At 41.4% G+C, this 59808-nt stretch overlaps 2 protein-coding genes across 3 annotated transcripts; both read right to left on the bottom strand.

Annotated features, from left to right (window-relative positions):
• Window positions 1–314: 314 nt before the first annotated feature.
• Window positions 315–2201, bottom strand: LOC136612718 (type-2 angiotensin II receptor-like). The gene has a single exon (XM_066593278.1). The coding sequence runs from the start codon at window positions 1537–1539 to the stop codon at window positions 484–486; it is 1056 nt and encodes a 351-aa protein (XP_066449375.1). The 5' UTR covers window positions 1540–2201; the 3' UTR covers window positions 315–483.
• Window positions 2202–8903: 6702 nt separating this feature from the next.
• Window positions 8904–54046, bottom strand: LCP1 (lymphocyte cytosolic protein 1). Of its 2 annotated transcripts, none has more exons than XM_066582070.1 (16): window positions 54020–54046; window positions 41173–41255; window positions 39592–39755; window positions 36768–36897; window positions 27437–27569; window positions 26542–26623; window positions 22265–22430; window positions 21291–21433; window positions 20014–20109; window positions 18723–18918; window positions 17284–17362; window positions 16944–17058; window positions 13827–13960; window positions 11578–11701; window positions 11140–11264; window positions 8904–9483 (listed from the first exon to the last, which is right to left on the bottom strand). In XM_066582070.1, the coding sequence occupies exons 2-16, from the start codon at window positions 41234–41236 to the stop codon at window positions 9354–9356; spliced, it is 1881 nt and encodes a 626-aa protein (XP_066438167.1). In that variant the 5' UTR covers window positions 41237–41255; window positions 54020–54046; the 3' UTR covers window positions 8904–9353. The 2 variants fall into 2 exon arrangements, with proteins under 2 accessions (XP_066438167.1, XP_066438162.1); XM_066582065.1 differs by lacking the exon at window positions 54020–54046 and adding an exon at window positions 47722–47853.
• Window positions 54047–59808: the final 5762 nt, after the last annotated feature.

Below are 59808 nucleotides of genomic sequence, written 5' to 3' on the forward strand. Positions count from 1 at the left end.
GGATCAGGTCTTGACCTTGGATCAAGGTTCAACTAAAACTGAATTATGAAACTGCATTGTGGGTGAAGGATGTATTCCTTGTGTAAAATGTATAGTGTCAAAGGACAACTCTGTATGCAATACTCTTAATGCAATCACTTTACACATACAGTACAAAAATGACATAATAGGTCTTTTATTCCAACAGAATAATAACACATAAATAACAAAAAATGACAAATAATTGTATAGTCTACAAAAGTCTTATAGAAAGATGTTTATGGCAACCTGTCATACATGACAACATTTTATGCATTGCCATCTACAGGCGAAGACCTGAAGCTATACATGGCACCATGGCTTGGGACAGCTGGACTGAAGACCTTAGAACACGGCTATCCAGCTGGAATCCTGAAATCTCATGATATTGCTTACCTAGATGTGTAGCTTGATATGAAACATACATTTCTCTATGTGTAGGTTTTCTGCCAATATAAGCATCTCCTATAAACTTTTAGCCCTATTTATGGACCTTTTAGCCCTATTTATGGACCTTTTAGACCTATTTATTGACCCTTTTAATGCTTTTACGAATTGGCGTTGGAATCTTTTGCCAGCAAAACAGTAAAGGACAGGGTTGACACAACTATTGGAAAAGGCTGCGCAAAGAGTGAATGGTATTACCACATTGAGACTGTGAATGGTCCCACAGTTGGTAATGATTCCAAATCGAGCTAACCACTTGAAGATGTTCAAGATGTGAAGTGGCAACCAGCATATTAGGAAAGCAAGCACCATAGACACAACTACCTTTAGAATTTTGTCACTTTTGCTTTTCTTCACCTTATTCTTTGCAGACTCCAGAATTATTTTGTATATCATACAATAACATATTCCTTGTACAAGAAAAGGTATCACAAACCCAACCACATACTTCATTGAGTCCAGAAATATTGGCCAAAATAAGCTGTTTGGTGGATACCTCATACCACAAATAATTTGGCGAGAATAGTGTGAATAGTAAGTCTGTCGGAAGTACATTGATGGGGAGCTCATCACAAAAGCAGAAATCCAAATTAGAAGGGCTACAATCCTTGCCTTGATAAGAGTTCGCTTTTTGAGAGACTCCATTGGGCACACAATACAAAAGTAACGATCTATACTGAGGCAAGTAATCAGAAAAATGCTGGCGTACATGTTCACTGTAGACATTACACCACAGAGTTTGCACATCGTAGAACCGAAGATCCACTTGTATTTTCCTGCAAGGTCCACTGCCCAGAGTGGTAACGTGGTAAGAAAAAACAAGTCAGCGATAGCTAGGTTCACAATATAGATATTGGCCACTGACGTTTTGTGGAGACATGTCAGACCCACTAAGATGATCATGTTTCCAACAACCCCTGTTATGAAGATAAGCATGTACAGTATGGGAATCAGAACAAAATGATAGGAAGAACCCTTTTCTAGATGTGAGCAGTTTGTCGGGCCAACAACCCTAGAAGTCTGGAATATAACTCGATGTGATTGAGTTGATGAGTTTGAAGATAACAAATCCATGATCAGACAGAAGAAATTGAGTCTCCAAACCTGGAAGAAATATAGTTTGTGAATGTAATTTTATTGACACCTTTAATTCAAAGATCTGAATAGAACAAAACACAGACCGTTCAGACCTCACATTGTTAAACATTATGTAAAGCATTGCTCATTTGCTATCTGGATGAAGGGACCTCTGTATAATATTTTGTCCTTTTTATACAAGAGTATTAACACCACATATGTGAAGTACTGAGAAAGGTCTTCTTCCTACTGAATAATGTGTGTGAAAAACTTATTTTGATTACAGTAATTACCTGATATAAGCTTTTTATACCCTACAGTCATTTGAATATATCTTGATAGGCATATAGTAGAGCATGGGTGGATGCAGAAATATTGGTGGACCCTTTGCAGCAGAACAGAGGATTTGTCAAGCAAGGTCTTTTCTATCCATGGATCTAAAGGGTATCCAAGTAATTGCACACAGAACGTAGGAATTGCCAAGGGCAGCTCCTATCATAACTTCACCTTAGAGAATAACCACTTGGACCAGACACATGACTTTAGGATGTTGGTGCAAAGTTAGCAACAATCACGTTGAACAATGCTTGTGATTGTGGGCATCCAAGTTTGAGGACCCAACAGTTCTTATATCTCAGCAATAGTCATGACCTACTGTTTTGAGAAAACACCTTAGGGCCTGTTCACGTTACGTAAAGGCGTCAATTGCCAGGTTTCATTTATAGGTATCTATCTGGATTGCTAAAAATTTTACATTTATTTGTAAACCTCATCTACTGCTTTGTTTTCATCCTGACAGTCAGAATTGTATCATATCTAGGGCCTGTTCACATTATGTTCAGGCCTCCATCTTCAGGTTCCATCACCAAAAACAGCATCCAGACTGAAACCTGAATAGAACCATAGGCACCCATTACTCAAAGGAAAGACAACATGGTCTCAATTTGAGCAGATTTCTGCTCCTGTCCTGCATTTGTGCTGGAGAAAAAAATTGGCCTACTACACCTGGGCTGACTATGACGGTATTAGTGTATCTTGATGCCACCAGGAATTCCTGTTGGAGCCAAGATTGACAAGGGGGTGACACCCCCTGTAACTGATTGGCTGCACAGTGTCTTGCCCAGAAGGTCCTGCAAGTCCACAAAACATTCATACTAAAGCCATAGAGCAGCCGCCGGCGCTGCAGCTGCGCACCCCCGGGACCAAGTGCCTTACCCCGGGGGATATATTCATATTCCACAACACTTCTGCTCGATTCACAACAAGCAACCAATCAGGTTGCTGGAATTGTGATTCAGCCAACCCAAACAACCAATCACGATGAATCAGCCAACCCAAACAACCAATCAGGTTGCTGGTATTGTGATTTAGCCAACTGAAACAACCAATCAGGTTGTGAATAAAAAATAGAAGTGTTGTGGAATATAAATATTTGCTACCCGGGGTCCGAGAACATGCAACCACCGCCTCACTGTACAGAAGTGACAGTGCTTTGCCGGCAGCAGTGCTCACCGACCATTTATGCGGCCGTCGGAACCGAGATGACATGCACCGGCCGCTATGGAGGCGTGATGCGGCCGCCGCCACTGGGTGGTCAGCAGGCAGCCACAGAGCAGGCATGGCAGAAATGCCGGGCGGGACGGAGAGGTGAGCGGCCGGCCGCTTAGCAAGCATGGCACTAATGGTGGCCAGGACAGAGCACACAGGCTGCAGCATCTGCATAGATTTGTCTCTGCGCTACAGCCTTAGCCTGAGGGTTACTATAGTTGTTAGGCTTACATTATGACAGGTAAATGCTGCCATGTTACAGCGGTAACATGCCAGCATTTACAGGTAATAATCTACGGCTAAGAACTATAGTAACCCTCAGGCTAAGGCTGCAGAGCTGGGACAGATCTTTGCACTGTGCTGCTAGGACCTTGCTGCCTTGACCCTATCGGCAGCTGGGGGTGTGAGAGGGCTGTTCCTCCTGTAATGTCCCTAGCTTCCGTTGGCGTCAAGATACACTAATACCGACTATGACAACCAAGCAGCAATTTTTGGAACTACCTATGAAATCTTATAGGAAATACTCCACTTGCCAAGCACTGCAATTGACGGTATAGTTCTGGGAGATAACTGTAGCAAAGGAAGAAGTACGGTAGATTGTGTTTCTAAAAAGGCTCACGTATAGAACATTTGTAACATAGCATACGAACTTAAAGACAAAGAAACTCTAAGTATATGAAGATGTCTACTTATTTGTAGTAACCCTGTATATTGCTTGCTGATTCATAAGAGTTAAATTATGGTTTCAGGACTACCCAGTCTCTTTGTGCCTACTCTTCTCCCAGATATGTACTCAGTGGTCTGAATTAGAATATGTAGCAAGTTAGTAGACCAACTAGTTGCTCTAAGTAAATTGGAGAACATCCAGTTGTAATGATATAATTCAGCAGTGTATTGTATCTCAAGTTATATTATGAAGCCTGACAAGCTGGTCATGTGTATATATATATATATATATATATATATATATATATATATATATATATATATATATATATGCTTATGTATCGGAAGTTTACGCACTGCTGTTACTGTAATCACAGTGGTAGCAATTTGCTAAGGACTTATGGACAAAGATAAATATCATTGTAATTAGATACGGTAATTATTGCTGTATAGTTTATGAGAAATGTTTGCTCAGGAAATCTACATGTGGTCATCATCAGTTTGAAAACTTCCTCAAGCCTTTCTAATATTTACTCACACTTGCATATATTCACACACCCAAGTATGTATGTTTTTAAAGTAGTATGCATTAGACTGTACATGATATAATGTACAAATTCCTAGATACATTAGACCTAAGCTTGAGGACTGAAGTTTGACAAGATTTATAAATACAACTTGAGATACAATACACTGCTGAATTATATCATCACCACTGGATGTTCTTCAATTTACTTATAGTAAATAGTTTGTCTACTCATTTCCTAAATATTTCAATTCAGATTCGGAGTGGTACAGATCTGAGAGCAGAGTAGGTGCAAGAGACCAGGCAGTCCTCAAGCCATAATTTTCTCAACTTTTATGAATCAGCAAGCAATATACAGGGTTACTGCAGAAGAAGTAAATATTTACTTACATAGTTTCTTAGTATGTATTAGTGTGCATATATATATATATATATATAAAATCAATTACACCACAACTTAACCTTATCACCTAAAAGTAATTTCCCTGAAAGTATTGTATCACTTTAAATAGCACTATACATCTACAGATTTTTATAAGGCAAAAACTTACCAAAGTCCTTGGAATCACTGCTCAGTTGCTTCTGGCTATAATCTGCAGCTATTAGACAACCTATCTGAACAGTGACAACAGCTAAACACAGAGCTTTGTTTGAAAACGATCCCAAGAAATACATCTATAGAAGGTTATTATAGTCGTACTCCAGCATTTTTCCATAATGTCGTGTAGGAGCTACACCGGCTTCATTCCCTCCTGTCTGTTATGAAGAGTGTAGAATTTTCCTGGACATCCAGCATCCTGACAGCCACTTTTACAGTGCTAGGGTCATCACTGGTCTTATCAGCATCTGGGTGGAGTGTATCTGTCGCCTACACCATTAATAGACCATCCCTGCAGGTACTGTGTACAATATGTAGTCTTCATGGATGATTCAGCACTCAGTGTTCATGTAACAGTACATATGTCATTACTGATGCTTTCTACTATTACTTGTAAACCATCAATATAAATAAATAGTACAGGTTCATTAAAGGGGTTGTCCCGCGGCAGCAAGTGGGTCTATACACTTCTGTATGGCCATATTAATGCACTTTGTAATGTACATTGTGCATTAATTATGAGCCATACAGAAGTTATAAGAAGTTTTTCACTTACCTGCTCCGTTGCTAGCGTCCTCGTTTCCATGGAGCCGACTAATTTTCGGCGTCTAATGGCCAAATTAGCCGCGCTTGCGCAGTCCGGGTCTTCTTCTTTTCTCAATGGGGCTCCGTGTAGCTCCGTGTAGCTCCGCCCCGTCACGTGCCGATTCCAGCCAATCAGGAGGTTGGAATCGGCAATGGACCGCACAGAAGCCCTGCGGTCCACCGAGGGAGAAGAATCCGGCGGCCATCTTCAACCGGTAAGTAAGAAGTCACCGGAGCGCGGGGATTCAGGTAAGCGCTGTGCGTTTTTTTTTTTAAGTCCCTGCATCGGGGTTGTCTCGCGCCGAACGGGGGGGGGGGGGGTTGAAAAAAAATAAAATAAACCGTTTCGGCGCGGGACAACCCCTTTAAACCGGTATATTATGATGGACCTCACTGACATTCATCAGTACAGGGGCTCTGTGGGAGTTAAAAAAAAGTTAAGAGGACTTAACCCTTTCCAATCCACTGTCTGACGTCTGAAGACATTATGATTTAGGGCTCCGATGTTGGGAGACGTTCATCGGGGTTCACTTACTGTATATCGCAAGCCTCTCTGCTGTCTAAGCCTATCCAATGTGTCACCTCATGCAGTACTGGCTTTAGCCAGCATATAGCGCCGTTGTATAACAGCAGAAAAACAGTAAGCCCCCTAGGAAAACCAGGATACAAATTTGATTGGGAAGGGTTAAAATCAATAAAAATTGAATACTCACCTATCCTGGCAGCTCCCTGCCCAGCGCTGCAGCCCCAGTGCCCACTGCACGGAACTCGGAAGAAGTGACGGGTGGTCTTGTACCGTTCATTGTGCATGTAACAGCTTAGGCTGAATCACAGAGGCAGAGGGAACTAATTTATAAAATGCCCAAATCACAGAAGATCCCTTAAAACTATAATATTTTATTACTGTTACATTGAAACACACACTTTGGGCTCAAGACACTCATCAACTGATGAAAAAATAAGACAAAACAACAATGAACAGATCACACGTGCTGGTATAGGTCACGGTGTTACCACATAAAGGAAGTATGATTTTAGACTCAGTTTATACATCTCAGGTATGGCTACACAGTTCTCGTGCCATAGGGACTTCCCATTAGAGGGACAATATATACATGGAGGGATAGGACGTTATCAATCTCCCTAGTTGTGTCTCCCATATATCTGAGATATTATAGTGTAATTGGTTAGAATCACCCCTCAGTATAGGATATTGTCCCAATTTAGTGCTTTCATTCACTGGTTTGGTTGATAGACTTGACCAACCATCTTCTAATATTCATATGTAATTAGCCTAGGGGAACAAAAAATTCTAGACCTTAGTGAGTTGATGTAATCACTGACTGAATCGAGACGTTTAATGATTGATTCAAAATGGATGGTTCAATGCATTTCAGTCAGACCCACGACTTTTCAAGAACCGGGTGGTCAATTGTTTAGAGTACATATGTCCATCAATGTGGAAAGTTTGACAGATATATGAATCAATGTAGATATAGCTCAGTAGTTAGTTGTTTGTGCTAAAGAATAATTGCTGGTATATCATGATTTTTAATAGTTGCAAAATAATTTTTTGGGACGGCTCAAGATAGATTTTATAGGGGTCCCAAATAATTCTGATATTAGCTCTCCTAATTGGCAGGTGTAAATTTGGTATTTATACACCGCCTCGTAGCAGCTACCATTGGTGTGTAGCTACCGTTGGTCTACCCGATTTGATAATATCGGTAACGTAGAGATGGTTTATTATTCTATAACACCATTCTCCTGCTGTATAGACCAGTATCTCAGAGCTCAGAGAAAAAGAGATAAAGATTAGGGAAACAATACCCCTCAGGTTAAATCTAGATCTGCAAGGAGGTCAGCAGATTTGCTAGTTTAACTCACTAGACCTGCGGTCAAATGTTAGTGACCCAGTTTACTGACTGTCTAGACTCAGCAAGCATAGGAGGAAACAATACCCCTCCACTTAAATCTAGATCTGCAGAAAGGTCAGCAAACTTGCTAGTATAGCTAACTGAACCCTTGGTCAAATAGTCTTGACTCAGTTAACTAACTGTCTACACTGAATTAAAGCGCTGAATGGAGAGCAATTTTCTTTAGGCTAAATTAGATAGAGGTTGGTGTAGCCTCCTGCCCTGATGGTGGGTAGAGATGGCTACCTACCCACCATCAGGGCAGGAGGCTACACCAACCTCTATCTAATTTAGCCTAAAGAAAATTGCTCTCCATTATAACATTGAGATGCAGAGGAGAGGGGGAACACCCATCTTGATCTAAATAAATGTTTACACACAGAAATTTGAGACTTAAAAAAACACAAGACAGTCTGAGCTGAGAGATAAATACTAAATCAGTCCACTGAGCTGAGGAACTGTGACAGTTTTATGATGTGTCTTATCTCTAATGCACATAGAAGATGGAAATACTACCTCAGCAGCACCACCTATTGGATGGAAACATTCTTACAATCAATTTCTGAATTTTTATGAGACAAACAAAAAACAAACAATAATTGGGAAGAGGACACCCATCTTGACCTCCTTTAGACTTTTCATATTCCTTATGCAAGTTTCATTCATTAGCCTGAAGAAGGGTCAATATCCCAAAAGCTCGCAACATCATGTATTTTTTTAGCCATTAAAAGGTATCATATCTACAAGATTACTTGGTTTGTCTTACTGGGAACAATCACACTTTACTGTCTTTTATGGTCACATTCTGTAGTTAAATGGGTTACGATAAGATGAGAATCCCAAGGATGGGGATCCCGAAGGTTCCCTCATGAACATTGGGGAGAACATGCATGGGATCCACGATTCTAACCACTTAATTGACAGCACTGGAGATTGCAGAGCGTTTGTACTTGGCAATTTCAGGGCTGTCACTGAAATGAACGCATGCGATTCCAGCGATCGAACCACCATCGATCATTAAGTTATCCCCTATCTTGTGGATAGGGATAACTTTATATTTTGATACACCCCTATTAATTCTTAAAGGGCTTTTCCAGCATTATACTATTGATAACCTATCCTCATAAGGTCTGAAACCTTGCACTCTCATCAATCAGCTACTCTAAAGGAGCCGCAGTACGCTAGAGGAAGCACAACACTGTCAACTATGCAGTGGCCAGGAATGGTAGTGCAGCTCTCTAAAAATGAATGGAAGAGAACTGCAGTACCATTGCGGACCACTGCACAGTGGACGGTGTTGTACTACTTCTTCAACTATGTTTACAGCAAACAGCTGATCAGTGTGGGTGCTATTGATGACCTATACTGAGGGTACGTCATTAATAGTCTAATGCAGAGAAATCCCTATAATATCCCATTGGTGTTTATGTGCATATAAATTAATGCTCCTAATTGTACCACATAATGTTTGTTTTTTTAGTAAAAAGAGATAGACTTTGCTGTTATCCAGTAAAGAGAAGAATTGAGAGATAACCCTTTAATGTGACAGCTGTCATGGCAACTTCATGGAAAATGTATTACAGTATTATATGGAGGCAATTCAGAATAATACATGAAATGGTAAAACAGACATTGCTTGTTAGTGGTGTTCTGCTCTGGCACTTAGAGAGGCTCCCATAATGTCTCTCTCGGTCAATACATGATAATTTCAAGGGTTTTGTAGGACAAAAAGCAGATGATTTTCTTAAGTATCAGTGCTTCTATAGTTAATATCAATCTGCAAAATGCATTATTATTTTTTTCTAACCAGGTGGCCAATATATCTAACAGTACAGAAAGTGATAATTATCACCAAGTGATACATTGTAGCTGAGTTTTTACTTATCCAATGAAAAGAATGTTCAATCTTAGAACTGAAGGTAACTGGTTTATAAAAGGCAGCTTTAGGCATAGCATGCATGTCACTAGCTTTTTAAACTTTAAGTCCTCTAGCCATGAGACAAGCAAACACAGTCATGACCATCTTTGGCTTCACCTCCACCAAGTCTTCTGGCAAGGCATAAACTCTTGCACCGATCTTCCTTGCCATTGATATCGCATATCTGCATTGAAAAGTTAAAAACATGTTAAATCCAGTGGCAGTGACAGCCTATGGCCGTTAGAAACGTTTTATGACTCTTATCTTCTAAATGTGCCTCCGCTATCTGAGTTGAAAATGTAATAATTTCTCCCTAAGCAATGATCATTATAGTCATAAAAGGAAAGTAGAGTATTCCATTACACAGTTTCCTTTCAGCACTTACAGATACTTTGGTGTACGGTACATTTATTCTAAGCTTTATTAAAGGGATTTCTGGGAGCAGCAAAAAAAGTTATTACTTAGAGCAACCTAATTGTCCTTTTACAATCACCTATATAATTCTAGTGATGAGCCACAATCAACAAGATGAGCACTCATGTATCTGGTCTTTATACATGTCAGCTGAAAGTGTATGCGGGACAAATGATCATTCATGCGATTGTTCTTTCTCCATACAATTTCATGGCTGTCAGCAGCACATCCCCTGTTTACAAGGGAAGATGTGCTAACAACAACAATAATTATTACTGCAGTACAGAAGGCACAGTTAGTTGACTAACAAGTATTGCTCTTTCATAGGTAGGTATTTATGAGATATTCGACAAAAAATGATTTGATGATAATAAGTGATTGTTGTTATTGTTGTTTTTAGCTGTTTAGTTGTTCACGACCCTTGGCGACCCTAAAGGTGAGCTCCCTCCATGTTTTTTGGTTTGGCATGGCTTCTTTCAGTTATGTGATATCCATGCCAGTATCAGCTCTGACAGTATCAGCCATCATGTCCTTTGGTGGCCGGGTCTTCTTTTGCCACTGATCTGTCCAAGTATTATAGATTTTTCTAGTGACTCTGCTCGCATTACATGGCCAAAATACGTGAGCCCGGTCATCTTGCCCTCCAGTGATATATCAGGTCTTATACGATTCAGGACTTCTCTGTTTGTTACTCTCGCTATCCAGGACATACGCAGCAGCTTTCACCAACACCACAGATCAAATGCATCAATCCTCCTTCTATCAGCTTTTCTTACAGTCCAGCTTTCACATCCATACATGGCGATGGGGAAAATTATGGTTTGCACTATCCTGCATTTAGTTGCTATACTGATATCCCTACTTTTCCAGATTTTGTCCATGTTTAGCATTTCTCTTCACCCCAATGCTATCCTACATTTTATCTCTGGTATAGATTCTCCATCCTGGTCATATTTCAAACCAAGGAAGATGAAGTCTCGCACGCATTCTATGACCTCATTGTCGATTTTGATTTGAATTTGGCCATTTTTTGCAGTTGTGCTAATTTTAGTCTTCTTTAAGTTCAGGTAGAGGCCATTTTTTCCACTTTTAATCTTCCATATCAGCTACTTCAGACCAGCTTCTGTTTCTGCAAGCAGAGTTGTGTCATCCGCATAAAGGAGATTGTTGATGTTTCTTCCACCTATTTTCACCCCGTTCTCCAATTCGTCTAGCTCCATTTTACGCATGATCACTTCCGCATTAAGGTTAAACAAGAAGGGTGAGAGGATGCAGCCCAGTCGGACACCTTTGCCGATCCCAAACCAATCTGTGATTACTTGATACTATTGATATTTGATTACCGTATGTCACATAAAAGGTAAAGACGGATGAAAAAATTGTTTTAACAATTCTACTGGTTGTGAAACATTCAGCTCGTACTTACTTAGCATTGTTGAGTTTCTCATGATCCTCTAAGTCTTGTGTTTTCAGAATGTCATAGTTAATGGATCCAGGCTGAATTGCGTCAATTAAATCCAATACTGGCATGCTGGTGCTGATTTTACCATCCTGTTTATATACATTGTAATAAATGTAATTAATACATTTAGCAATATGTTAGGCCTTTTTCACACAAATGTATTTTTCATCATTACTGAGTATTTTGTGGTGCGTAATACGGAGCAACTATCTATGGGACTAGTCACATGGGTATGTAGATTACGTGTGAACTAATTTTACCTGATATCCAGTGGAAACTAGCCATTGAAATATAAGGAGAGTGTTTGAAATATGGATACATCTATATGTCATCTTTGTACCATCACTGTTGGATCCCTATTTGAAAGCAACTGTCCTTCAATGTGCATTATTTTAGTTTTACCTTGAAGCCAGAGATGGTTGATGTCTTTCCAGCCTGTTGGAGTGTTTCATTCACCCAGGTAATAATTGTGTCATCATTAACTTTCTGTCCTCCTCCAATGTCCTGCAGGATATTCAGTGTATGTCTTTAAAATAAAGCAGGTATAAAAATATTAAGCTGTTAACCTTATGATATAAGAGTAATTTGTATATACGGATTATTCAAACCGCAGTGCTTGTTTACAGACATGACTGGCACACAGATGGTGTCCATGGGCTGTCCAATGCTTTCGATTTTACTGACAGAGCATGTCTCACTCATGTGAATAAGCCCTAGCACTTGGCAATGAGATTTAAGTAATGTTTGCTATGACTATAGAAAAAACCTTAAAGGGGTTGTCCCGTGATAGCAAGTGGGGTTAAGCACTTCTGTATGGCCATATTAGCCCTTAGTGACGGAGCTTTTTTGCTTTTTTCCAGTTTTGTTTTTTCCTACTCCCTTTTAAAAAATCGTAGCTCCTTAATTTATCCATCGACGTCGCTGTGTGTGGGCTTGTTTTTTGCGGGATGAGTTGTACTTTTCAATGGCACTATTTATTGTACCATATAATTTACTGAAAAACTTTTTAAAAATTCTTAGCGGAGAGAAATGGAAAAAAAACGACATTCCACCATCTTTCGGTGCGTCCTGTTTCTACAGCACACAAATTGCAACAAAAACGACCTGATATTTTTATTCTATGGGTCAGTACGATTGCTACGATACCAAATTTGTATAGTATTTTTTTTGCTGTAGTACTTTTATTAATTTTTTTTAAGATATTTAATTTTTTTCAATTATTTTCTGCGGTCATTTTGTGCGCGCAATACCTTTTTTATTTTTCCGTCGACGTAGTTGTGCAAGGGCTCATTTTTTGCGGGATGTCCTGAAATTTCCGTTAGTATCAATTTGGAATACGTACGACTTTTTGATCACTTTTTATTGCGTTTTTTTCTGGGAGACATGGTAACTAGAAAAGTGTATTTCTGGCGTTCTTTATTTTTTTTTTTCAGACGACGTTCACCATGTGGGAAAAATAATGCACTACTTTGATAGATCGGACTTTTACGGACGCGGCAATATCAAATACATATTTTTATTTTATGATTTTGATTTTTTAATAATGGATATGGCAAAAGGGGGGTGATTTAAACTTTAATAACTTTTTTTTTTTTAACAATTAAAAAAACTTTATTGATTTTTTTTTTTACATTACTTTGAAGTCCCCCTGGGGGACTTTAACATGCGATGCTTTGATTGCTCCTGCAGTATGACGTAATACTATAGCATTACGTCATACTGCTTTTTTACAGGCAGTCTTTCAAGCCACCCTATGTGGATGGCTTGATAGGCAGTCTGCTAAGGCAGCCCTGGGGCCATTCATTAGGCCCCCGGCTGCCATGACACCTGCATGGCTCCCCCGATCTCACCGCGGGGGGGCCGTGCGGGACCCCCGAACAGCGTTCGGGGGATTTAAATGCCGCTGTCAGAATTGACAGCGGCATTTAAAGGGTTAATAGCCGCGATCAGCCGAGCGCAGCTATTGCCCGCGGGTGTCAGCTGTAATAAACAGCTGATGCCCGCGCTGTATGGAGGGAGATAGCGCCGCTACCTCCCTACATACACGCCCTGCAACAGCAGGACGTAGTTTTATGATAGGGCTGTCACTAAGGGGTTAATGCACTTTGTAATATACATCGTGCATTAAATATTGGCCATACAGAAGTTATACACTTACCCCTCCGGTGCTGGCGTCCCCGTCTCCATGGCGCCGACTAAAGCTGCCTTCTCTCTGGATTAAACGCGCTTGCGCTGTCTCCCCTCTTCTGTCCGGCTCCGGCGTGCTCGCGCTGCAGAGGTCTGCGCAGAAGACCTCTGCAGCGCGAGCACGCCGGAGCCGGACAGAAGAGGGGAGACAGCGCAAGCGCGTCTAATCCAGGGAGAAGGCAGCTTTAGTCAGCGCCATGGAGACGGGGATGCCAGCACCGGAGGGGTAAGTGTATAACTTCTGTATGGCCAATATTTAATGCACAATGTGCATTACAAAGTGCATTAATATGGCCATACAGAAGTGCTTAACCCCACTTGCTATCACGGGACAATCCCTTTAAATGCCTTTTTGTATTTCTACCCGGTGCAAGTACATCTTGTGACATCTTCACATACTTGCCAACAGTCTCATTTTTCACGAGACTGTCCCACAAAAAGATCCCAAAAGTTAATTACTGTACCTTCTCATTAACTGCCATATCAAAGCAAGTGTGAGTGTCCGATTTCCTTCATGCAAGTCTTGTCCAGCTATGCCAACTAGAGAAAACTTGGCCTTGTTCTTCCCCAGGTCTACAGCATAGTTACAGTTTTCAAGCTATAAAAATATGAAACCATAAAAGAAAAAAAGTCTGAAGCATTTTGGCTACAATGCACTTGTATAGGATCCTTAAAGGGGTTTTCCATGACTGCAATATTGATGACCTATCCTGAGGATGGGTCATCAATATCAGATCGCTGGGGGTTGTTTGAAGAAGCTGTGATGTCAGGCGAGTGCTACGGCCTCTTCACTGCATGCCATACCATACATTTTGTAGTGCTGGTATAGGTGCTTGAATGGGACTGAGCTGCTCTCTAGCCGCATGACGAATGAATGCGATGCCACTGAACTGGGAAGAGGCCATGGCACTCAATATTGGAGTCCAGGAAAACCCATTTAAGCTTGCAAAGAGTCATGAAATAGAATTTTGCTGCACAATTCCAATTTTACATTTCTCATTCAACCTTAATGTTTTTGTGAATTAGGTTAGTTGTCACATAATTCATGGTTTAACATGATTTACATTTTAAAACTGGTCCAAAATTGCCAGTTAAAATTTGAAATGGAAACATTACGCCCTCTGAAGCTTTCCATAGCATTGCTATGGAAAGCGCCGGCACACTGTCCATGAGCGGAGAATCATGCTGCGAATTGCCCCAATTCTCCGCAGTCAGATAGGGCTGACCGACGGTGAATCGGCGTCGGCTCCAGCTCCCGGGCAGCGGCTGCCGCAACGCCCGTGGACAGGGGGCCTAAAACAACTTTCTGCCATTGTTCAATGTAAACATAATAACATGCTGTAGAAAATCAGTAATAAAATAAATATCTATCTAAGAAAGGTGACAGATAGGACCCACTTAGTTTGGATGGCCACTATTAGCTCTCAGACAACCTAATCTATCACTAGTTTGCTATAGTTAAAGGCATTGTCCAGTTGTAAATCACTGATGTCCTATCTGCAGCATTGATCATTAAGGGCTGCTACATGGAACCATCGCTGATCAGTTGTTTATCAGGTTGGTGTGCTAATGTAATTAGATGATTTCTGCAGAAAGCTGACTGCTCCCTTCCTACTGCAGTGGCCTGGCTTGGTATTGTAGTCTATTTGCTTTAATAGGAACTTTACCTTTAATACCAAGCCTGGCCACTACGGCAGGAACAGAGCTATCCAGTTGAAGTTGAAATCCGCTCACTGCATTAGCACACCATCATGGTAAACAGCTGATCAGCAATGATCCCAATTGGCAGACCCTTGTTGATCTACTAATAATAGCCTATCCTAAGGATAGGCCATCAATAGTTTACAACTACAAACCCCTTTATAAAGAATAAAAAAAACTCTTTGCCTTCCTTGTACTCTTTAGCATAAAGAGCTTTGACAGACAAGTGTATGAAACCAATGGGCTTGCTTTGTCACGTTCGTCTGTTTAAGTCCTAAAATTGAGAACACAGCTCTAGCGGTAAATGGACTCATGCAAGTAAGAACTAAATTTTTATTTAGTTCTTATTATTTTTAAGACTCATGGACATGGCAGAGTCAAAAGCCTAGAATCTACATGGAGGTTCATTGAATCACTGTACCTTTGTATTATAGAGCCATTAGCAATTGATGTGTTTCTATATGGTTCCTCTATGCACCACCATATTATGGTGATATGGCACACAAGTTTTCATGGCATGGATAACATATGCTTCTAGCCATAACAGCTGCATACAACTAAATTGGGTTCTATACATCAGGCCTTAAACTTAGTGGCTACTGTGTCCAGTCATAAGGATTGTAGATACCATGGTTCCCCAAAAATAAGACCCTGTCTTATATTAATTTCTGCCCCAAAAGAGGCGCTAGGTCTTATTTTCAAGGGATGTCTTATTAAACTTACCTAGCAGGCTCAGTCCAGGTCCCTCCCGCTGCTCTCCAGAGCTTCAACGTAGTTTTTGCAGTTCTAGGTCACCCACAGAAGATCACTTCCTGCTTACAGGATTCAAAAATCCCACCTCCAGGAAGCAATGGCTCTGATTGGTGCTTAAGCACTGCTCAGCCAATCAATGCAGCACTCAATGAACCAATGAGATGGCTCGGATTGGTTCACAGCCATCGCGTTGTAGAGGTGGGATTTATGAATTGGCTGAGCCGCGGCATTGATTGGCCAGTTCATAAATCCACCCTCCACAATGAAATGGCTGTGACTGGTCCAACGACCACTGCTCAACCAATCCATGCAGCGCTCAATGAACCAATCACAGCCATCGCAATGGTTCATCGAGCGCTGGATTGATTGGCTGAGCAGCGCCCGAGAACCAGTCAGAGCCATCGCTTCCTGGAGGCAGAATTTATGAATCCTGTAACCAGGAAGGACTGCAAGAAGCGTGTTGGAGCCCCGAAGAGCAGCAGGAGGGACCTGGACAAAACCTGCTAGGTAATATATTCCTGTTTTTTATGTAATGCAGCTAGGGCTTATTTTTGGGGTAGAGCTTATATTTCAAGCCTTACAAAGAAATCTTGGTAGGGCTTATTTTCAGGGTAGGTCTTCTTTTTGGGAAAACAGGGTATATGGCTATTGGCCCACAAAATTAGATTAATAGAATTAAAATATTATGTATTCTTTAGAAAGGATTGGGTTATTAATAGGGATGAGAGAGTATACTCGCTAAGGCACTACTCGCTCGAGTAATGTGCCTTAGCCGAGTATCTCCCTGCTCGTCCCTGAAGATTCGGGGGCCGCCGCAGCTGACAGGTGAGTTGCGGCGGGGAGCAGGGGAGAGCGGGCGGAAGAGAGGGAGAGAGAGATCTCCCCTCCGTTCCTCCCCGCTCTCCCCCGCAGCTCCCCGCCCCGCGCCGGCCCCCGAATCTTTCGGGACGAGCGGGGAGATACTCGGCTAAGGTACATTACTCGAGCAAGTAGTGCCTTAGCGAGTATACTCGCTCATCCCTAGTTATTAATTAATAATTTATAGTCTACCTATAGGAAACTTTATTCCTCCATAAATACAGTGTAAAAATCCTTTAACAGGATATATATTATTTAGGGAAAGATACCTTTTTCATTTTTTCTCCCAGTTTAGGGTAGGGTGGCTTATTTACTCTGCTCCAGTCCACAGGAACCTTTATCTTCTCATACAACTGGAATATGACCAAGGCATCTGATAGGTCACTGGGAAAAGCCAAGTTAACATTACATTTAATTGCTAAACTAACACAAAAGATCAAAATTCCTCTTTCAACATTTTTGAGGGGTTGTTCAATTCTACATGATTGATGATCTAGCCTCATAATAGCTTATCAAGACAGCTGCTTGTCAATGGAAATGTGTATGTTTAAGTGTCATCTAGATGTTGTCTTCAGTGTATAGCACCATTAATTCATCTGCAGATCTTACCTGTACAAATGATTGACTCGTGGATTAACTCCCAGTGAGTTCATCCAGTTCCTAAATGTTCGTTCTTCTCTTGTTTCACCTGCACAAATACAGTAATTCAATCACTTTTATGAGAAATAATATTGAAAATAAGGTCTTGTAATAATTCAACTTCATTTTTAACTTGGCTGGCCTGGTACTATCCTTACTTATTACACAACTGATTTTATTCATTACGTGATTGCTTTACTGGCATTAACTAGTAAGTAATGTAGGGTTCATTCTTATTAGAAAAACAGGAGCAAAAACGAATCCAATAGTACGTGGAAAAGACCAACACATTGCTGTATACTGTACCATACTATGTAACATTGAAATATGAATGGGTGCACTTATTAATATAAAGGTTGGTATGGGTCCAGATCACAATCTTTAGAATGTGCTAAAAACGTTGCAGGAGTCTTAATTTGGACTACCACTGATTTTCAGAATGAAAGAGGCTCCCTCAATCCTCAGAATCTAAGATCTTCTTAGCATGATCTAACAGTAAAATGTAATATTTCAGTCTATGCTGTATTGTTCTGTTATAAACGGGGTTTTTCACTGAAATACTATTGATGATTTATCATCAGGATAGGTCATCAATAGTTGATCGGCCAGGGTCCATCGCTTGGGACCCCGACCGATCAGCTTTGTGGGCGGATGCAGTCAGCGGCGCTATAACTGAGGTCGGATTTCAATGAGAGCTGTGCCTGCAGTTACAAGTGCCAGCCGCTACACAGAGATCGGCGCGGAGGCTTTCACTCTGACCTCTGTGTTATTCCGGCGCTGACAGCATGCGCCTGCTCAGCTGATTGGTTGGGGTCCCAAGCCGCGGACCCCAGCTGATCAACTATTGATGATCTATCCTGATGATAGGTCATCAATAGTATTTCACTGGAAAACCCCTTTAACTCAACTAACTCAACTTAGTGACAGGTTCTCTTTAATTACATTTTGTTTTAAGGGGTTTTCCAGCCATAAACTATTGATGACCTATCCTCAGGATAGGTCAACAATAGTTGATCAGCAAAGGTCTGTTGTTCGGGATCATCACAGATCAGCTGATTGAAGTGACAGCAGCCCTCAGGTGAGCACCACTGTTATTTCAGCCCATACAAGGTACAACAACATACATTCTACAGCGGCTCTGCTTGGTATTACAGCTCAGTCCCATTCACTTGAATGGGACAGAGCTGCTCTCAGACCTTGTGACCGATGACCATGATGTCATTGGCCTGAGATCAGGCTGTGGGCCTCCTTAATCAGCTGGTCGGCAAGGATCCCAAGCGGAAGACCCCACTGATCAACAATTGCTGACCTATCATAAGGATAGGTTATCAGTAGTTTAGTCCTAGAAAACCTCTTTAGGTATCATAAATCATTAATATCACTGAGTTTGTATATACAGCCATTATTACCTTCTAGTGAGCTCCAGTCAATGTCTTGGTTTTCTGGCTTCTGTAGCGCAGGGTATTTGTTAAACAAGTTTGCAATGAAAGCCAAGTTAAGCTTTGGATTTCCACGCACAACATCTGTGGCAGTTACAAACTGGCGACATCCCAGCCTTTCTGCCTGTACCAGCATGCATTCTGCTCTCTTCAGGTCTTCCTTCTCCTATGTGTAGGAAATATGAAGGCAACAAAGTCAGGGCTGAAACATTAAGGTGTGTAAAAAATATTTTCTTTGGAAAGTTGTGTATTCTATATTAAATTATTGTTAATTAATTGTTAATTTTAGGAACTCCATCTAAAGGCTCCTTCACACAGGTAATGTGATTTTCAGCTGCAGGCCGGAATGCCGTCAGGTGGGAGGAGAGAGTTTAGCTCTGCTAAACTCCCTCCCCCTTCCCTCCTCCTCTCCGCCTCCCTTGCCAGCTGCCAGCAAAGGAGGGGGCGGGAGCTAGCGAGTTAAACTCAGGCCCCCTCTCCGCACATTGCCGGCTCCCGGCAAGGGGAGGGGGTGGGACGGGAGTTTAGCAGAGCTAGCATGCTAATCTCCCACGCCATCCTGCCTCCTCCCTTTGCAGGCAGCCGGCAAGGGGCAGAGAGGGGGAGGGAGTTTAGCATAAACTTCCTTTCTGACAGCTCTCATAGACTCCTATAGGAGTCTATGGGACCAGCCGGTATATTCTGGTCAAATGATAGGTCCATGTGCATGGGCGCTATCTTTTCTGGATGGCTGATTTTACACTCCAAACAAATCGCCCATCTGAACAAGTGCATTGGTATCCAATGCATCAGAAGGTCGCGATTTTCGGCCAGCGTTTTATCACGGCAAAATTGCCAGGATAAAACGGTCATATAATAAAAGCCTCTGGCTGTGACTAGACATTGCAATGACATATGATACAGACAACAATTACAGAACAATTGTATGCATGCAGGTGAGCTATATCATGGTAGCATGTTTATTTCATTATTTCCCAGGTGGGTTGTAGATGCATCTTGAGATAATCATCAAATAATGCTGTCAACTGCATTCATTAACAATTGTCACATTGCAGTCACATGAACATACATGTATACATGACATGCTGTATATATTACTGCACCACAGTGACTTCTTTATCTGCATCATGGTGATGCCTCAATAATCATGTGCTGGATCTCTCCGTGTAGCCGAAGTTTTTATCGAAACATGGCTCATTGATAAATGTATGTTTTGCCATATTGCTGTAAGATATGATGATTTTGTAAAATAACATTTTACCCTGAGTCCATTCATATCAATGACTATAGCTGATATTCCTTCTTCATCGCCTTTCGGAGCAATTTGATTAAGCAAATTGTAGTAAGCTTTGGAGTCCTAAAATAGAAAAATAAGATCAAGATGGTCATCATTATTAAGTAGAGTAATTCAGTAATAGTCATCTGAGACATTTGGTTACTTTGACAAAATCCCTTCCTAGGTGGTAAGTTAAAGAGCAATGCTAGTAATGCTAACAAATTGCATGTATACAAGCAGTATATCATCTAAATAAACATTTTATGTGCCCCTCACCCAATCAGCATAGATCAATATTATAGGAAGAATAGCAAAAAGGAGTGTTCTTCTTATGGCTGTTGGTCATGACCGGCGGCATCTCTTACCTCCCCCTGCCATCAGGTATGACCAGCCCTGTGTGTCCCTCATGTCTCTTGTGTGAGATATCAAGACCTTTTACCACACACTTAGCCTGTCACTTCTGTCTTAAGGGTGTGTACACGACGAGCCCATCTATTAAAGGACCAACGCACACAACCAACTTTCCAGTCTCTAGCCAATCCTGATAGATTTCAGTCTACTTAAGATACTTTCCCCCACTGGAGGCAATTAGTCTACTAGTGTTCAACGGTGTCTGACTGTTTCTGTCTGGTTTCGTGGTTTTGATCCATGCCTGTCTCACCTTGTTTTTTCTGCCTTCTCCATTCCTGACTTCAGATTGTTTATTGACCATGACTTCTCTTTTTGCCCTTCCTACAGTATGCAAGAAATCTTCCTGACCTGACCTTTAACCTGTTATTTGAGTACACAAAAAAATCTGTTTGTCCTTACCTTGGCTCTGTTTCCTTGACTATGCCTCTGTCTACACCCTCTAGTGCCCTTCTACTGTAAGCCTGACTAAGTTGCATTAGCTGCCTATTAACCAAGACTATTTAGTGGTCTGGGGTTCCCTGCAGCGTAGACTATACGCCAATTAGGGGGGTTAAAGGGTGAAAAACGGGGATCTTCAGGTACAGCCCACAAATCTAGAGGACTGTATAGCTATTATATGTCTTTATTTCCTGCTCTGCACTTTTCTCTATGACCAGTGCAGAGCACAAAAAGGAAGTTGATTCCGAACAGCCTGAGGTGAGTCAGTAAGCTTCCCGGATGCTACTCGCTGTTAAGGCCCTCTCGGGTAGCTCTGTAGGCTAGCTTTATATTGCTGAGTCCTTTTTGTATGCTTATGCTTTACATTTCTTTCTAAGCAGCCTTCGTCTGCATGACTTCCATACGGAACATACCTTGATATCTGAACTGAAGTTGTTAATTTTGCTGCACCCAGCATTCTCCAGGTGGTAGTTAGCCCACCTCAGGAGCAGCTCCTCGGGGGAAAGCTTCATGAGATCTTCTAAGCTCTCTCCATCCCTTAACAAGGCTATCAAAGCTGCACAGAACAGGGAAGATTGTTATTAGCACAGAATGAAGATACTCTAGAACACTTAAAGGGGTTGTCTCGTGAAATCAAGTGGGGTTCAGCACTTCTGTATGGCCATATTAATGCACTTTGTAATATACATCGTGCATTAATTATGAGCCATACAGAAGTTATTCACTTACCTGCTCCGTTGCTAGCGTCCCCGTCGCCATGGATCCGTCTAAATTCGCTGTCTTCTGGCGATTTTAGACGCGCTTGCGCTGTGCGGTATTCTCCGTGGTGAATGGGGCCGCTCGTGCCGGAGAGCTGGTCCTCGTAGCTCCGCCCCGTCACGTGTGCCGATTCCAGCCAATCAGGAGGCTGGAATCGGCAATGGAGCGCACAGAGCCCACGGTGCACCATGGGAGAAGACCCGCGGTGCATCGTGGGTGAAGATCCCGGTGGCCATCTTGGTAAAGGAAGAAAGAAGTCGCCGCAGCGCGGGGATTCGGGTAAGTAATAAACTTTTTTTTTTTTAACCCATCCCTTGGGTTTGTCTCGCGCCGAACGGGGGGCCTATTGAAAACTGTTTCGGCGTGAGACAACCCCTTTAAAGAAACTCTGTCACCTACTTTTATCCCTATAAGCTAAATTTATGGGCTGAAAGTAGGTGACCCGTAGAATTCGGGGATGTAAGTTCTATACTTAGTAAACTTAACTTCCCTATAATTCCCCCAGTGACATAACAAACTAGACTGCAAGCCAAATTGAAAATGTAAAATGATATACTTATAATGACATTGAAATGAAATCACAATGCAATCTCAATCTTCTCTTATTGCTAAAACTAGAAGCCAGTACCTTCATTCCTGCTCAGCTCAATGTCTGCAAACAGCCCAATCTTGATAACTTGCCATAGAAGTCCCAACACCAAGTATGGCTTTCCTTCCTTTAGGTCTTCTGCGCCAATGTTCACTACATGACAGCCAATGGCTGATGCTGAATTCAGAGCTAAATTCAAATTTTCCTGCAGCACAAATATAACAAAATATTAAATGAAGCACATAATTGTTTAAAGAGCAGCTCATGCTGTTAATATTGCTTATGTTAAAAACACATCTATATTTATGATGGTGATCTATATATATAAAGACGAAAGCCCTCACTGACTCACTGACTGACTCACTGACTGACTCACTGACTGACTGACTCACTGACTGACTGACTCACTGACTGACTGACTGACTGACTCACTGACTCACTGACTGACTGACTCACTCACTCACTGACTGACTGACTCACTGACTGACTCGCCAAAAGTTCTCCAACTTCCCAATGTCGTAGAAACATGAATTTTGGCACAAGCATAGATTATCTCCAAAATAGGAAAAGTAATTGGGTCCCAACTCGATTATTCAATTCTAGCGCAAAAGAATTAGCGTCGAAATTTAATGTACATAATCTAAATCTCTCACTTCCCAATGTCATAGAAACTTAAAATTTGGCACGAGCATTGATTATGTCATAAACAGGAAAAGCTAATGGGTCCCAACTCGATTATTCAATTCTATGCGCAAAAGAATTAGCGTCCAAATTTTACGCACGGAATGTAATTTTCTCACTTTCCGGTGTCATAGAAACGTAAAATTTGGCACGAGCATTGATTATGTCATAAATAGGAAAAGCTAATGGGTCCCAACTCGATTAGTCGATTATATGCACAAAATAATTAGCGTCTAAATTTTACGTACGGAATGTAATTTTCTCACATTCCGGTGTCATAGAAACGTGAAATTTGGCAGAAGCATTGATTAGGTCATAAATAGGAAAAGCTAATGGGTCCCAACTCGATTATTCAATTCTATGCGCAAAAGAATTAGCGTCCAACTTTTACGTACGGAATGTATTTTTCTCACTTTCCGGTGTCATGGAAACGTGAAATTTGGCACGAACATTGATTATGTCATAAACATAAAAAAGCTAATGGGTCCCAACTCGATTATTCAATTCTATGCACAAAGGAATTAGCGTCCAAATTTTACGCACAGAATGTAATTTTCTCACTTTCCGGTGTCATAGAAACGTAAAATTTGGCACGAGCATTGATTATGGCATAAATAGGAAAAGCTAATGGGTCCCAACTCGATTATTCAATTCTATGCGCAAAAGAATTAGCGTCCAAATTTTACGTACGGAATGTAGTTTTCTCACTTTCCGGTGTCATAGAAACGTGAAATTTGGCACGACCATTGATTATGTCATAAATAGGAAAAGCTGATGGGTCCCAACTCGATTATTCAATTCTATGCGCAAAAGAATTAGCGTCCAAATTTTAAGCACGGAATGTAATTTTCTCACTTTCCGGTGTCATAGAAACGGGAAATTTGGCACGAGCATTGATTATGTCATAAATAGGAAAAGCTAATGGGTCCCAACTCGATTAGTCGATTATATGCGCAAAATAATTAGCGTCTAAATTTTACGTACGGAATGTAATTTTCTCACTTTCCGGTGTCATAGAAACGGGAAATTTGGCACGAGCATTTATTATGTCATGAATAGGAAAAGCTAATGGGTCCCAACTCGATTATTTAATTCTATGCGCAAAAGAATTAGCGTCCAAATCTTACGTACGGAATGTAATTTTCTCACTTTCCGGTGTCATAGAAATGTAAAATTTGGCACGAGCATTGATTATGCCATAAATAGGAAAAGCTAATGGGTCCCAACTCGATTATTCAATTCTAAGCGCAAAAGAATTAGCGTCCAAATTTTACGTACGGAATGTAATTTTCTCACTTTCCGGTGTCATAGAAACGTGAAATTTGGCAGAAGCATTGATTAGGTCATAAATAGGAAAAGCTAATGGGTCCCAACTCGATTATTCAATTCTATGCGCAAAAGAATTAGCGTCCAACTTTTACATACGGAATGTATTTTTCTCACTTTCCGGTGTCATGGAAACGTGAAATTTGGCACGAACATTGATTATGTCATAAACATAAAAAAGCTAATGGGTCCCAACTCGATTATTCAATTCTATGCACAAAGGAATTAGCGTCCAAATTTTACGCACAGAATGTAATTTTCTCACTTTCCGGTGTCATAGAAACGTAAAATTTGGCACGAGCATTGATTATGGCATAAATAGGAAAAGCTAATGGGTCCCAACTCGATTATTCAATTCTATGCGCAAAAGAATTAGCGTCCAAATTTTACGTACGGAATGTAGTTTTCTCACTTTCCGGTGTCATAGAAACGTGAAATTTGGCACGAGCATTGATTATGTCATAAACAGGAAAAGCTAATGGGTCCCAACTCGATTATTCAATTCTATGCGCAAAATAATTAGCGTCCAAATTTTACGCACGGAATGTAATTTTCTCACTTTCCGGTGTCATAGAAACGTAAAATTTGGCACGAGCATTGATTATGTCATAAATAGGAAAAGCTAATGGGTCCCAACTTGATTATTCAATTCTATGCGCAAAAGAATTAGCGTCCAAATTTTACATACGGAATGTAATTTTCTCACTTTCCGGTGTCATAGAAACGTGAAATTTGGCACGAGCATTGATTATGTCATAAATAGGAAAAGTTAATGGGTCCCAACTCAATTATTTAATTCTAAGTGTAAAAGAATTAGTGTCGAAATTTTACATAATCTAAATCTCTCACTTCCCAATGTCATAGAAACATGAAATTTGCCATAAGCATTAAATATGTCATAAATAGGAAAAGTTAATGGGTCCCAACTCGATTATTCAATTCTAGCGCAAAAGAACTATCGTCCCAATTTTACGTACGAAATCTAATTCTCTCACTTCTTGGTGTCATAGAAACATGAAATTTTGAATGGGCATTGATTATGTCATAAATAGGAAAAGTTAATGGGTCCCGACTCGATTATTCAATTGTAAGCGCAAAAGAATTAGCGTCCACATTTTACGTACGAAATCTAATTCTCTCACTTCCCGATGTCATAGAAACTTGAAATTTGGCACGGGCATTGATTATGTCATAAATAGCAAAAATTAATGGGTCCCAACTCGATTATTCAATTCTAAGTGCAAAAGAATTAGCGTCCAAATTTTACATATGGAATTTAATTCTCTCACTTCCTGATGTCATTTTATATAAAGGAAACGTTGCATGGTTACCTCCCCGTGGTGTTTCCTGGGTAACGCAGAGAACTATGCAAAATGGTGAACATGTTTTTCCGGTATCTCTAAAGTAACCACGACTTCATAAGATTTTCCGTGTGAACACTAGATAAACACCAGTACCAAATTAACTCGGGCGAAGCCGGGTATATCAGCTAGTATATTATATAGCTACAGACTTGAATATAACATAGTATAGTTAATTATATAGAGTTTGAATCAGAGTAAGGGCTCATTCACATGGGTGTATTGTCACCGCATATTCTGCACATGTATATTCCGTGCATAACACGCGGTGAATGGAGGCAATGAAAGTCATTTTCTCTGCGTATCCTTTGCAGCCCTTCTATAGGCTGTGTATGAAACGCTGTCCAACACATGCATTGAATATGGGAAGCATTTCTATACGTATCTCTGTTCTGAACAGAGCAGTGAATTACAAAAAAAAAAAAAAGAAAAATCACACTATGCTTGTCCGTGATTGTGTTATTCCTGGGCATGCAAAGTGCCATACGCAGCCCTACATGGTCTCAGCTGGCAGAGCGTATGAGCTGTAATGTGTACAATGCTGCAGGAGACTCACAGCGTTGTACGCATACGCTTGTGTGAACAAGCCCTAAGGCTACTTTCACATCTGCTTGAAGGGTTCCATTTTCCTGCTTAATTTTGAGAGCAGGAAAGGGGAATCCCCTAGCTGAACGGATCCGTCTTGTGATGAAATCAAACAACACTAAACACAAAAGCACAAGTGTGAATGTAGCCTTAAAAGTACTATTGATTTGAGTAATAAAATGTCAAGCTGCACAATTCACAATGCAGTGAAATGTTAGCAGACAGTGAGAGCATCCCATAATGTGCAAACAGATGTACCCCAGAATCAGAATTATTGTCCATTATTTGATTATAATAATGGACATTATACTATCACTTTGCCACCATATGAATACAAAGGTTAGTGGAGTCTATCCAACCTACCTGGATAGTGAAGGGAGTAAGCTTCTTTTTGTTGATGGCTCGTTCATCAATTGTGTCTGGAACTGAGAGGTTGATCATTTTGCTGCAAAAGACATATATAAACTATTAGAATGTTCCATCCCATTAATGGTAAATAATCTGGAAATCTGCAATTGACCCACGCACATATAGAATATTACAAAAGGTAGTAATTACTTAGCCTTCAGTTTTTCCATACTGAAAATATCAGTGACAAATATTTGGAAGTTACTGTGCTGAAAGTAATGGTCAGCACCTCCACTTAGGGAAAAGTCCACCAAGGACAATTCCACATCAAAATGAATATGTGGATTTTGATGTGGTTTTGCCACAGAAATGCTGAAGATCTTACCCTTTACAAATTCACAGCAATATTGCTGCAAATCCACATCAAGATCTTCATGTACGAGTTATAGATTTAGGCAGATTTGTCAGTGGCACATTTTTCCGCCATGTAAGAAAGCAGCCTAATTTGCACATGTTTTCATTAGTAAGTTCTATTGCATAACAAACAAAATAGAGTGTGATTGTTCTCAGTAAGAGAAACCAAGTAATCTGGTAGATATGATACCTTTTAATAGCTAACAAAAATACTTGGTGTTATAGCAAGCTTTCGAACCTCTCAGGGTCCTTCCTCAGGCATAATGGAACAAATCTAAAGACATATTTAATACATACACATGATCACATGGGAGGGCATGAACATGGGGTAATTAATTTGCACTAGATAAATACCAGAGGTTCGCAAGCTCGCTATTACATCATGTATTTTTGTTAGCCATTAAAAGGTATCATATCTACAAGATTACTTGGTTTCTCTTTGCTCTACTAGCTAACACGGTACCAAACATTTTCATTTTAAACAAAATAGACTTACCAGAGGACAATCCCGTCACCTACTGCTTTGAAGAGGTCATCCGTGTCTGGGTTCATGGGAATGACATGCTTGCAGTCCGGATCCTTCTCTAATGCCTTATTAATCCAGTTTACAAAAGCATACTTTTCCTCTTCTATAATGGAGAAATGAAAATACTAACTTCAGCTTTTCATTATTTGTGCTTAGATTAATATTCCAGTGTCTTAAAGGGAATCTGTCACCACCTTTCTGTTGACTTGAATATGCACCAGTACTTCCTGTAGTCTTCTATGTGTGCTGCTACTGATAAAATGTAAATTTCTGACAAACTAGTTTACAGATACATAGACAGACATATTGCTGTAACCAGTATGCCAGTCGATACCTTATGTTTCCCTGACAGACAACAGCATAAAGGTGGTCTAAATTAGTTTTAATTTTTAAAAATGTGCTTCTTTCCTTACTTACCACATCTGAAAAGGGTTGTCTGACTGGGTTTTTTTGTGCTACAACTCCGGTTCCCATGCAGTAACATAACTAAGTGGCATATACTCGCCTATCCCTGCTCCCCATTGTGAGCTGTGCCACTGTGGGTCTTTCCTGTGAAGTCATGTCTACAGGATGCCACAGGCTGTTGCAGGCAATGACAGAGCTCAGCCATCGACAAGCAGGACTGCAGCCAGTAAACAAACAACAGGAGTGGAGCACCGAGCAGTGGCACAGGACACAGTAAGGGGCTGGGAGAAGTAAGTATATGACAGTTAGTAATTAAAGGAGTTCTGTCAGGAAAAAAAAATTCATACTCCCCTGTGCCTTACGGGGCCGGTCACCGGGAACCTGCTGGTCTTCTCCTCTCTCTCTCCGGCAGCCATCCAATCACAGGGCAGAAGCTGGTAAAGTTCCAGCTTCTGCCCCTGCTCCGACCACTGCCGGACGGCAAGTCCTGCTGTGAGGGTATATATATATATTGCCATATGTGTTTTTTATGGTTTTATACCTATATGCAAGTTTTATTCAATTCCAAATGAGAAAAAACTTTAATACTTCGCCTTACATCAGATATGCCAAGGCTGAGAGAGATGTTCTAAGAAATTCAGAGAAGATACGGAACCAGACAAGGCCGCATGTACTTGGCCGATTTCCCAGAAGCGCTGGAACAAGATATCAAGATGTTCAAATGTACATGACTGTTATATGTTTTTCACTGTCTCAGTCCGCAAATCCGGACTGCCCATATATGGTTATGAGCCCATCACCCCCTAGTGGTGAGAGGGCAGAGGGTATAAGATCTCATGTAATCTGTAATAAAGCGCGCAGTTTTTTCTCCCGTGTGAGGAGCTAGACCAGACTCCTGTGTGTGGTGTCTCTTCTTACCGCCGGCAGCGGGGCAGGTGGGGTGGGCCCGATTGGTGTTGCACTTAGAATTTTAACCCTCATAAATGGCGCAACCAACTGGGGCGGTAAAATCGGAGCTTACAGCGCAATTCACCCGGATCCACGCCACTGAGAAACCGTCCTGCTGCAAACCGAGCCTGATCAACTCACTTAGAACTCCAGGTAAGACAAACATATATTTATGTTGTGTTTTACACTGCGAGTCTTGCAGCAGGATGGACTATCTGTGGTTTGTGACCGGACGGGTTGGGTTAAGAGTTCTACACGGTAACTCGTGTGGGCTCCGGGTTTGCCGTCATGGACCACTGACCGTGATATGCGCACCAATGGCTCACCCAGAAATTAGTCTGTAGTTTATTTGTACTTTGAAGTCCGTAGTGTTTTAACGATAGTGAAGGTTGTTCGTTGTATTTAGTCTCACAAGAAAAGGGACCCTCGGTTGTTTGTCCAGTATTTAAGGGGCTAACAATTTGAAAATTAAGAGAGACGCATGCTGAGAGGGATGCATTTTGTGAGAAGTCTCATAGAAATAGGGAATCTCGGTTGTTTTGCCTTATATATGGGGCTAGCGATTTGATTTCAGAGAGATGCATTTTTATGGGGCTGGTTCCATAAGAAGAAGAGACCTTCGGTTGCCTTGCCAGTATATAAGGGCCTGACAATTTGGAATTAAGAAGGATACATTCTGTGGAGCGTGTTATTATCATTGTTGTTTTTGTTCTAATATGCGTAAGATCTTATTAAAGAAGACAGAGCCCCTCAAGGGCTGCCGCCGTGTGGATGAATTTGTAGAATGTAAGAAAACTCTAATGAAAATGTGTGACACCGACCCGCACGGTAGATTACAAAATGGTGTCTGGGAGGAGGTCTTTAGGACCGAGAGGTGCCTTGGAAGATCAAGGTTTGCTAGAAGAGAGAGAGAGACAGTCAGAGAAAGTTACGTATGTACACATTATTTGTTTAAGAAAGTGTCCGTAAGTGAAATGTTGAAAAGTACAGTAAGTGATCAAGAGGGCGTCAGGAGAGTGTCTATTGAAGGTTATATTGGCAGTTAGGTAGGGGAGAGAAGTACAATGCACGTGATTTGTTGGCAAAGAAAGAAAAAAAGTGTATAATACAAGATAGATAATAGATAATATGTATAATCCATACTAGGTGGATATATGTGTGTATATATATATATATATATATATATATATATATATATATACTGTAGTGCAAATAGTTAGCTGAGATTGCTTTTAGGGGAGAAGAGTCTGTTGACATATAGCTGCTAACTTGTGTTTAGTCTCCAAGGTCAGGAAGATAACAGCGAGAGAGAAAATGTAATAACATCCTTGGTTAATATCTTGGCTTGCTTGCAATGAATTGAAATGAATTTAATTAGTTATACTGTCTTAGTAGGCAGGGAAATATAGTAATTTCTAATGTATATTCTTACTTATACAGGGGTTGAAAATGAATGTTGCAAGGTCCCAGCATATGTGTTAATTATGATTTCAAAATGTTTTTTCAATAGTTTAAGCTAAAACAAATCAGTTTGTGTTTCATAGTCGCGGAGAGATAAGAGGTTTGTTTTAAAAAAGGGTGGGGGCTTTCAGAATTCACTCCAAATTCAGGGTCACAGAAACTAAATATTTTAGTGTTTAATACAGCATATAATAGCTTCAGTAGATAAGAAATATAGAATATTTCAGTCACTCAGCAAACTTTTTCACATAATTTGTCAAAGATAGCGCTCATTCACAATCTCATCTCAATAGAATTATGTACTTTATAAAAATTATAGCACTCACCTCGGTGTTTTTCAGCTGATGTATGTATGTTTGTCAAACTTTTTTTGTCCATGCATCTGTATGGACTGGTACACCTTTAAAGGGGGGCGACGGAGCAGACTTGAGCGCATGGATGGATGTGAGTTAGTGACCCGTGTTCGGGCTGTGGTGGAATGTGTGATGTGGAAATTGACTGGGGGTAAAAGTCCTACCCCATGCATGGGACTTTGCTTGGTTGAGATGTGGACGTGTAGACGGTTAAGCTAAAATTAAGTTGAGAAGACGGACGCAATGTGCCAATATCGAAGGGGTGGAGCTATATGATGTAATAGTACGTAATAATGTTTCATCCCTCCTGCACAAGGGAGGGGGGAGAATTTTGAGCAGCTAGTTTTTTTTTCCTGTTTTGTTTTTTTTCTCCTGTCTGAGATTTGATAAGAAATTGCAGGCAGGACCAGACTAATAATGAATTCACTTAAAGGGATATCACATTTCCAATATTAGTAGATGTTTTGTAGATTATTCTTCCCCGGTGTAACTCATGTTTCTGCTATTGGTGTTAACATTTTACAGGCCTTATCTGCATCCATCAAATCTTTTTACAATGTTGTAATAACTTAAACCCGGCTACTATTGTTCCAATTGCGTACCCTGGTTTAAAGGGGTGGGGAGGAGAAGGCATAGGTGATCTAGGTATTGCAAGTCAGCCATTTTAGGTATTGCAAATCAGCCATTTTTAAATTTTTTGCAAGTCATTTTTAAATTTTTAAATTTTTTGCAACAAGGTTCTGATCTTTTTGAAATAAAATACCAGCCTGATTGTCTAGCAGTGATGCAATAAGAAAATTTAAGTTTTAAAAAGTTACTCAAAGCCCTTGTTAATAATGCATATTTTGAGTTGTTTTTTATAGATGGTACCAGGGTGATTGACGACTCCACACTGGATATACGGTGGTTACACAACAAGATGTCCTAAAAAGCAGAATGTCTCCGCATGTCGCAGTACAAGAAGCGGAATTAAAAGCACTCACGGAGGCGTGTGGAGTGGCCACAGGTAAGACGGCAAACATTTACACTGACTCCCGGTATGCATTTGGCATAGCTCATGATTACGGCCCAACATAGAAGGCCAGACAGTTTTTTACCACAGCAGGACAGCCAATTAAGAATGATGCAATGGTGCAGAGTCTCATGGAGACCCTACTTCTACCTGACAAAGTGGAAAGCTCACACCAATTCCTACACCAGAGAAGCGAGAGGCAACGCCATCACAGACCACACAGCAAAAGCAGCGGCCCTTAAGCCGTGGAAGAAAGAAGAAAAGAAGAATTTAACAATAATTTTGGACTTTGACTACACTTGGACTTTGATAATAATTTTGGACTTTGATTTGAACTTGGACTTTGATAAAAATCTTGGACTTTGATTATAACTTTGAACTTTGACTAAAACTACAAATGGACTAAAAAAGGGACGGCGTATGGTGAACAGTCAACAGAACTTGCTTACCATAGTCCCTGTGCCTCATGATGGCCCAGCTGACGCACGGAAAGACGCACGGAAAGACGCACCTCTCAAAGCAGTAATGATGTCGATGCTTGAACGACGACGGGTGGCTCCTTGGTTTTCTGTAGCTGCTGCATCATTTGTCCAATTTTGCATGATCTTTGCCGTAAAGCAACAGGGCAGAAGTAAAATTTGCCACATCACACTTGCCTAGACCACTCTACCCATTTCAGGGATTGCAAATTGGCTACACTCAGTTCCCACTTGTTGGGAAGCATGAATACGTGCTTGTTGATGTTGATGTTTTTCAGGTTGGAGACCTACTCTGTTACCAAAGTAAATAAGCAGGTAACCGCACAGAAGCTCATGAATGAGGTAATCCGCAGATATGGGGCACCGGAAGTGATTGAGTCAAACAAAGGTACACACTTCACAGGTGAAATAATGCAACACATCATGTCTGTTTTGGGTATATTCCAGGCTTTTCACACACCCTACCATCCACGGAGTAGTGGGAAAGTAGATACAAAAGGCAATGAAGGAAATGGGTAAAATTTTGAATTGAGTGTCTTCTATTAGTTTTTCTTTTTTCCAGGAGGATACATGCCACAGTAGCAGAGTTTGGGGAATGATTTTCTTGTTAATTTTGTCATAGGCCTCTCCAAGGAATTGTCAATAATGTATTCTGTAGTCTCTGCTTTTCTCCCAGGTCCTACAGATGAGTGTCACAATCTGAAACCAGGTGACAGGGTCTATGTGAAAAAGTTTGAGCGAGAAACCCAGTTTGAATGTCCTTACCAGATGTTGCTCACCACGCCAACTGCAGTAAAGCTTGAAGGAAAGCCCACTTGGATCCACACTTCGCACTGCAAAGAACTCATGATCCTGCATATCCTTTACATGCTATAATGTGGTACAATTCCTCTAACACACACCTTTGACTACTGTACACTAGCCCCCTGTTTCAGAACAAATTAATACAATCGAATGTGCAATATGAAGCCTACACTGAGGGTGAGAATCCAACACCGCATCGTGCTAAGAGAGAAGTTAACGTTCAAGATGGTAACTTTGACCCACATGTATCAATAGGAGTGCCAAGGGGGGTGCCAGATGAATTTAATTCTAGAGATCAGGTTAAAGCAGGTTTTGAGTCCTTATTTGCTATTGTCACTGTTAATAATAATGTAGATTAGATGAATTATATCTTTTACAATCAGCAGAGGTTTGTAAACTACACCAGAGATGCTTTGCAAGGTTTAGCGGACCAGTTAGGGCCCACTGCATCCATGGCGTTCCAAAATAGAGTGGCCGTGGAGATGGTTTTAGCAGAAAGAGGTTGGGTATGTAATTTCATGTATGTGTATTTTCCCTTTGATCAAAGAATATGAGTAAGGGACTGGACAATGTGACCAAAATTTCCCTTGTTTGAAAAAGATGAAGAGCCAGTTCCGATAATGCCAACCACGTACGTTACCAGAAGAATGGAGAGATGGACTAGTACTGTGTCCGCCTCAGTCTCATAAGATGGACTGTCAGTGGACTTCCCATTTGCCTAGGGAAAGTGCAGAAGACCTTAGGTTCCGGCGAGGGCACACCCTGTGGGCTGTTAACTTGTACAGATAGAGGGTATGGAGGCCCGGAAATAAGCCCAGGGAATCCATGGCCTCCTTCTGAGGTGAGGTAGGGATCCCTTCCCTTTTAGGAGTAGGGACTTACGGGCAGTGGAGAAACCCTGACGCAAGGGAGAGACGACCGAGGAAAAGTGCAAGGTCTGATGCTTGATCTCCATATTAAGTTTTTTAGGGGGGTTTGTGAGGGTATATATATATATTGCCATATGTGTTTTTTATGGTTTTATACCTATATGCAAGTTTTATTCAATTCCAAATGAGAAAAAACTTTAATACTTCGCCTTACATCAGATATGCCAAGGCTGAGAGAGATGTTCTAAGAAATTCAGAGAAGATACGGAACCAGACAAGGCCGCATGTACTTGGCCGATTTCCCAGAAGCGCTGGAACAAGATATCAAGATGTTCAAATGTACATGACTGTTATATGTTTTTCACTGTCTCAGTCCGCAAATCCGGACTGCCCATATATGGTTATGAGCCCATCACCCCCTAGTGGTGAGAGGGCAGAGGGTATAAGATCTCATGTAATCTGTAATAAAGCGCGCAGTTTTTTCTCCCGTGTGAGGAGCTAGACCAGACTCCTGTGTGTGGTGTCTCTTCTTACCGCCGGCAGCGGGGCAGGTGGGGTGGGCCCGATTGGTGTTGCACCTAGAATTTTAACCCTCATACTGCTGCCCGGGTCAGTGGTCGACACGTCACAATTCACTGATTGGCCTTGCCGTGTCTAACCTCTGCCGTCCTCGGAGAGTTGACGGCGAGTGCACATGCGTCCCCCTTCCCAACAAGCTTGCACACTTGCCGTCGACTCTCCGTGGACGCCAGAAGTTAGACGCGGCCAGGTCGGCATGACCGTGCACGGGTGCGCAGGAGCCGACCCCTCAAGGGGGTACAATGGGATTAGGTGAGTTTGCTTTGGTGTATTAATTCTTCTCTTTCCACAGTTTAGACTCTACAGGGATGCAGGGCAGGATGCAGGTGGGTATAATTTTTTTTATTTTGCTGACAGAACCCCTTTAAATACACAACCGTGTAAACCGGCAGGCATTCACTTGAAAGGCTGCCTGCTTACTGTGAATGGAAGTGGGCGGACTGGAACGATCTCTGGCCACTCCGCTTCCATTCACCAGTGATAATCATTCCTGTGTATAAGCACAGGAACGTACTGCTAAAACAACCTCATGGGCATCTAAAAGCAACTTTAGTTATGTTACTGCACTAGGAAGAGCTTTTTAACTTAAAATAACAATTCAGATAACCCCATTAAGTGCATTATGTAGTTGAAACCAGAATGAGGGGATGTCTGCTGACTGAGTAGAGGTGGACTTTCTCTATTTGCTACATCACAAGAGAAGTGTTTAAGGATCTCTGCCATAAGGGCTTAAACGCATGGACGTGTTTTTCTAGCCTTACACAGCCGTGATAATCATGGCCGTATAAGGGGACAAAACAAAACCACTGATCTCTGTGGGAGTTTAGTGGTTTCATTTTCACTTCTGGGATTTCTAGGCCGTGAATACTACAGCTGAGAAAATATAGGACGTGCCCTATCTTTCCCGCTCGTAGGGAATACATCGTGCGGGGAGGATCAGGCCGCACAAGTCTTCCCACCTCTTTTTGGCGTGGAGTTTGAACTGCAGACGAGGGAGAAGAAATCTCCCTCATTCAGATGCAACTACGCTCAATACTGCCGAGCGTATTTGCGTATACAGCAGTGTGTTTTGAGCCTCACATAAAAAATAAATCTTGTTATTTGCATAGCACCAACTTATTCTGCAGCGCTTTCAGTTAATTTATTTATTACCCTTCACCAAGCTGGGTACTCATTCTACTGACCTTAGAAGTATGGAAGGCTGAGTCAAGCTTGAGCCAGCTACATGAACCATGCAGGAATTGAACTTGCAACCTTCAAGTCATGAGCAAGAGCTTAAGACTGCATTTCTGCTGTCTTAACACTCTGTGCCACACAAGGCTCTGTATGTGGTTTTACATGTGTTTTTAACCTCTGCTTGAAATCATTATGACCTTGTATGCACTAGATTCTATCCGTGTCATCTTGGTGACAGGTTGGACATCCTATAATATAATAAACTAAACCGTAGGGAAAGTGCAGGGCAATAAAGATTTATAGATGCAAAACAAATGCCTATAGCAGGCACAAAAAGCCCTAAAGCTACATACCTGATTTATAAAATATAACCTTTATTGAAAATGAAGTAAAAGCACTATAACTAAGAGCTCATTTAAAAACACAGGGTCCCAAGTAGCCTGTATTCCTTATTAACACAGCTAAACCCACTGTGGTGTCTAGAGGGGGGAAAATAGATCCCATGTTCCACACCTGTGTTTCCATGTAAGGGAAAAATTGCATGTATATCAATAGAGTGTTAGAGGCTGGGATATAAAATTCCCTGTCTGCAGCGGGAGTTCTAACATGACAACTACTTGGAAATAACCTGCCTAATTAAAAGAAATCATAGCCCTAAACATGTTTCACCAGAAAACATGGTGCCATCAGGGGAACAGGACTAGAGATGGAGCTCTAGCCCCAATACTCTGATGATGCCCTTTTTTCTAAAGGAACATGTCTGATGACGAGGTAAAGCCTTGTTATAGCTCTGGGCACACAGATAGATAGATAGATAGATAGATAATCTCCTGGGTGTGTTTTCATGTAGGAAAGGATGTCGTTTAACCCCTTCAGTGGCAGGTTTATTATTACCATGTCAGCGCAGGAAGCCCTGGAGATTTTCCTGAGGTATTTCGAAGTGGCAAATGTGTACAGTGGCACAATAACTGTGTGTCTTGGCCAGCATTTCAGCACTAGAGTTGTCCACGGACATCTTCCGGGGTTTAACTTCATGGTCAGTGCTGCAGCCCCAAAAATTTTCCGGGCGTGCCATTAAAGGGGTTAAGTCACCAATTATAAATATATGTATCTGTTATATGTTTCTAGATGACAGAATATAATCTACTTCCCAACCGTATCATTCAGTAAAAATTTTAAAATGAGTAAAATTTTAAATCAGTGAACTTTGCCTACCTGAATAGGAATGCTGGGTGCCCACACTCGACTGCTCAGATGTACCGCCAATTGCACAAATACCTTCTTTCTTGTTTATGGCTTTTCTGAATGTTTTGGCCACATCTGAGCTTTTAAGGTCATGAATAATCTACAAAAAAGAGAAAAACAAAATGTTGTAAATCTTCTATTATTAGGCCGCTCTCACACAGGCAATAGTACAAACGCAGCATTTTTACTATGGCAGAGCTGCTTTGTACAACTTTCAGTGTGAGCGTTTGCCTGCATTGTTACTGCGCCTTCAGGACAGTAACAATGCAGGTAAAGCAAGTTGATGACTAGAGATGAGCGAGTATACTCACTAAGGCACATTACTCGAGCGAGTAGTGCCTTAGCCGAGTATCTCTCCGCTCGCCTCTAAAGATTCGGGGGCCGGCGCCGGTGACAGGTGAGTTGCGGCGGGGAGCAGAGGAGAGAGAGATCTCCCCTCCGTTCCTCCCCGCTCTCCCCCGCCGCTCCCCGCCCCCTCGCTCATCTCTATTGATGACGTCACCACTTTCACTTTCCCTCCCGATAACATAGAATGCTACATTCAAAAATGCTGTACACAGCATTCTACCACATTCTTGACAGCGTTGAAAATGCTCCTTATTGATTTCAATGGGCGACACATCACGTTTAAAAACGCTTTATTGCCTGAAAATAGAACAGACGGCACTAAAAATAAAACGTGGCGTTAGCAATGCAGCGATCGAACGCTCTGTCTGAAAAGCTCCATTGAAATCAATGAAGGCGTTTTACAGCGTTTAGCACAGCGTTTGAAACGCCGAACTAAACGCTGTAAAAAGCAGGCTGTATGAGAGCGACCTTAGTGGAATAAATCTCAAGATATAAAATAGAAAATGTCAAAACGTTATGTTTTTCTGTTAGTGTTGAATGTACTATAAAATGCAACAGTAGAAAAGCTCGTATTGTATGCAGGACAGACCTGTACATTGAAATCACATTGCTAATTTGCATATATGTGAGGAATTGGGAGTGATGATATGAAAATATAAGACCAGATCTAGCAAAAGATATAAGCAACCACAGAGTTTATGTTCTCTTCATAAACTCTCTCAAAACACCAAAACATGTTGTCTACTATACACATATGGCTTTAACAAAGCTAATTAGAGGTAATTGGTGTAATGCCTATAAAGAATTTCATTTGCATTCCATGCTCTGAAAACTACAGAAGAAGAAGAAAAGTATAATAATAATGAAATTTGCCAAGTGACATCTAACCAGCCACCACACAACTGAATACTGTAAGTAATAGCTAGTCACATGTATTGGTGCCATGACTTGGCACCGGTATTAAGAAAAGATGGCATGATGCCATGCAAGGTGAATACATAGGGAATATTTGTTAATAATTTAGTACATACATTGCCAAAAGTCATTGGACAAGAATTAGTATTGTGTAGGACCCCTTCTAGTCCAGAGAAGTGTAGCAACGCAATGTGGCATTGGTTTCACAAGTCAATGAAGACATCTGGAGGGATGTTGACCCACTCTGTCTGGATAGCCACCCACAGCTCAGTGGCATTTATAGGTGCGAATGGACTGCTCCATCACATCCCATAAATGTTCAACTGGGTTCATGTCGGGCAAAAATGCTGGCCACAACATTCATAGGTGCTCACCAGAATGCTCCTCAGACCAATTCTGGACAATTTGGGGCTGATGGCACTGTGCATTATCCTGCTGGAATATCTCATCATTGTAGTGGTACATGACGTCCATGAAGGGCTGCAAATGGTCCCCAAGCAGTAAAACATAGTGGGCACTGGTCAATGTCATGTTTAGGAGGATCAGTGGATCCAACTCATGTGCAAAAAAAAGTTTCAGTAAAAGTTGGCTTCACGTGGGGTAATCTTCTTTATTAACATTACTTCTAATGAAATGTTTTTTTGCACATTGCTTGCCCTGCTGAAGCTGAAGGCTTAAGTCTGAGCTCTGTGGAGGATCTGCATTAGGCAGCTGTAGGTCCCGTTTGAGAAGGTGAGCCAAGCGAACTTTCTTTTTCTATTTGATCCAACTCATGCCATGAGAACACACTCCACACTTGTATGGAATTTCCACCAGCCTGAATAGTGTCTTGTTGATAACTGGGATCCATTACTTCATGGCATCTGCACCACACACAAACCCTACCATCAGCCTGAAGCAATTGGCACCATGACGTATTGGACCATGCCACATGTTACCTGTCCACTAGGGTCCACTTAGCAACCTCATGAGTCTAGGTGAGGCGCTGTGTCCAGTTATGGGTGATAACGGTGGCACTATGGTGTGTCTTCCGTTGCCATATCCCATGGAAGCTAAAAAACACTACACTGACCTGTGGAATGTACATGTGGAGGATCCAGCATTGAATGATGATATGTTTGCTGCCAGAGTTGCTTGTCTGTCCACACAGACAATTCTAGCCACCAGTGGGTGGTCACTGTGCTGTCCACTGTGGGTGGTAATGCCTTCTATGATGTTTTTTTCAATATACACGTTACACTTTAGATCGAGGAAAGTTAAATGCCTGAACAACTTTAGAAATAGAATGTCCAATCCATTTGGCACCCACTATCATGACTTGTTTGAACGCTACTAATCTATGACTTTGGCACGTCAGTGTAAGGGGCTTCATCTAATGTGTGTAAGTGATGCTAACACAGACAAGCCATGAATCTGCTCAGAAGCAACCACTCATTCATTAACAAAAATGACATGCTCTACACATTAAAACATAATCAAATGTAATATAGCATGAACATATATTTATTCCAGTGATTCAGGGTGAACTTACTAAGATGAATTCATCAAAACTGATCTTCCCATCTCTGTTCCTATCTCCTGTTTCCATGAGGCTTTGGATTATCTCTCGAAGCCTATACCCAGGTAGAGGCAAATTAGCAGCTTTGAACAAGTCATTTAATTCATTAGGGCTTATGAAACCATTTCCATCAGTATCTAAAAAGAGAAAGCAAAGATGATAGTGGGATCTGAAGGGAATGGGGCTACATTTACGGCTAGGGGGATTAGTGATAAATGAATATCTGATGATAGATGTGATATGACAGGTATCTAGGCTTATTAGGCAAAGAAGAGTTGCACTTTAACCCTTTCCAATCCAATTTGTATCCTGGTTTTCCTACGGGCTTACTCTTTTTCTGCTGTTATACAACGTCGCTATCTGCTGGCTAAAGCCAGTACTGCATGAGGTGACAGGTTGGATAGGCTCCGACAGCAGAGAGGCTGGCAATTTATAGTAAGAGAACCCCGACGGACGTTTTCCAACATCGGAGCTGTACAGCCTTAAATCATAATGTCTTCAGACGTCAGACAGTGGATTGGAAAGGGTTAAAAATGAAAATGACAAATGATTATCATATGGAGCCATACTTTAGAGTTTCACTATGCTTAAGGGGGTTGTCTACTTGTCATGCAGACACCCCAGCCGTAGCACATCCTAAAGTGTATGGTAATGGATGGCTGTGCATGTGCAGCCAATCGCTACCATGCACTTCAGGATGAACCGCAGCTAGGGTGTTTGCATGACAGATAAAACTTGCTGTGAGACAACCCCTTTAATCAATTATGAGTAATATTCTGCTTCCTAAGGCTCTGTGCAAACCTCGTTTTTTTTCTTCCATTAGAGGTATACACCTGGAAAATTTCCTGTTGGATACCTTAGACAGGTGCCTCTCACATATGCCACTGTATAAGCATACAGTAGAATATGTCAACCATTGACTTCTGTTGTAAACAAAAATGTATACCGCTCAGTTATTTATACGCTTTTTTAAGGTAACGCTCCGTAGAGGAAAAATTTTAGAAAAATTGGTACCGTGTTAGCCAGTAGAGCAAAGTGTGATTGTTCTCAGTAAGAGAAACCAAGTAATCTTGTAGATATGATAGCTTTTAATGGCTAACAAAAGTACATGCTGTTACAGCAGGCTTTCGGATCCTCTATTGATCCTTCTTCAGGCTAAAATGGAAGTTCTATTTTAGCCTGAGGAATGATCGATAGAGGATCCGAAAGCCTGCTGTAACAGCATGTACTTTTGTTAGCCATTAAAAGGTATCATATCTACAAGATAACTTGGTTTCTCTCACTGAGAACAATCGCACTTTGCTGTATGGAGGAACATGCAGCAGATTAGAATTTCCTATACAGTAAAAAAAAAGCATGCTAATGCATACCAGCCCAGCATATGCCACAAGGACATTCTTTTGTCAAATGCTGCATACATGGTGTCTTATGGATGATAAACTAGAGGTCTGAGCAGAATCTAACACGGTGTTAGGTATTTCTACAATTATCATTAGATTGTTTTTACAGCATTTGTGGTTTTCCTGTTGATACATGATTGAAGAAATATCTTACCAATCTTGCTAAATGCCTCCTTGAGCTCCTCCATTTCCTCATCTGTGATTGGTCGAGATTCCATGGTGTCCTTTTATTCTGCCCTAGATATAATACATGATGGTTAGATGGTTTATGTAATACCCAAATACGGAGTGGGGGTGGGGTGTCAGTGCTTAGCATTGGATTTTGGTTTCAAATCAGGTTCACAAGGGGTTCTCTTTAAGTGCACCCACACTCCAAAAATATACTGAAAACTTAGTTGGATTTTGAAGGCAAGTCAGATTTCGAGCTCCATTGGGGACTGTAAATGATGAAAATCGCTGTACAATGCTGCAGAATATGGTGGTGCTATATAAGGAACACCAATACATAAGCACGAAATATCAATAAATTTGTTAGGAATAAGAAATAAAGTATAAAACAAAAGTTTGGGTTGACACAGTGGAGTTTTGGTGTATTTCTTTGTGCTTTTTTCAAAAAATGGAGATGCATAAAAGAGGAGATATTTATTCTTTCCTTTATCATTTTGGTCTGTTTTGGATACATTGCTGGTTGTGTAAAAAAAAATGAATACATAAACATTACATAAATATGTCTTAAAATTGACAATCCAAATCTCTTTTCACGTAATAACATTGTCAGCTCCCACGGCGGCCAGGCTCAACATGCGATGCCAATAGCCTATTGATTTAATTTGGGCCACTCACACCTGCATTTTTTTGCACATATTACTAGTGTGAAAAAAATTGCAGCATATCCTATCTTAGCCCCCACTATTCATGAATTCATGAATGGGTGTGAGTCAGACCTGCCTCTGATTGGCTCAGCGCTGAGCCAATCAGGGGCATGTCTGACTCACACCCCCTTCACACCCACTGCAGGCCGGCCGCGCTGAACTCCGTCTGCCGGGACAAGGTGAGTATATATATTTTTTTTATTTTTACACTTTTCTGGATGAATTGCAGGGAAGGGCTTATATATTTAAGCCCTTCCCGACAATTCATCCCGCGCTCGCCCGCAGCGCATTGCTTTCAATGGAGCCGGCTGTACTGCCGGCTCCATTGAATTCAATGCGCTGGACAGCTCCGGCCCGTTTCTAATGAAAGGCGGCTAGGAGCAGATTTTTCGGGCGATTTTTTGGCCCCGGTCACGCGATTTGCAGATGTGCATCCGTCATGCGATCCGCAAATCGCACGAAAAAACGCCCGTGTGACTAAGGCCTTAGTCAACAGAAATAGTGTATAATACGATAACAAGACTGATTGTAGCAATTATTTTGTCTAGACGAGCCTTAATAGCTATGAGACTGTTTTGTAGATATCAATAAGCCTTATGATCAATAATCTTTGTAACCTTTGTAATAGTAACCTTTTGTATGATAACACCCTCTTTCTGTCTGTATAAAAACTGGCAATGTCTTCAATTAAACAAAATTCTCCATGAATTCAAATAAGATGCGTCTTGATATAACATGGCAGAACTTTTGTGTTATTCATACATATTGCTGGCAATCGTCTCGTCACGGGCTTCCATATCTACGAATTTAGCACCGGACAACGAGGTCATCAGATCAGTAGCGATGTGGTCCGAAAACAGCAGGAAAGGGGAATCCCTGTGGCCAAATAGCTCTACCTCAGGATAGAACCGAACAGAACCCATTGACTATAGTGGGGTCAGTTCGGTTTCCGCACAGCTTTTAGCCGGAAGAAAAAGTGCTGAATGTCTTAATGTCCTTAATAAGCAAAACAGGCAGTCATTATACAACAGAGGTCTGCTAGATAAATTACAGGCAATTTTCCTAAATGTATGTATATGTATATATATATATATATATATATATATATACATACACACATTAATTCTGAAAAGTCGCCTGTAATTTATCTAGCAGACCTCTATTGTATGATTTACCCGGGCTGCAGGTAAAACATGTCTTAAAACAGTGATAGTGTACAGTGTATGTCATATTTATTAGTACTCATAGCTCAGTACAGAATATATATTTTACACTGAAATATGAGTACTGAGAAGTAAGACGTACACTATTGCTGTTTTAAGACATGTTTTACCTACAACCCGGGCTAATCATGTTTATATGCAAACCGGAAAACCACTAAAACCATTTTTCTGACAAGCGTGCTATAAAAGCTGCAAGTTCTTTGCCATACAGATACATTTCAGGTTGGCTAGCTCATTGAATACTAAATATATATAATTGTGCTTTACCACAATTGTATGCTTAGCACATGTATGAGCAGAAAAATGATGGGACATGGAAGAAGTATCCTTTTAGTGTGTTATTTAAAATATACAATGTGTTGGTGTTTCATGTGAACTATCTATAGTAGACTGGGGGCATCATTTGCATGTGGGGGAAAAGTGGTTCCCTAATTAATAGAGGGTCAGTATGTTGTTCCACGCATCTTAATACAACATTCCTTGTTCTCTACTGGTTGATGGTATAGTCATTTCCAATGTAACTTCTCTGTCTTGCTTCTGCTCTGGTCTTTCCCTCCCTAGGACTCATGCTACTTCCTTTTCACAGTTCTGCTTTTTTTCTGACTCACAAACATGAGCTGTTAGGTTCTAATACACATTACTAATACTATACATTATCTGCTTGTTTGCTTACTTGTTCATTTATCTATTCTTTACAGTGTGACAACATACTCTGCCCAACTATACACGGAGTGCAGTATAGAACACAGTCTGGTTTCCTATCCACCCATACATGCGTCAATTTCATACTTAACCTACCAATATGTTTTTCTAGTGTGGGAAGAAGCCAGAAAACCCAGTGGGTGCACACACAAACTAAATGAAGATGTATTGTCATGCAATCAGTTAGCTACAAAATGTTTAATGCCCAGGGAAATGTCAGCACTGTGTGCTTCTCCAGTATGTGCGTGGCCCAATGCTTCAGGTACCCCCAACAGGTCATGATTTAAGGATGTCCTATAGAAAGATCACAGGTGGCACTTTCAGAGGAACTGCAAACAATTGCATCAGCTGTGCAATACTACGGAAATCCTGAAAACGGACCTGTTAGGGTACTTGAAATTAAGAAATACTGCTAAAGGCTGCTATCACAAATGCGTTCACAAAACGCCGTGTTCAAAATCGTGGCATATTACAGCTATTTCGAGTGGCGTTTTTGAATGCATTGTACTGCATTTGACAGCATTTTTTAATGCATCCCATTATTGTGATGCGTGATAAGGTGCTTTAAAAAGTGCTAAAGTGCACAAAAATAGAGGAGAAAGCATTAGAAAATCGCTGCGTTCAAACTCAGGTCTGCAAAGCCCTATTGGAATCAATGGAAGCATTGTACTACGATTAGCGTGGTGTTTGAAACACCGCACTAATCGCGGTAAAAAGTGCGCTGTGTGAGAGTGGCCTTAGAGTCTATGCTTTAATAAACATTGCTGGAAACCCATTGCTCATGTGTGTTGACCCAGTGCTTACTCCTGGCTGTTACCACAGATCTTCTGTGAGTAAATTTTACATTACCATTTCCCTGGTCTGGAGCCTAAATACAATGGGGCCTATGTACTAATTGGCGCATGCCAGAATTGTAGTGTTAAAGATGACAATTTTGTCACAAGCGCCAAAATTGTGACTTTTTGATCATTTACGCTGGCCCCTGACAGTTTTTTAAAAAGTGGGTGGGGAATAGGATTAGAGGGCATGACAACATGTGGCCTGTCAGATTTACTAAAATTTATTGCCAGAAAATGTCCTAAATCATAGCTGAAACCCATTCTATCCAGTGTATGTTTCAGTTTGATGCATAAGTGTACCGTCAGATGCGAGAAATGTATAAACGAGGCCTGCGCCTCTTAATATATTTGTCTCATATACTGGAGCATACATTACTTAATGAAATGCCCCAGTTGGCCTACCACGATTTCCTCTTCCTGTGCAGATATCTGCAGTAAAAGAAAGATTGATTTCTCAGTACCATGGCCATTGCTGCACATTGGTTATTTATTTTCATGTGAGGCACTTTGGATGGCAGTTGACACATTTGCACCATGGGCCCAATATGCCACTTTTTACTAATTTTCATCTAATGACAGTACGGATTAAATACTTCACTTTTAAATAAACACTGATAAAGTATGCGTGACAAAATGCAATTAGTATTTTTAAATTTACACATTAAATAGACATTAATATTTCACAATCCTACTTGTAAATGCATATTTGTTTCATGCAGCTTTTCTCTATTATTATAGTACATTTTCTCATCTTATAGAGGAGCTACCAGTTCTCCTGACATGTTAGTTTTAGTAAATATTTGCATTCTGTTAAATATAACAATTCTAGAGCATCTTTTCTTGGAATTCTATGTTGCACTGTTCCTCCTATAAATTAATGAATACCAGACTGTACCCTGTTGACAAAGTGAATAATAATTCCCATATGTTAATTCATTCATACATTGGTAGGTGAAATAATAGAGGAATAATGTAGCGTAACCAATTTTCCAAAAAAGTGTTCTTGAATTGTTATTTAATAGGAAATACAAATATTTATTAAAACAGACCAGACAGGAGAGAGGACAGTTACTATTTAACCTATAGCATGTGATGTAACAGATTTAATCTATGTGAATACGTAACATAACATTTATTGAAATTTCCCTTTTTATATTGACAATACCATTTAAAATAAAGCCTGAGCAACTCAATACACCCATTCTTTTTTGTAAGTTTCTTATACATAATAACTTAAAGTCCCTGGGCTCCAATGCAAAATCTATAACAGGGACCTATTATACCCTACATCTGCACCACAAACGTTCATTAAGCTGATCATTGGCCAATGCAAAATGGCCTTAAGGTGACACATACAGAGGCTGCAAATCTGTTCTACCATTCCATTTAGTGCCTCTGTTAAGCACCATATTCTTTCCTAAATGCAATAGTTCTAGGGCAGAATACAGCACCGATGACAGAAAACACAAATATGTCACATTTTTTTCTTCCAGAGTCTATTGGAATCCTTGACAAAAAAAGTGCCCCTATATAAATTAAGTGCAATACAGTAGATCTATAGCAAAGAAATCTGTAATATGCCTTAGCGTAGGCACACTCTACAATAGGATCCTACTTCCACAATCATTTATGGTGCTTCTGAATTTTTGAGGAAGGCAAGTTCATCGGTTGATTATTAATTACATTATTCATTAATCACATAGTAAAAGCAAGCATTGTTCTCAACCACTGGTTCAAATGTGGAAGAATAATTTCAACATTTATTTTGATCAAGTGAAAGGGAAGTTCTTGCACATAAATTAGTAATTAGATTATTATTAGTATACATGCAAAATGAGAAACTTAAACATATATTGTCATTAAAAGTCCACCCTTTATTTTTTTGGCTTCCTTTCTCCTAATTTAGTATTACATAATTATGTAAAGGAAACATCATTTCATTAGATGACCCCAATGGGCCATGACACTAGTTAATTTCCACTAGATAAAATTTAAATATATATATATATAATTTTTTTTATTTTCTAAAAACAGACAAATACATTTATTAAGATGTCCAATGTTTCTAACAATGCAGTTAGCCAGTATTCCCATACAAGTCATAACAGACATTAAAGGGGTTGTCCCGAGGCAGCAAGTGGGTCTGTACACTTCTGCATGGCCATAATAATGCACTTTGTAATGTACATTGTGCATTAATTATGAGCCATGCAGAAGTTATAAAAAGTTTTATACTTACCTGTTCCGTTGCTGGCGTCCTCGTCTCCATGGTGCCGACTAATTTTCGCCCTCCGATGGCCAAATTAGCCGCGCTTGCGCAGTCCGGGTCTTCTGCAGTCTTCTATGGGGCTCCGTGTAGCTCCGTGTAGCTCCGCCCCGTCACGTGCCGATTCCAGCCAATCAGGAGGCTGGAATCGGCAATGGACCGCACAGAAGAGCTGCGGTCCACGGAGGAAGAGGCCATCTTCAGCGGTGAGTAGAGAAGTCACCGGAGCGCGGGGATTCAGGTAAGCGCTCCGGTGAGCTTTCTTTACCTCCCTGCATCGGGGTTGTCTCGCGCCGAACGGGGGGGGGGTTGAAAAAAAAAAAAACCCGTTTCGGCGCGGGACAACCCCTTTAATAGAACAACTCTGAATAGTCAGCCTCATAGCGACAATTACTGGACCACACTTTCCACTATAACTAACCATGTGGCAATACTGACTTTGCAGCTTGCTTTTCCGCCTTTACACCTATAAAAGCTCAGAGGGTCAGCTTCAAATCTTACTCATGCGGCTCTAGCTATACCATGAGACTTTAGGTATAGCAATGCTCCATTAAATATATATATCTTCGTAAAGACGATTTAAAAAGTCTTAAAATGCAGATTGTTTTTACTATCTGATTACTGTTTGCTCTGACCACAAACTTCCTGTGCAGTTGTAGAGCTCTTGCTCCGTGTTAACAGCTATAGTAACATTACTGTCATTATTGATAATCCACCTTTGGACTATTGCTTATCATCAGTGAGTGGATTTAAAAAGGTTCATTTTTAGGAGGTACATTTCACAGAATTCAGTAGACTTACCTCCTTCAATATGGCTTGTCACGGGCAATGGAACAGAGATATCTTTAAAGAAGGTTGGTGCACTCAGAAGCGCTAGTAAAGCTTTATTTTGTGGTTAGTAAAAGGAAGTGACTGACATGTGAAATTATGACTTTATAAGGAAATGTCAGCCGTTATAATCCTTCCTCTAGTTCCAAAACCACCTGATTAGTCAAAAAGATGTTAACACTATTACCCACTTCCTATCCTGTTGTGCGGCCTGCTTTAGCAATGCTAGCTGCTGCTTCTGTCACTTGTGTTGCACCACTCATTTTTTACAGTGTGAAAATCCTCATATGTTGTGGGATCAGACTTGACCTACAAAGTATTATGGAATCTTCCTGTGAGCCCAGCCTCTAACACAATACAGCCCCAAAGGTTCTTACGAAGACAGCCCCATTTGGAGATAGCTTTGGAGCCAAACATTTGCCACTAGGGTCTATTTCTTTGCACAAGAGTAGATGCACAAATAACCTATCGGATCTCATTGATGATATGTCCTTTGTGTTCAACCATAACAACTATAAATTACATGAACTTGAAAAGTGGACATGCACAGGTACTGTATAGATGTAGAAGTGGGCCATCAGAATCATGTTCCCTGCTGGGCCCAAGGCTGAACCAAAATGCATGGATTCCCAAGGGAAAATAATGTGTTTGCCTGGGCCAGTATTTCATTGTTAGGCCTTAGTCAGACGGGCGTTTTTAGCCGCGATTTGCGCATGCGCATGCGTCCGGCGATTTTATAAAACCATTGCTTTGCAATGGTATCGGACACATGAGCGCTGTTTATGCGCTCGTCCGATAAATTATAGAACAGAAATCGCAGATCGCACCTATCTGCGATCTGCGATTCCTGTTCTCTTCTCTATATGCGCTCAATGGGGCCGGCGGCAGCAGCGCCGACCCCATTGAGAACATATAGAAGACAAATCATTCTTCTCTGCCACAGCTGTAACAGCTGTGACAGAGAAGAACGATGTTTGCCCATTGAATTCAATTGAGCCGGCAATGCAGCCGCTCCATTGAAAGCAATGGGCTGCCGGCGTGCGCGGGGTGAATTGTCGGGAAGGGCTTAAATATATAAGCCCTTCCCTGCAATTCATCCTAAAATGTGTTAAAATAAAAAAAAATTGTATACTCACCTTTCTGCTGCAGCCGGAGTCCAGCCGCGGCCGCTGTCAGTTCTCCTGAACTGCTTCTCGGCACTATTCAGCCGGCGGGGCTTTAAAATCCCCGCCTGCTGAATGATCTGCCTCTGATTGGTCACAGTCCTGACCAATCAGAGGCAGGTTTCACTCACACACCCATTCATGAATTCATGAATGGGTGAGTGACTGCTGCCTCTCAGCGCTGAGCCAATCAGGGGCAGGTCTGACTCACATCCATTCATGAATTCATGAATGGGTGTGAGTGAGACATGCCTCTGATTGGCTCAGCGCTGAGCCAATCAGGGGGCAGGTCTGACTCACACCCCCTTCACACCCACTGCAGGACGGCCGCGCGGAGCTCCGGCTGCCGGGAGAAGGTGAGTATATATATATATATTTTTTATTTTTACACATTTTAGGATGAATTGCAGGGAAGGGCTTATATATTTAAGCCCTTCCCGACAATTCATCCCGGGCTCGCTGCATTGCTTTAAATGGAGCCGGCTCTATTGCCGTCTCCATTGAATGCAATGCGCTGGACAGCTCCGGCCCGTTTCTAATGAAACGTGGCTAGGAGCAGATTTTCGGGCGATTTGCGGGCGACTTGCGCGCACCGGTCACGCGATTTGCGGATGCGCATCCGTCATGCGATCCGCAAATCGCGTGAAAAAACGCCCGTGTGACTAAGGCCTTAACCTGGTTTTGCAAAATATTATCTGCAGCATTCAATAGTCAACTAAATACTTTATTTAGCCGCCATTATTCAAGCCATGCACCCATCCTATTTTATTTCCATCGGAACCCTATTGGTATTTAAATGTTCAAAGGAGTCAATTACTTAGATGGAACAGGAAGAAACATTCAATGTGCTGTTGTGACTATTCAGTGCAGAATTGTAATACACATAGCAGAAAGGTTCTTACAGCAGAAATGCAATCAGTCCTCTTGCTTGTGTTACACCATGCAATGCTAATACAGGGTACTTTTGATTCTTTCCCTCCTCCACAACACTCCCATCACTTGTATGAAAAGGACAACATGATCCTCGGGCTGTTTTCCCCTTAGTTACCGTATATACCGGCGTATAAGGCGACGGGGCGTATAAGACGACCCCCCAACTGTCACCTTATACGCCGGTATTCAGTGGAGAAAAAAAAAAAATTTTATTACTCACCTCCCACGGCGTCCTGTCGCGCTCCGGCAGGATGTCGCTCGCTCCGGCAGGCTGTCGCTCGCTCCTCGTCCCCGCCGCAGCATAGCTTTCTGAATGTGGGGCTTGAAATCCCCGCTTCCAGAAAGCTAATACACACGCCGGCAGCCATGACATCATTGAATGGCTGTGATTGGCTAAAGCACACGTGGCTTCAGCCAATCACACTATTCAATGACATCATTGAATGGGTGTGATTGCTAACACGTGCGCCTTCAGCCAATCACAGCCATTCAATGATGTCATTGAATAGTGTGATTGGCTGAAGCCACGTGTGCTTTAGCCAATCACAGCCATTCAATGCTGTCATGGCTGCAGGCGTGTGTATTAGCTTTCTGGAAGCGGGGATTTCAAGCCCCGCATTCAGAAAGCTATGCTGCGGCGGGGACGAGGAGCGAGCGACAGCCTGCCGGAGCGAGCGACATCCTGCCGGAGCGCGACAGAACGCCGTGGGAGGTGAGTAATAAAATTTTTTTTTTTTACACTTTTTTTTTTTTGTATTACCGGCGCATAAGACGACCCCCGACTGCAGAGCAGATTTTTCGGGGTTCAAAAGTCGTCTTATACGCCGGTATATACGGTAATTGATAACAGTGCTATGACTGTGAATTGTGGAGGGGCATTGTAGATTAACACAACCGAGTAGAAAGGGGCACCTGAAGCTGGGCACCTCTTTCAAATCAGTACTCAGACCACACATGGAATATTGTGAACAGTTTTGGACATCAGCACTCAAAAAGAACATATCAGAGCTTGAGTGTGTTCAAAGGTGGGGTGAACTACAATACAATAGAGAGGTTATCAAAATTGGGGTTATTTAGTTTAAAAAAAGGACGGCTGACCCCTTCGAATCCTTCTGTCTTAAACACCCGCAGGCAAAAGGCCTCATTTCTCAGATCTATTCAAAGCTTGTTCATACCACTTACCGCACTCAGCTACCTTACGTGGCCAGGTGGGAGCGAGATCTGAGGGATGTTTTGAGTGAGGAGGAGTGGTCACAGATCTGGAATTCAACCAATCAAGGGGCCCGCAACATATTAATGTTGGAAACCTCATACAAAATTCTCCTTCGCTGGTATCTGGTCCCAACACGAATTGCACGTGCCGTCCTGGGCTACTCTAAGGATTGCTTCAGGGGCTGTTCCTCCCCTGGAGACATGCTCCATATATGGTGGTCCTGTCCCAGGGTCAAAAGACTTTGGATCAGAACATACTACCTAATTTATTCTATAATGGGAGGCCCTGTTGAACAAAAAGATCAAGGATATATCCCCAAACTCCAGAAAACTGATATCTTTCCTCTTCTTACCACAAAACAAGCCATTGCCCATTCCTGGCGTAAAGCATCACTAGATTTCTCCGAAGTTAAACGCCGCATGAACTGGTATATGATAAATGAAAAACTTACCTCAATAACAGAAGATAAATATGACAAATTCCTAAGCATATGGACCTCATGGATAAGTTATGCCCTCCCTACGGCAGGAATGAACCTACTAATGTAAACATGCCCTGATGGTGCCTTTGCCCCTACGGACGGCAGTCCTGAGAGAGAGGGAACACCCCACCCCCACCCCCCGAAATACCATTTGGCCCTGGCCAGGCCATTGCTTTCTTTTTTAATGCATATTGTCTTTCCGGAAATTTGCATTAACAGTTGTATTTTAAAATAACGATTGTTTACCATTACCTTATTTGAAAATGCAAGGATTGTTCTACCCTCTTATATCAAAACTGGAAACCTCTTCATAATGCTTTTTCCTTGAATGTATGTTTAATTGAAAAATCAATAAACATTATTGTAGAAAAAAAAAAAAGGACGGCTGAGGGGCAACCTAATAACTATGTATAAATATATCAGGGGACAATATAGAGATCTCTCCCATGATGTGTTCATACCCAGGAATGGGACTGTAACAAGGGGGCACCATCTACATCTAGAGGAAAGAAGGTTTCTACACCAACATTGCGCAATAACAGGTTGAACTGAATGGACATGTTGTATGTCTTTTCTCAGTCTTATATATTATGGTACTATGTTCATGAGTTTACATGAGTTGCATGTTGCATTGACCATTGCTTTAATGGCATAGGTTAGACAACACAATGATTCTCCATCTTGGTTAGGACTACTTTTACAGTTTTAGACTTAAAGGGCATGTGTCATCTCAAATTATTCTTCTGTATAAATCACATTTTTATTTTAAAAATATTTAAAAATCATTTTCTGTGATTTCTTTTTCATTTTTGATGTCACAATATATGTTTAAAATTAATCTTAACATCCTACAGTTTTCTCTCTGACCACTAAAGACTTCTTATTCTGTAAAAATCACTTTTCAGCAGTCATTTCACTATCATCTGAGGCAGGATTACAAGGAAAGGTGATACCTATATATAGATAACACAGAATTCACCATATATCACAATAGGTGATAATCATAGCTCCCCCCCCCCCCTTCCTAAACAATGACCTCATCATAGGTCACGGAGCATGCCTAGAACAGTCTCCTATAAACATCAGTATATCCATTGTATGAATGACACATGAGTTATGCTGTAAAGCATTTCTCTATATGCTGCTAACTACAGCTCAGAAAGGTTGGCATCCCCTATAGTCATGTACAGACAATAGTATAAAAAAAACTGCAACCAGAGTATAAAAAGAGATTAGTAAAATAGAATGTTTTATTAGTTGGTTTTAATTAGTAAAACTATTTTTAAAGGAGATGTCCCGAGGCAGCAAGTGGGTCTATACACTTCTGTATGGCCATAATAATGCACTTTGTAATGTACATTGTGCATTAATTATGAGCCATACAGAAGTTATAAAAAGTTTTATACTTACCTGCTCCGTTGCTGGCGTCCTCGTCTCCATGGTGCCGACTAATTTTCGCCCTCCGATGGCCAAATTAGCCGCGCTTGCGCAGTCCGGGTCTTCTCCTCTTCTCTATGGGGCTCCGTGTAGCTCCGTGTAGCTCCGCCCCGTCACGTGCCGATTCCAGCCAATCAGGAGGCTGGAATCGGCAATGGACCGCACAGAAGCCCTGCGGTCCATGAAGACAGAGGATCCCGGCGGCCATCTTCAGCAGGTGAGTATGAAGACGCCGGACCGCCGGGATTCAGGTAAGCGCTGTGCGGGTGGTTTTTTTAACCCCTGCATCGGGGTTGTCTCGCGCCGAACGGGGGGGGGGGTTTAAAAAAAAAAAAACCCGTTTCGGCGCGGGACATCTCCTTTAAGTGATACATTCTCTTTCAAAATGAGCTAGATACCAACAATGCAAAATGGTTGAAGTCCTATATAAATATTTCTGATCTCTGAATGTATTGCAATGAAAACACTATATTTTAATGTAAGAAAATAATGTCAAAAAGTCATTAAAATCTATTGTAAATCTAAAAATAAATTTACAGTAAATACATTTTCTTATTCTTCTTGAATGTTACAAAGATAAAAAGGAGAAATTATGAGCACTGTACAGTAAACTGGAAAAAAGCCAAAATAACTATTCTTATTTGGGCTTTTTAGTGATCTGTACTAGAATGCTGCATATAGAATTGTCTTTTCACCGGGTATTACTAAATGAGGAAGTATGAATGCCAAAATCTGAAAGAGGCTGCTGCTCTACAAATGTTGCATTATAGTTTAGAACATAGTTCTGATTTTAATCAATGTTTGAAAATGCTTTTCATTATATAATTAAATCACTGATTGCATGTCAAAATATTTGATACAAAATTGGATACATAAAAAATTCAATCTCAGTGCAAATGTGGAATGGGTCAGTGGGCAAGTGCCCCCTGTGCCAGCCCCCCAGAGGCTTTTAGAGCCACACAATGTGTTAGGGGATGCCAGATCAGTCTGCAGTCAAAGGAGGCAATCAGCTGATTGCTGCAGGGGAGTAGGGAAAGATATTACCTTTAGGGCTAATGGACCTTTGATGTGATGATCATGTGACCAGTCCTATGTATAGGAGGGCTGCTGGAGAGTCTAAAGAACCTTTGATGAGATTGTGAGTATGTGATTAGTTACATGTGTGGGAGGAGTAAGACTCCAGGCTGTCCTATCAGGGGAGTCTCTTGCACTATGTTTCTACAATACAGGAAATGAAGATCCTCACGAACAGATAAGAGCCATATAACACTGTTTGGGGCACATAGGGGGGGGGGGGGGGCACTATCACTCTGGGGGCACAAAGGGAGATTATTACCGTGTGGCAGAAGGAGGGGAACATAACTCTTGGGGTTTGTGCCCCTAGCCTTTTAAGGGAATAGCAACACCCCCTACTGCTAGGGCTACACCAGCAGGTCACTTAAGACTATGTTCACATGGTGTTTTTCACTGTGGCTTCAAAGTGAAATCTGCACCAATTCTACATCAAACTTGCAGCAAAATACTCATCTGAAGTCTCTAATTAGTTTTAATTGGAATCTGCACTGTAGTATACATGCTTTGGATTTTTTTTCTGTATTAAAACTTGAAATCCACAATCCTAAAAATATTTCAACAGATGTCCATCTGCTTTGTTTGGCAGAATTGTACCCCATGGGTATCCAGCTCTACTCTCTACAATTATAGATTAAAAGTCAGCCTTGGGGTTCCAAATATCCAAACTTATTACCAGGCAGCCCAAATAGCTCAACTGACCCTTCTCCATTCACAAATCAACATGCCACTCTGGCTATCTGTAGAAGTCCTCAAGGTATATTCCCTCAGCATTGACTCAATTTTATGGACCCCACCAACTTACAGATTCCCCATTACAAGTCCTATCACAAAACACTCACTAAAAGTTTTGGATTCCATCAAGTATTCTGGTGGCTTAATTTCACGTCATCTACCCCTACTCGAAACCCACTATTTCCTCCTGGTGATGCCTGTCTTCAAACGTTTTAGGTCTGGATGACTACTTCTTTCTATAGAGGATATTCTCCCATTTCTCGCCCTTCAGAAAAGCTATACTATACCCTCTTCAGAAATATTTAGATACCTACACCTCAAATACTTCATAACATCACTCGTAAAAAAAAAATTCTGACAGTGGCATTTAAAGCCCCCGAACACTGTTCAGGGGTCCCGTACGCCCCCCCCCCCCCTTCATCCCCGCGGTGAGATCGTGGGAGCCGTGCAGGTGTCATGGCTGCCGGGTGCCTTCTGAAAGGCCCCAGGGCTGCCTTGAAAGACTGCCTATTAGAGATGAGCGAGCATACTCGGATAAGCACTACTCGCTCGAGTAATTGGCTTTATCCGAGTATCGCTGTGCTCGGGTCTAAAGATTCGGGTGCCGGCACGGAGCGGGGAGCTGCAAGGGAGAGCGGAGAGGAACGGAGGTAAGATCTTTCTCTCCTTCTCTCCCACCCGCTCTCCCCTGCTCCCCGCTGCGACTCACCTGTCAGCCGCAGCGGCACCCGAATCTTTAGACCCGAGCACAGCGATACTCGGATAAAGCCAATTACTCGAGCGAGTAGTGCTTATCCGAGTACGCTCGCTCATCTCTACTGCCTAACAAGCCATTCCCGTGGGGTGGCTTAAAGGGGTTGTCCCGCGCCGAAACGGGTTTTTTTTTTTTCAACCCCCCCCCCCGTTCGGCGCGAGACAACCCCGATGCAGGGACGTACAGAAAGCTCACCGGAGCGCTTACCTTAATCCCCGCGCTCCGGTGACTTCTATACTTACCTGTGAAGATGGCCGCCGGGATCCTCTGCATCCGTGGACCGCAGCTCTTCTGTGCGGTCCACTGCCGATTCCAGCCTCCTGATTGGCTGGAATCGGCACGTGACGGGGCGGAGCTACACGGAGCTACACGGAGCCCCATAGAGAACAGGAGAAGACCTGGACTGCGCAAGCGCGGCTAATTTGGCCATCGGAGGGCGAAAATTAGTCGGCACCATGGAGACGAGGACGCCAGCAACGGAGCAGGTAAGTATAAAACTTTTTATAACTTCTGTATGGCTCATAATTAATGCACAATGTATATTACAAAGTGCATTAATATGGCCATACAGAAGTGTATAGACCCACTTGCTGCCGCGGGACAACCCCTTTAATAGGCTGCCTGTCAGAATTCAGTATCTCATACTGCAGGAGCGATCAAAGCATCGCATATTGTAGTCCCCCAGGGGGACTTAAAAGTAAAGTTAAAAAAAGACCAATAAAGTTTTTTTAATTGTAAAAAAAAAAGTTATAAAAGTTTAAATCACCCCCTTTTTGCCATATCTATAATTAAAAAGTCTAAATAATAAAATAAAAATACATATTTGGTATCACTGCATCCGTAAAAGTCTGCTTTATCAAAGTAGCACATTATTTACCCCGCACGGTGAACGTCGTCTGAAAAAAAAATAAAGAACACCAGAAATTCACTTTTTCAGTCACCCTGTCTCCCAGAAAAAACGCTATAAAAAGCGATCAAATAGTTGTGTATATTCCGAATTAGTACTAACGGAAACTACAGGACATACTACAAAAAATGGGCCATTGCTGAACCACGTCGACACAAAAATAAAAAGCTATTGCGCGCACAAGATGACCGCAGAAAATAATGGAAAAAAATTAAATGTCTTTTAAAAAAAAAGTATAGTATAGTAAAAAAAAACCTATACAAGTTTGGTATCGTAGCAATCAAACTGACCCATAGAATAAAGTTATGTCATTTTTGTTGCAGTTTGTGCGCCATAGAAACACGACGCACTGAAAGATGGCGGAATGTCGTTTTTTTTTTTTTCATTTTACTCACACTTAGAATTTTTTAAAAGTTTTTCAGTACATTATATGGAACACTAAATAGCACCATTGAAAAATACAACTCGTCCCGCAAAAAACAAGCCCTCATACAGCGACGTCGATAGATAAATAAAGGAATTATGATTTTTTAAGGGGGAGAGGAAAAAATGAAAATGGAAAAAAAAGGGGCTGCGGCATGAAGGGGTTAACAGAATAACTCCGAAAAGGTTTTGCATATCCAAATGATTGTCACATTTTTTTTCGACTTCATGAGAGATAAATCCCCATCCTGCCTTCTACTTACCTTTATTCCTCATCCTTTAAATAATTGTATGTTGGGCCCTGGCCAGGACATTACTTGATGGGTGGCCTCCTAATGTGATCAGCCATATAACACACAATGAAAACAAATCTATTAGTAGCACAGTAAGCACCAATCAATTGTTTGTTTTGTTGTTTCTACATTTGCATTGATATACAATATATGATTAATGTAGTTTTTTTCTTATTGTTTTCTGCAAAATGTAAAACTAGTAAACACAAATAAAAAAAAACTTGAAATCCACATATGTAAGAAAAAGAAGTCAGAAATGTTATCTTTTCTCCTTAGGGAGAGCACCTAGACGGTGATTAAGGAGACTGAAAAGGCCGTTCATGCTCCTCTGGGTAATATGCAAATAAGGGAGATGGACAAAGAAGTGACATATCACTTTTTGATGCGGAAATGCGATTTTCTGTGTCAGAATTCTACACACGGATTTTACCCCTTAACAGAGCAGATCCGTAGAAAAAAAACACGGCAAAAAGATACAAATTTTGATGTGGTTTTTGAGGCAAGCTACGCCTCTGAAAATTCTACGTTAAATTCCACGTGTGAACATACAGATTTGGACTTTAGGGTGCATTCAGATGACCGTATATCGGCCGGGTTTTCATGCCCAGACGATATACGGCGTCCCTCTCTGCAAGGGGAAGAGGCTGGAAGAGCCGGGAGCAGTGCACTGAGCTCCCGCCCCCTCTCTGCCCCTTGCCACTATTTGCAATGGGAGGGGCGGGATGGGGCAGAGCTAAGTTTCGAGGTATAGCTGCCCCCTGACCGCCCCCTCCCATTGCAAATAGTGGTGAGGGGCAGAGAGGGGGTGGGAGCTCAGTGCACTGCTCCTGGCTCTTCCAGCCTCCTCCCCCTGCAGAGAGGGACGTGGTATATCGGCTGGGTGTTAAAACAAGGCCGATATACGGTCGTCTGAATGCGCCCTTAAAATGTAGGAACTAAAAAAATTAAAAAGTTATATTGCATTCATTTATTAATTGGTGTGGGGGCCCCAAACTATCTTTTTCCCGCGTGCTTCGCTACAACTGTGCATAGAGCCATGTAATGTCATTCTAAAGTCACATTAGTCCCCTAAAATAAATTACTTTTTAAAAAAGGTCACCAATAGACGATATTTCTTAAAATAACTATTTTTTATTTAATTAAAGCCCCCAGAATGAATAAACATTCACATACTTTGTATTCATATAAACACCTGTGCAATAAAGTTGCAGTGAGCAGCATAATAAAAAATTCAAACGGTGGTTTTACGCATTGTATCATTCAAAAAAAAAATCATATACCTCGGGGCTTAAACACATGACTGCGATTTTCACGTCCGCAAAACGTGACAAAACGAAACCACTGATTTCAATGCTTTTATTTTGACTAGCATGATTTTTGCGCGATATTACTACATGCGAGAAAAAATAGGCCTTGCCCTATCTTTCTTATATGCAGTTTTTCTACATGTGAAAATAAAGGACAAGACCTATCTTTTTGCTTTTTTTTTTACTGCGCGCAAAATTTAAATGGTAAGAAAAAAATCATTTTGACTTGTTCGTATCAGCGAGTATATTCTCGCATGTGCTCATCTTTTTAAGCCCTTTCAGGGGTATTCCCATCTTGGTCAGTCTTAGCAATACTGACTGTGGTGACCATCTGTACGTAGTGCACAGCACTATGGAAACAGCTAAGCAGGCTGTGCTAGTTTTTTCCATAACCTCCATAGAAGTGAATAGAAGTTACAGAAACAGCACAGCAACCAATGCTGGTTCTGTACGGCTAGTCTCACACAGGTGTTTGTAAAACGCAGCGTGTTACAATATTTTTGAACGCTCGTCTGAGAACCCTCATTGAAATCAATGCAGGCATCTTACACCATTTTCAAACACTGCGCCAAACACTGTAAAAAGCGCTTGTGGGAGAGCGGCATAACACTGGAGCTATGGAAACAGGGTTGCTCATGCTGCTACTCTGCAACTGTAACTCGTTTCTCTGGAAATAACAGAAACGGTGTAAGAGAGCCCACTCAACTGGTTCTGTACTCCCGCCCACCGACAACCACTATATAAGGGCTCCTGCCCATGGATGGATAGTCACTGCGGAATCCACGGTGGGCATGCTATGGGTAATGAATTCTTCCTGCACACTTGTGGAACCCAATTGTGGTTTCCACAAGCGGAGGAAGAATTACTCTATTTTTGGGGGGATTCCGTGTGGACAGCTTTCATTGAAGTCAATGGAAGCCATCCAATCCGCAGCCATTCCGCAATGGAAAGGTTGCGGATTCCGTGTCATCACCTAGCAATGATGTGGGGAAAGCAGTAGTTTAAAAAAAAAATCTGTACTGCGCATGTCCATCGGTAAGCCGTGCGGACCATCCGCAGTATAGAAGAAAAAGAAACTAATCAGGTACGTGCGGACGCTGCTGTGCGATTCCACATGCGGAATCCAGGTCTGCAGTGTGCCAGTGGGCTAAAGCTGGTACAGGGTCGCAAGGGGACAGGTGTGGTTCCGAAGGGTGGAACTTGCGTTAATCAGACATTCATGGCATATCCTGTGGGGATGCTTCGAGTTTGAGTCAGGCCTCATGTCCATTAGCATTTTTTTCACGTGCGTTGCATGTCCACATGATACGCGGTGAATGAAGTCAATAGACTTTCATTGATCC

Source organism: Eleutherodactylus coqui, chromosome 1, assembly GCF_035609145.1.
Source record: "Eleutherodactylus coqui strain aEleCoq1 chromosome 1, aEleCoq1.hap1, whole genome shotgun sequence".
NCBI lineage: Eukaryota > Metazoa > Chordata > Amphibia > Anura > Eleutherodactylidae > Eleutherodactylus > Eleutherodactylus coqui.

Bases quoted from the DNA above. Each gene is read 5' to 3' on its own strand.
- LOC136612718 (XM_066593278.1), bottom strand. From the start codon at position 1,539: ATGGATTTGTTATCTTCAAACTCATCAACTCAATCACATCGAGTTATA.
- LCP1 (XM_066582070.1), bottom strand. From the start codon at position 41,236: ATGGAATCTCGACCAATCACAGATGAGGAAATGGAGGAGCTCAAGGAG. The intron at 36,898-39,591 runs GTAAGTTCACCC...TCTTTTTTGTAG, and splicing joins GTTTTGATGAATTCATCTTA to ATTATTCATGACCTTAAAAG. The intron at 18,919-20,013 runs GTAAAATGTTAT...TCCTACACATAG, and splicing joins TTGATATGAATGGACTCAGG to GAGAAGGAAGACCTGAAGAG.